Source organism: Talpa occidentalis, unplaced genomic scaffold (genome assembly GCF_014898055.3).
Source record: "Talpa occidentalis isolate TD23 unplaced genomic scaffold, MPIMG_talOcc4v2.1 talOcc4.7, whole genome shotgun sequence".
NCBI lineage: Eukaryota > Metazoa > Chordata > Mammalia > Eulipotyphla > Talpidae > Talpa > Talpa occidentalis.
The window spans coordinates 79179285-79249793 of NW_023605083.1; the positions used below are offsets into that span (position 1 = coordinate 79179285).

The 70509-nt window shown below is 44.4% G+C and overlaps 4 protein-coding genes across 4 annotated transcripts in view; all 4 read right to left on the reverse strand.

Annotated features, from left to right (window-relative positions):
- Positions 1–2510, reverse strand: part of LOC119231311 (eotaxin-like) — a 3308-nt gene extending 798 nt beyond the window's left edge. Inside the window, exons 1-3 of the mRNA XM_037493069.2 lie at positions 2362–2510; positions 780–891; positions 1–400 (exon numbers count right to left, since the gene is read on the reverse strand). The exon at positions 1–400 is cut by the window's left edge and continues 798 nt beyond it. Of these exons, the coding sequence (XP_037348966.1) occupies positions 295–400; positions 780–891; positions 2362–2437 (294 nt within the window). The 5' untranslated portion in view covers positions 2438–2510 and the 3' untranslated portion in view covers positions 1–294. The remainder of the gene's footprint in view (positions 401–779; positions 892–2361) is intronic.
- A 17839-nt stretch (positions 2511–20349) lies between these two features.
- LOC119232112 (C-C motif chemokine 13-like) lies at positions 20350–22239 on the reverse strand. The gene is made up of 3 exons (XM_037494022.2): positions 22063–22239; positions 21188–21299; positions 20350–20706 (listed from the first exon to the last, which is right to left on the reverse strand). Exons 1-3 carry the CDS (start codon positions 22136–22138, stop codon positions 20601–20603), a joined length of 294 nt encoding a protein of 97 aa, XP_037349919.1. The 5' UTR covers positions 22139–22239; the 3' UTR covers positions 20350–20600.
- Positions 22240–42719: 20480 nt separating this feature from the next.
- On the reverse strand, positions 42720–44322 carry LOC119230853 (C-C motif chemokine 2-like). The gene is made up of 3 exons (XM_037492382.1): positions 44193–44322; positions 43291–43405; positions 42720–42878 (listed from the first exon to the last, which is right to left on the reverse strand). The coding sequence occupies exons 1-3, from the start codon at positions 44266–44268 to the stop codon at positions 42773–42775; spliced, it is 297 nt and encodes a 98-aa protein (XP_037348279.1). The 5' UTR covers positions 44269–44322; the 3' UTR covers positions 42720–42772.
- A 5831-nt stretch (positions 44323–50153) lies between these two features.
- LOC119230852 (C-C motif chemokine 2-like) lies at positions 50154–52033 on the reverse strand. The gene is made up of 3 exons (XM_037492381.2): positions 51879–52033; positions 50985–51102; positions 50154–50620 (listed from the first exon to the last, which is right to left on the reverse strand). Exons 1-3 carry the CDS (start codon positions 51952–51954, stop codon positions 50473–50475), a joined length of 342 nt encoding a protein of 113 aa, XP_037348278.1. The 5' UTR covers positions 51955–52033; the 3' UTR covers positions 50154–50472.
- Between the last annotated feature and the right edge of the window lie 18476 nt (positions 52034–70509).

Below are 70509 nucleotides of genomic sequence, written 5' to 3' on the forward strand. Positions count from 1 at the left end.
TTGTTCTTTAAGAAAACAAACTAGCAAAGAGTAGTAATTAGTGATATTTACACAGTGATCTAATGCACAGTCTAATGAACAAGGTTTTATATTTTAAAAACAACTGATATTCATGGCAGATAAGTTTAAAATGCCAATCGCTTACATGCCTGCTGGGTCTCAAATAAATTTTAAATTATTTTTTAATTATTAGATAAAAGCCACTCATTTTGAAATGATAGTGAGATTATTTTGGAACCCATCTTAGGAAGACCAAGAAAAGTGAGTCAAGCATTTCTCAGACTCTAAGAATATCTATGGATTTGGAGTTTGGGATCTCTTGTCTAGTTGCTTCATGGCGTCCTGGACCCACTTCTCCTTGGGGTCTGCACAGATATCCTTGGCCAATTTGGTCCTGAAGCTGTGGGAGAGAGGGGAAGCAGTCAGTATGTCTTCTTGAAAGTTGTTTCTATGTAACCCCAAACCTTCCAGGACCATCTGCTATGAGGCAAAAAAGGTTGCCATGGGCAAGAAAGGAGGGCAAGAGGAAGCTTGGAGCTCAAGGGGTGCTCTTGATGGCCCAGTAAAAATGCTCTTCACTGGAAGCAACTGGGATGATATAAACCAGACTCTAGGCAATTATCCAGGAATGAAAATTTCCTGTTATGAAAAATTGATAGATTAGATGGTAAAAACCAAACCCTCTGAATTTATGATTCCAAATAATTGTGACATATTCATGATCTCTGGCCCCTGAGATGAATTTTTGGACCAGGAGTAAGTGAGCTTCATCTACTTACATCACTGCTTCCCGGGGACATTTACTGCCAGTGATTCTTCTGTAGCTTTGCAGTCGATGGAAGTTGATCTTCTTGCCAGTCAAAGAAAAGCAGCAGACAGTTGTGACAGAAACTGAATTTGGGGAAGAAATGAATAGAAAGGATCAGTCACTAATGATGTAGATATTTAAAGCGTGACTTTGTAAGGAAGGAAGGATATTTAGGAGAAAAAGAAATGTCAGAGGTGGAGGTAGACTCTCTCTCCTCTGAGATCTTGTGCCTCTGGCTTTGATCAGAGGTCCCCAGCTTTGCAGTGGGGACCCATCACTGGTGGCAAGAATAAGGGAAGGCTTGGTCAATGGTCAATGCAGTAAGCTTTTTTTTTTAATTATTTTTTTAAAGATTTATTTATTTATTTATACAAGCACTGGGTACAGTCAGAAGCGCAGGAGAGTGAGAAAATTCACCAGAGCCAGAGTGGGGAACAGAACAGGCAGACTGACAAAGTACACTGCTGAGGGGAACGGCAGGCGAGACAGAAGAGGTCTGCCGCACCATGTGGGACCCTCGCCGGCAGGTGGCCTGGGATCAAACCGGCGCTGCAGAGGCTGCAGGCAGCCTCACAGCCCAGCACTCAACCGCTGCACCACCAGGGGAGGCCCAATGCAGTAAGCTTTAACTCTGTCATTGTGGGGCGTTTCATGGCTATGTGCGCGCCAGAGTACGTTCACCAGATGTTCTCCCTTCTCTGCTCTTTGGACATAAGGCAGACTTGTATATCTTGGCTATTTTTGGATGGAGCCATTAACTAGCTTTGACCAAAAAGTGAGAAGACAATTGATAAGTGACATTTCTGAGCCAGAATTTATAATTATCAGTGCAAGACCCCTTCTTTCCCTTTGTCACGATGAGCAGCAATGTTCCCCAAGATTGCTGTCCCATCAATCTAGAACCTGTGTATAGCAAGCAGAAGCTCTAGGCAACACATTTTATGACATTTAATATGAGTGAGAAATTAACCTTCGTTGTTTTAAGCCACCGATAATTTAAGATTATGTCTTACCAAAGCATGCACTATCTTATTTGGACTGAAACATGCAATAAATCCAAGTCTTCAGAGGATGGAAAAATGAGTTATGAAACAAACACCCAGATATTTTTTCCCAAGAAAACTCAAAACAGTCACTTTGAGAGATTTCCCTAGGACAACATTCCTTTTCCCTACCCACTGTTTCTGAAAGCTGTCTTGGAATGCAATAAATATTCCAGGTCTCCAATCAAGTATTGATTTTTTTCCCTCCATGACCACAGTAAGAAAGGGTCTTTCTCTTGTGTGGCTCATTCCCTGACATTGCAAGGGCAGCGAGGTCACCGATGCACACAGCATCTCACTCAATACTCATGTCAGGCAAGGACCCGGTGATAAGTCCTGGGTTTCTAGTCCTGGCTTTCTCACTGATGGTGACGTTGGGTACCATTGTCTGCTCTTGAAACCTGTTTTCCCCTCTTTAAAATGCAGGGTTTGTAGTGAGTCTCTGCAGATTCTTGCTGGTCTGATAGTTCTGAGGTGGTCTGCTTTCCCATAGAGAGAGTGGGGGCTTACCTGGCTGGGCGAGCACCTGGGTGCTGAGGGTGGCAGCCGTAAGCAGCAGGCACAGAAGCACAGCGGAGACCTTCATGTTGGAGGATGAGGATGGCTGCTGCAGCCTCAGAGCTGTTGGTTTCTGCACTTGTCTCAGATTCTCTGCAAATCTGGAGGTTCTGCCTGCCTTTTAAAAAGACAGAAGGCGGAGTAGGAGCTTCCAGGGAACACTTTGACTACACAAGGTCACCGTCAAATCAGGATGAAGGGATTTTCTGACTAAGTTTCAGATCCTGGCATGTTCATAGGCCATGAGAGAACAAAATTGGTGGGAGGGGACTTGGCACACTTTTCACACCCTACGTCTGGAAGTGGGGAAGAAGGGATGTGTGGTTGTGAAATGGCCACACATGGATGATAATTTAGGAGGGTCCTTCTCAAAAACAATGTTTTCTCTGACATAGAACATCTGTAGTAGGGAAAAGAAGTGAGAAAACGAAGGGCCCGAACAGTTGAGGAGATCTCGGGGCTGTGCCTGACCCCTGTGTTTACATGGTGGCCTTCAGGAGCCCAGGAAGGGGCCCTAATAGTTCCACTAGGCTCTCACCCCACCCAGACATGAAGACATCTCAGCAGCTCTGGACATTTCCAGGTGCTGGGACCCCAGGAATGACAGCACACAAGAACGCCACCTCACGTTTCAATCCAGTGGGGGCAGAATCCTGGGAGCCATAGGAACTCAGAACTGGATAGTACTGTTGATCTTGATTTCCTGTGCACTTTCCCCAGCTTACTGGGAATGATTGACAAATAAAGATTGTATGTGTATGTGTGTGTCTATATACATACATACAGTATATATATACAGTATATATATATATGAAATATTCACCATAATCAAGTTAATGTACATGTCCATCACCACCTCATATAGTAACCTTTGATTTTTGGTGTAATGAGAATACTTAAGGTTTATTATCTTAGCAAATTACAAGTATATAATGTAGTATCATTAACTACCATCACCATGCCGTACATTAGACCCACTGAACTTATTCACCCTATCACTGAAAGTTTGTGCTCTTTGACCAACATCTCCCCAGAAATACAAATGCAAACCACAGCATGATATCACCCTACACTTTCTGGAATGGCTATTATAAAAAAGGGGAGTGATAACAAGTATTGGTGAGGATGTGGAGAAAAGAGAAACTCTGTATGCTGCTGGTGGGGTTTTAAATTGGTGCAGTCACTCGGGAAAACAGTATGGAGATCGCTAGGCATTTTTAAATTGTTTTGTTACCTGATGAAGACTTTTTTCCAAATGGAATCAAATAACAAATGCCCCCCCCCCATCAAATATGCTATAGCAGAGTAGGCCTGTTTGAAGATATCAGGTAACCCTTTTTATGCCCTCCCACCCTGAGAATTCAAGGAACACATTCAAGGAAAACTGGTGATGGCATTGATCCTGCCCCCTTGAATGCATGTCACAGACAAGGTGTCTGATAAGTAAAGGTGTCAAAGAGAAAGACCTCACAGGTATCTTCTCTGTATATAACACTAGGATCCCTAGTAGGAGAGTGTGCAGGGGAGACCTCTTGCTGAGGTCTTTAATAAAGTCTTTGCTAAAAGTCTTTATGGGGGGCCTCCCTGGTGGCACGAGGGGTTAAGATGCAACCTGTGAAGCTGTCCGCAGCCACTGCAGCATGAGTTCGATCCCCAGCCAGGGATATCCACATGGAGCTGCAGACCTCTCCTGTCTCACTGCTTGCCTCAGCAGTGTATTTCAGTCAATCCGCCTGTTCCCCCATCTGTTTCTGGTGAATCCTCTCACCCCCTACACCTCTGACCTATACCCCAGTTCTTGTATGCATAAATAAATAAATATTTTAAAAAAAGGCTTTATGGGATCATTGTGGTGAATGAAGAATCAGATACTGGCATCGATCCTCTGCGAGGGCTTTTCATTCACACATCAAATTGATTGATTGGTACAAATTGCAGAGAGAAAAAATAAGAAGGACTCTGAAGTCTTATCTTGGGTTAGTAGGAGATGACTGGTGGTTGACTGGTGATGTCTGTCATGGGCACAGGATCAGAAGTCACGCTTGCTGGCCTATGTGGTCTCTAAACTCCCATCTAGAGTAACTGGTACACAGTTATCTAAAAGGGGACTAAGTAGAGGCCAGAGAACCTGGACCTTCCTTGTTTTTCCTACTCAGCTCCAGGTGAATTGGTTTAGTGTGGCCTCTGGAATCAGAACGCTGAATTTGGATGATGGCTTTGCCACTGACTAGCTTTGGTACCATGGATAACATCCTAAGCACTCTGCTAGGTTAAGATGGGGATAGCAATCATGTTGTGTGATTAAATGACTTAATAGACATATAAGATGCTTAGAAAAGTTAGTAGATCACTGTAAATGCTCACAAAGTAGTTTATATTTGTTGTAATTAAGAAATGGGCAGAATTTGCAGACCAGGGCATGCTGAGAAATGATGATATATTCCTTATCTCTTACCAAATTTTCTCACTGCTTCCAAGTAAAGACATGTTACTCTAGTGATGGTTTCCAGGAAAACTTGAGCTAAATATGTGACAGAAATGAGGTCTCAAAAGTTGTGTTGATAGCACAATCTTTTCAAATTCCTGACCTTAGAGGTGTTTGGCTGACATGACTCAATGATTGTGTTCCTTAGTAAGAAAAATTTCATAACTCCGCTGGTTGTTTCTAGAGCCCAACAAACACTTTTTCAATTTTTCAAAAATTCTCACAGGGTTTTAGATTAATCATGACCAATAAAACCTCAGTAAAATAAATAAACTAAATCTTTAGATATCTCGTTTAGCAGCTGTTCCCTCCAGCCAACTGGCTGGCCCTAAAGGGAGGGGACAACCTCTCAGGAAGCTCTGCTCTCCTCTGTGATGGCCTCTCACTCCAGTGACAGAATTGGATTCACTATTACCTCTGACTTGGTCAGGAATGACTTGCAGAGTCCAAGTTACTAGCAGGAATTTGTTCCCTACTGCAAAAACAAAATCTTAGCTCCCTAAGCTGAGCGATAAGTAGAAACAGATCCTGAAAATCAGGATCCTGTTTTTGTTTTGCAGCTCTGCTCTAGATTCATTCTAATATCACAAAGTCATATACAGAATTAAAAGAGACATTGATATTCCTTCTAATTCTCTCTTTAAAAAAAAAACAGGGGGGCCTCCCCGGTGGCGCAGCGGTTGAGCGCTGGGTTGCGAAGCTGCCCGCAGCCTCTGCAGTGCCAGTTTGATCCCCGGCTGCTCCCCAGCCCCCCAGCCACCAGAGGAGGGCCCCACATGGCACGCAGACCTCTCCTGCCGCCCGCTGCTCCCCTCAGCAGTGTACTTCGGTCCTTCTGCCTGCTCTGCTCCCCGCTCTGGCTCTGGTGAATTCTCTCACCCTCCCGCGCTTCTGACTGTACCCAGTGCTTATATAAACAAAAACAAACAAACAAACAAACAAATAAATAAATAAAACATGCCTCTATTTAAAAAATAAATAAATAAAAAAATAAAAAAAAATAAAAAAAAAAAAACAGGGGCCCGGGCCTCCCCGGTGGCACAGCAGTTGTGTGCTCGGTTGTGAAGCTGCCCACAACCTCTGCAGCGCCGGTTCGATCCCTGGTCCCAGGCAAGGGTCCCACATGGCGTGCAGACCTCTCCTGCCGCCTGCTGCTCCCCTCAGCAGTGTGCTTCGGTCCTTCTGCCTGTTCTGCTCCCCGCTCTGGCTCTGGTGAATTCTCTCACCCTCCCATGCTTCTGACTGTACCTAGTGCTTGTATAAATAAATAAATAAATCTTAAAAAAAAAGAGGGAGGGCCTCCCTGGTGGCACAGGGTTTAAAGACAGTGCTGTCAAGCTATCGCCAGCCACTGCATCATGAGTTCGATCCCTAGCCAGGGAGCTAACACACATGGCACAGCAAACCTTCCCTGCCTCATCCACTGTTCCCCTCAGCAGTGTATTTCAGTCAGTCTCCCTGTTCCTCTCCCCACTCTGTCTCTGGTGAATCTTCTCCCCCCACCCCCACACGTAGGGCCTGCACCCCAGTTCTTGTATGAATAAATAAATAAATCTTAAAAAGAAGAATAGAGAAACAAGAATCGGGGACCAGAAATGAAATCCCTAAGGCAATGCCAGGTATTTTACACTGAGCTGACTAAATCCCCAGCCTCTTAACTCAGATGGTTGGAAACCTTTATCGCTTTGTAGTCTTTGGGCTCTGTTTCCCTTAGGGAAAAACAGGACAAATAGGGTCAGTTACCTCTTTCTCAAGTATGGCTGAGACTATGACTGCAGTTTCTAGCTGCTTTTGGAGGAAACATTTACCCCCAAATATATGTTAGCATGAACGTTTTAACAATGTGCTAGCAAAGGCAGGTTCTCAATGGCCATGCTAACCCCTGCAGGGCACGCTGCCACTCTGTTTTTATTGCACGAGTGTTAACGTATTTAATCCTCAACAAACTTATGAAGTAAGTGCTCTAAATAAGTCTGTTTTAAAAGGCAGTAAAACAGGCTTAAGGAAGTTAAAGGACTTCCTTTCCTGTGAAATCACTTTTAAAAATGAAGCCTGCTTCTCAGAGTTGTCCTGAGAAAAATTCTTATTTCAAATATACTACTGTTACATTATCTCATACACTCCCTAGGGGGGGGGCAATCAGTTTTACTCTTTTGCACAAAGACGGAGGCACAGAATGCTGAAAGTGTCTCCCTAACCCAATCGGTCATGGTACTGCTAACCAGTGATTTGACAACAATAGCAAACAAATAATCTCAGTGGTTCACTGCAACGGATAATTACTTTTTGTTTATGTAGCGCAGCTTGATGTTGCTCAGGCAGCTTGTAGAAGATATTCTTTTGATCAGTGACTCAGAGAGCCAGGCTGCTTTTAGTTGACAGCCAGCATCTGGAATATGTGGCCTCCAAGTTCAGTGAGGCAAGGAGAGAGAGGCCTGGTAGATTGTATAGAAAGTTTTAAAGAACTTGGCATGGGAGCCACTTGTGTCCTATTTGTCTACATCCTGTTGGCCTTAACGTCTTATGACGCCAATCTAATAACAAAGAAGGATAAGAAATGATGAGGAACAGATGACTCTTTGGTGAGGGCTAATAGTTTATCACCATCTGTCTTTTGCTTGTTTCATCCCCGAAAAAATAAGTAAAAATCCCTTGTAGTCACTGTGTTACCTTGAATGTCCAGGGCCTCTGAATGGCAGGTGGTCTTCTCTGTCAGGTGAGGGCACACATCTACTTGGCCTAGGGACTTGTGCACTAAAAAGATAAGTTATTTGCCCCATATCCAATATGATGCCATGAAACAGGACCATTCCTATCTGTTGCACTTAACAAGTTTGTCTTCTTGCATTCTAAGGAAAAGGCAGACTCTCCCTAAGAGCATAGATAGTAAAGAAGTTAAACATCTAAGGAAGTTAAACATCAGGTAGTAACAAAGCAAGCTGGTGCCCACCTGAAAGCTCCACATGCCTGCATCGAAAGGACATGCTGACCCCGAACGACCCTAACCCATCTCCCTTTTGTTTGACTCTTTTGTATATATACCCCTGCCCTCTGCCAAAGAACAGGACTGTGGTCTTCCAGACACGAGTCTGCTGCCCTCCTCAATTTGCCAATAAATTAAATTACTTTCCTTCTCAAACTCTGTTTCCTTTTATCAACTGAGGGAAACTGAGGCCTGCATTCAGTATCAATTTACCGAGTTTGGAAAGGACCTGGATCTTGCAATCAATGTGGTGGAGGTGGTGGTGACAGCTGTGGCCGTGGCGGATGCTCTCACATTCCTGCAGTCCTTCAGACAGATGCCATGCAGGTCCCCCTCCCCTGTTAGGCTCAATGGTGTTCTCTGGGATTTCTGACTCTGGCTCCCCATTTTGCCTGTGAGGTCCTCCCTTTATGTTATTCCTGGGGGGCCCCTCAGAGGTTAATGTGGACGAGATTTGGTCTCCCAGGGCTCTGCAGCCTTTGAAGACAGTTTGCTGCATGAAGGACTTGGAGTTTGTTTTCATTATGAACTGTCAGTGCCTTTTGGTTAGTTAGTTTGTTTTTTCCCCAAGGAATGAGCACATTGTTTCATTGACAATACAGCATAATTCTCTTGATAACTAAGCAGGCTCCTGATGTCTTTCCACTCAATCAATCCCAGATGCCAGCATCTACAGCCCAAGTATCTTTCTGGATATACTTCTCAAATTATTTTTCTCTATCTCTACCTCTCCCTCCCTTGCTCCGTCCCTCTCCATCCCTCCTGCTCCTTAATAAGGTTTAAAACTGCAAGGCTACAACTTCAATCTGATTTTTCCCTAAATCACTTCATCCAGGAGTTGTTTTTTTTTTTTTTCCCCAGATTTTTATTATTTAAATCATATTACTTTTTCCCCCTCAAATACCTGCTCTTAATGTTTGGGACCTAGAAACAGATGGCTTCCCCAGCAATATAGATCTTGATTTTATGAAAGTTATTTCTTTCAGTTTCTACTTTAAGCCCAGTCTATTCTCTCCTGAGCTATTTCTTGTAATTCCTTAACAAAAGCATAGTAAAGCAACCAACACATTGATGGGGCCTTGGGGTGCTGAGGGACCCCAGAGGTTCTTGACTTCTATGCAGGAAAGAATTCCTGCAGGAGTCAGAATTGGTGAGTTCTGAAACTTTACTGTAGGTGATAGTGAGGGGGTTCAGATGTTGGGGTTGATTGAGTAGGGTTCTTGGGACCCTCTGATAAATGATTTCAACAGAGTCCCTCCCTCAGCAGCACACAAGCAAGTGTATTAAGAAAAAGGGAAAAGGGGGAAAATATGCCTACATAGATAGACACAGGCACTAGAAGCTGTATTTTATTTTTTTTTAAAGATTTATTTATTTATGCATACAAGAGCTGGGGTACAGGCCAGAGATGCGGGGGCGGTGAGGGCGGCTGAGAGGATTCACCAGACAGAGTGGGAAACAGAACAGGCAGACTGACAAACTACACTGCTGAGGGGAGCAGCAGGGAGACAGGAGAGGTCTGCTATGCCATGTGGGTTGCTCCCTGGCCACGGCTGGGGATAGAACTCATGCTACAGAGGCCGCGGATTGCTTTATAGTGCAGTGTGGTACTTAACCCCTTGTGCCACCAGGGAGGCCAGAAGCTGTATTTTATTTTATTTTTTAATTTTATTTTTATATCCCCCATACTATTGCAACCCCCTTATTTTGACTCCATTCCCTCCTTTCCCCGCCCCCCATTCCCCATAGAGTGTCTCTGGTTCATAGTTGTTTGTTGATTTTGATTTTTTCTTTCTTAGAGTTATTCTTTTTCCTGGTCCCTTATTTAGGTTTAATAGTGTTAGGGGGAAAAGGATGTCCTAAAGCTAATTCCATACAGGCTTTGTGGACTCCACTCCCACCCCAGGCCAAAGCCAAAGACACTGGGAACTCCAAATCCCATCACCACTAAAGGGAAGGTGGCTGGGACCTGAGTGTGGGGTTAAGCAGCCAGGTTGATAGAAAGGCAGACACGTGGGCTTTGGGGGGTCCCCACTTTGGCTCCCTGCCAGCTCGCAGCGTCAGGCCAGCTCTGAGAGTGACTTTGGGTTTCCAGGTCAGCGGATCGGGTAGGACGCATTAAAGACTTTATTTCCCTATTTTCTCCCTGAGTTGTACATTTTCCTTATTTCCTTTTCCCTTGTAAATAAACCTTTTATTAACCCTTTGTGTGTGTCTGTAGTGGAGTATTAATAGGTCCCTTGTAAGCACGGGTGAGGACCCACAGCCAGGAACCCGTTCAATATCTTCAATATCGGGGCTGCCCTATAACAGCAGGGCAGGTTTGCTAAGGAGAGAGAAAAGGGGAAAAATGGGTTATTTGCATAAACATAAAAAGGATATTTACACTGGCACAAAGGAGCAGTTCTTAGAGGACAAGATGCTGCCTTTTGAAGGGAGCAGATTACTAAAAAAAGATATGCCAGCATAGAGCAGGAAGGCAGCCTTTTGGGCAAGATTTGCTTCTTTCCAGAGCAAGGGTTATACTTCTATAGTGTCTTAAGTGGAATTTCTCATTGTTCTTGGTGAATTTCTCACTTTGCAGTTAAGTTGTTTTACTGAAAAGATTGTTAAATTTTTCTACTCCTACCTCAGTTCCGGTTTTGCCTGCAGATCTTCCATAGTTGGTTTGTTACAGGGCAAAGAGAGGGACACCCCAGAACCCCTAAACCTGCCTGCTCTAAATAGGTTCTGCCATTCACTGCATCAAGACAAAATATATAGACCTTTAATGGAAAGGAACTTTCATACAATTAGTGTGCAATACAGAAAAGGGGAAGAATATAGTTTCCAAATCAAGCACCCAAAGTTATGAGTCCCAGGGCAAATTAGGGATAATTAGGCAGTCAGAGAGAGTGCAGGCAGGGGCTTGGGGAGAGTTAAAGAGGCTTCTGAGATAAGGGAAACATCCAGAGATAAGGACAACAACTTCCAAGGGGGGTTATCAAACACCCCAGGACCAGGGACAGTGGATGTCCCTGGACAAGGGCAATAAAGAAAAGTCTGCTGAGATAAGGGCTGGGGCACAGAGACTTAGTTCTGGGCACAGAGACATTCAGGCAGTGAGCGAGACCACCTAGAACTGAGCATTCACAAAGAGACTGTGGGGCTTTAGAAAAATCAGGGAAAGTAGGTCTATATTCCCTGCGATCCGACTCCCCTTGGCTTCCCTGCCCCTCCCTGGCCTGGTTCCAAGGCCTGGGAGTCCCACTTTATTTCTGTTCCTTTTCTCCTCAATAAACTTTTTCTTTCTCTGAGCAAATCTGCTTCTTCTCACTTGCTTGCCTGAGTGTCTTTGAAGTTCCTGCTGTGGCTTCATGAGACACCAATTCGTGGTGGTCTAGTGGCTGGGACTCAGCGCTGCCCCTGCAGCCTGGGATCCCTTCCTGACTGGGAGACTAGGCCTGAAAACCTGAAATTTCAGTATTAGTTACCCATTCCCTTGTGGGCAAAAGTCCAGCCAAACAGGATTGGCCCAAAGCAAGGCCCAATATTCTAGGGGACCCATAGAAAAGGGTCAGAAGCAGTCAAACATGTCTGGAGGAAAAGAGCAAAATCAAAACGAAGATAAAAGCTGCTGTTGTTAACCTCCCCAAGGTCTCTCTCCCACGTCTGTTTCAACTGGTCCAGGACCAAGAAGCAAGCACAGTTTCTTCACTTGTCTCTCTGCTCCATGTGCCTCCTCCAGGTCACATTCTGGCTCTCCATCCTGTGTCCTTCCTACTTTAGTCTCCTCTCTAGCTTCTTCTTCTCCTTGCTCAGCTCTACCCTCCCTTGGGTGGGGCAGAGAACCTGGAGCCTCCCCTTTTTCTTTGGGCCATCCTGTTACAGATTTAATGGTTATAGAAATCATCGCTACCTCCACTCAACTAGTACAGGCGGCAAACAGTGAAAGGACAGAGTCAAGGTCTTTGTCTTTCCCAGCAGGGCATTCTATGAGAAATATAGCACAATCAATGTTTCAAGTTTCCAGGAATGTAGCTCAAGCCAGTTCAAGGCTGAGATTGAGGAGGGGGTATAGAGAATGCAATTCAGTGAATTTTAATGGTTAATTTTAGAGAGCAAGTATAATTCAGTGGCCAGAGTCTAATTCTGCATCTTCCTGTATTTTCTGCTGTAAGTATCCATCAACATTACTAGTAAGTATTTTTCAAACTGTCTCCTTGGAGCTACAGCTTCACAGATAGGACCTGACAGCTTTGACACTTTGTAGCAAGAATCTCCCTCTTTTCAAACTGAGCTGTTAGCTTCCTCACTGCCTGCTGCCTAATGTCTAGTCAAGGCCATGTATTTTAATGTCAACATATGGTTGGTACCAATAGCTCTGTTAATCAGGGTGAGGTGCCAAACTTCAGTGGCTTAGCATCAGGAAGTACTAGAAGCTGAACTTATAGGGCATATTACCTCCAAGACCAGAACAACAGAGGGAGGGAAGTTTGGAAGTACAGGGTGGTCAGAGGGACTGTGCTTGGAAGTGGCTTATATATTTCAACTGTCATCCAGCTGGTTAGAATTCAATCCCAGGGGCTTCCCTGATAGCCTAGGGGTTACATCTCAGTACTATTATACCTATGGGCTGAGTTCAATCCCCAGCCGGGGAGCTAACCCACATGGCACAGCAGACCTCACCCGTCTCGCCTGCTGCTACACTTAGCAGTATATATCAGTAAATCCACCTGTTCTGCTTCCCACTCTATCTGTGGTGAATTCTCTTATCCCCTGCCCCTCTGGCCTACACCCCAGTTCTACACACACACACATACACACACACACACACACACACACTATATCTATATCTATATCTATATCTATATTTTTTTTTAAAGAAATCAGTCCCATGGCTCAAAGACAATGAAATTTAGGCTAGACATACAGAAGAGCACATGGAGGTGTGATGGGCACTTAGAGGCTTTACAGTGCCCAGACTGGTAGCAGCCCAACAGCCAAGTCTAGGAGTTGGGAAGGCTCAAAGAGAAGGCACTTTTCACATCCAAGCCAGAGTTATAGTGATACTGAATCCTGGTCTCAGTTTCCTCAGCCAATAAAAGGAAACAGAGTTTGAGAAGGTATGGAATTTTAGTGAGTCCTGGACCTGGGACGCAGCGGTGAGGGAAATCAGATAGGGGGGACTGTCATGTCCAATATGCAGTAAATCTTTATTGTCTTAGTGCTTGTTATATACTATTTTAATTGCAGCAGGTGTAACATCAAAGCATACCACATAATGACAATACGTATGAATGATTTGTCTACTTTCTTACTATTATCTATTTACTTCAGACAGTAGGGTACCAGGTGGTTAGTTCTCACACACATAATCTTATCGCCCCCTAGCTAGAGCTTGGGAAGTTCGCTCATTATTTTTGTTACTCTAAGACTGTGGAGATGTAGAGGCCTGACTCCACGCAGGTCACTTTCCCGGCACTCAACAAGGAGAGTAGTTTATCTTACCAGCAAATTGAGCAGGGGAGCAGACTTGTGTCTGAAAGACCACCATGCTGCTTTTTGGCAAAGTGCAGGGTATTTCTCTAGAGTTACAAGGGAGTGGGGAGAGGAATAAGCAAGGGTCAGCATCTTATCCTTGTAACACAAGAATCTGGAATTTTTAGGTTGATTGAGGTTGGCACCTCCTTGCTTTTGCTGTCACCTGGTGGTCAGCAATTCCATGAATTCTTTTCCTTGAAATATAAACAAGGGCCTCCCTGGTGGCGCAAGGGGTTAAGCACCACACTATGAAGAAATCCACAAACTCTGCAGCACGAGTTCGATCCCTGGCCTTCCAGGGAGCAACCCACATGGCACTGCAGACCTCTCCTGAGTCACCTGCTGCTCCTCTCAGCAGTGTATTTCGGTCAATCTGCCTGTTCGGTTCCCCACTCTGTCTCTGGTGGATTCTCTCACCTCCCACACATCTGGTCTGTACCCCAGTTCTTGTATGAATAAATAAATCTTTAAAAAAAAAGAAATATAAATAAGGTTGTTAAGTCTAGGGGACAAACAAAGGAAATGGGAGAGTTTATCTGATGGGCACTAAGAGAGAGACAAAAGCCTCATTACTGTGCTACAGGGCAAGCCCTGAATGCACTGACCTGAGAGCCTCAGTTGCTCCACACCAGCCCCTCCCTGCACCCTGTAACTGTGATCTCCATTAAAAGGGGTGGTTCCAGATTCCCTGCCCCACCTAATGATGAGTGGAGCTGAGCTGCTAGGGAAACTGGAAAGGGCCTGGTGAAGGAACTTAGAAGAAGCACTTGATGAAGAGAAACGTGAAGAAGTTCTTGGCCTTGGACTTGCACTAGGGAGCCAGAGGACACGAAAGAAGACATGTGGAGCTGAGACAGTAGAGACACTCAGAAGGCATGTAGGTGAGAGACCCACTGGGAGGTTGACAATGGCTGCTGTTACCTTGATTTGTACTACGATTTTGCTCTTTTCCTTATAGACCTGCCTGGCTCCTTCTGCCCCTTTCCTATGGGTCCCCGCCAGAAGGTGCCTTAGACTGGCAGCAAGCTTTTGGGCCCCCGTGGTTCTGTTTTGGGTCAACCCTATTTGGCTGGACATTTACCCACAAACGGATGGGTAACTTTGGGTATTTTATTGGGAAACTATTCCTTTTTCTTCTCTTCTCTGTATGCACACTGTTCTATTAATGTTCTTTCACACTAAGAGTATACTTTGTCATTATGAGGCAGAGGGCAGAAGCCATTTAGAGAGTACAGGTTTGGGGGTTCCAGGGTGCCCCTTAGTTTGCACTCTAACAACCTCACAATGGAATTTTTGATGACAGCATCTGAAATTTGTGTTTTTAGTTAATGTGAAAGTGATGCTAATGCCAACATGAGAGCCATTGATCTGTGAATCTGTGAAGGTGCAGGCAGGTAAAGTAACCTGACCAAAGTTACTAAGCATGCTAGTGGTATAACTGAATAATCTTTGAATCCCATTAGAGTCTTCCTGGTGGCCCATGCTATCATATTTCCTGGTGCCCAGGAAATATGCCCTGCCCCACCCAAAGGAGGGAGGAGAAGAAGGGAGGAGAAGAAGCTAGAGAGAAGACAAGAGAAGGAAAAAGAAGGACAGAGAGCCAGAGAGAGACCTAGAAGAGGCACATGGAGCAGAGAGACATGTGAAGAAATTACGCTTACTTCTTGGCCCAGGACCAGTTGAAACAGATGTGGGTGAGAGACCCATGGGGAGGTGACAATGGCAGATTTTGTCTTGATTTTGATTTTGCTCTTCTTCCTCCCAGGCTTGTCTGGTTGTTTCTGACCCTTTTCTATGGGTCCCCACTGGAAAATGCTTTGGACTTGTGGCAGGTTTTCAGGCCTTTCTCTGGGCCAATCCTGCTTGGGTGGACTTTTACCCATGAGGGGACAGGTACCTTTGGGTGCTTCATTTAGAAACTGTATTCTTTGTCTTTCCTGTATTGTTTACTAATTGTATTAAAGTTCCTTTTCATTAAAGTCTCATATGTTTTTGTGTTGATGCAGCAGATGGCAGAACCAATTTAGAGGAGGCAGGTTTGAGGGGTCTGGGGTACCCCTCTCCCTGCCCTGTAACAATTCCAGGCCTTCTTGAGTACAAGTGAATTTATAATTCCCTGAGAATGGAAATGATGGAGGGTAAGTATAGAAAAACTAGAAGGGAAGCTTCACAAGATCAAAAACCTTGCTCACCCTATGCCAAGAGCTGGAGGTGGGGGCAGAAGGTATTAACATGGCCATTACCCAGCTATAGGAACTAAGATCCCTAGGCACTAATGCCTAGATTGCAAAGCACAGACCCCAGCAGGTACCAGACTGACACAGGAAGTTTCAGGAGCGCAGACCTGAAGGTGAAGATATAGAGATTAAGAGCCATTGTAGAAATCTGGCCCTTTCAAAATCTACATAGTTATTCAAATCAATAGCAAATAAACCACTCCATGAAGGAGTGGGCCCCTCACAAAGAGAATACTGTATCAGGGCAATCTCTGCACTAAAACAGGGCAGCAGTCCTTCTGCCTACCTGTGCCTATGCAGATGCTTCTTTTCACCAACTCTCTGTCCCTCCACAGGGCAGCAGCCTTCCTGCCTGCCTGTGACCTGTCATGCCAGGACTTCTCTTTACTGACCTCCCTCAGCGGAGGCAGCTCTCCTCAAGGCCACCCACCTGTGGCCTTGCAGACCTCCCTTAGCAAACCTGTCCCTTTCGGGGCAGCCCTTTCTGCCCATTTGTGTCTATACAAGTGTCCTTTTCTTCTCTCCCTTTATAATAAACCTGTCCTTTTGGATATAACTAACATCTCTGTGTCCTGGAGAAACTCGCCTGGGAACTCGCTTGTGCTGGTGAAAGGGGAGCTCTGGTGACACCTTTCCCAGAGTGAACCCAAGTGATGTCATTTTTGGAGTCTACAGGTTTGGAGTGCAGGGTCCTTGGGTTCACTCTGGGAAAGGTTTCACCAGAGCTCCCGTTTCAGCGGCACGTGGTGAGTTTACCAGGCAAGTTTCTCCATGAGACAGAGACCTTAATTGTATCCAAAGGGCAGATTTATTAAGGAAAGGGACAGAAGAGTAAAAGAAACTTGTGTAGACACAAGCGGGCAGGAAGAGCTGCCCCAAAAGGGACAGATTTGCTAAGAGAGGCCTGCATGGTTTCAGGTGGCCTTGAGGAGAGCTGCCTTCACTAAGGGAGGTCAGTGAAGAGAAGTCCCAGCATGGGACAGGTCACAAGCAGGCAGGAAGGCTGCTGCCCTACAGCAGAGAGAGTTGGTGAAAGGTAGCAGCTGCATAGGCACAGGTGGAGAGATGGACTGCTGCCCAGTGCCAATGCAGAGACTGCGCTGATAATGTCTTCTTCTCTTTGGGAGGGGCTCACTCCTTGTGAGCCTTCAGTTACTTGCTGATTTTGGGCATCTGAAAGGGACCAGAGATTCTACAATCAGCTCAATCTCCATATCTTTACCCTTGGGTCTACGCTCTAAACACTCCCTATAGCAGTCTAATACCTGCTTGGATGTTATGCTTTGTAATCTAGGCATTGGAGCCTAAGGATCTTGGTTTCTATAGCTGGATCAATGGCTATGCTAATCTCTTCTACCCCCACCTCCAGCGCTTGCATTGTGTGAGCCAGGTTTCTGGTCTTGTGGCACATCCTTTCCAGTGTTTCTATTCTTGTCCTCCATTACAAGGACACGATTCTCTGAACATAACAAGTCCAAAAACGACATCAGTCTCCTCTCTGATTCCTCAATGCAAGTGATATTCCTATTATTTTGGATTTAGAGTTGACTAGAAGAGAGAAAACTAAACCAGTTTAGTGTTGCAACAGATAGGGGGCGGGGGAATTTTGGGTGGGACATGGGATGGTGAGAAGAGACTTGTCTTAGAAAAAAAGAAGGTATTTGAGCAAGTGGTTGGAACTGATGTCAGGCCTACAGCAGTAGAGCAGGCTAAATCCTCCCCAACCTACCTGACTCTCCTTGACCTGTGGGTGAGCCCAGCCTGGAATAAGCCCAGGGGCCATCATACATTCATTCTTCTATTATAGAACATGAGCCCTATCTTTTGAAAGCCATCTTCCCCCCATTATCCCAACAAATTTATCTTACCCTTTTAAGAAGACACCAAAACCAGGTTTTATAAAAACAATATTTTATGTGAAAATTGGAAAGTCATGCATATAAAGCATTCAATCCCAAAATAACAAAAATAACATTATGGTTTCATAGGGACCTCACATCCTCAAAATTAAAAATACGTGTTTGCCTTGGATTTTGCAAGGATCTTCTCAGTATCACAGTGATACTGTAATTTCAGGTTTTCAGGCCTAGTCTTCAGCCAGGAACAGATCTCAGGTTGCAGTGGCAGTGCTGAGCCCCAGCCACTAGACCACCGCGGGTTGGTGTCTCACGAAACCACAGCAGGAACTCCACAGACTCTCAGGCAAGCAAGCAAGAAGAGGCAGATTTGCTCAGAGAAAGAAAAAGTTTATTGAAGAGAAAAGGAACAGAAATAAAGTAGAACTCCCAGGCCTGTGGAACCAGAGCAGGGAAGGGCAAGGAAGCCAAAGTGGAGTCATGCCTCCGGGAATATAGACTTTTTTTCCCTAATTATTCTAAAGCTCCACCAGTCTCTGTGATTGCTCAGTTCTCGGTGGTCTCACTCACTGTCCTATTGTCTCTGTGCCCAGAACTAAGTCTCTGTGTCCCAGCCCTTAAGACTTTTCTTTATTGCCCTTGTTCAGGAACATCCACTGTCCCTGGTTGTGGGGTGTTTGATTAATGCCCCTTAAATGGCACATATTAAAAAAAAACTAGCAACAACAAATGTTGGCGAGGGTGTGGAGAAAAAGGAACTCTCCTGCACTGTTGGTGGGAGTGCAAACTGGTCCAACCACTATGGAGAGCTGTGTGGAGATTTCTGGACCTACTAAACATAGAGCTTCCATATGATCCAGCAATTCCACTCCTAGGTATTTACCCAAAGGACACAGAAACATCAATTCCAAAGAATACCTGCACCCCTATGTTTATAGCAGCACATTTACAATAGCTAAGCTTTGGAAACAGCCCAAATGCCCAAAAATAGATGACTGGATCAAGAAGATGTGGTACATATACACCATGGAATATTACTCAGCATTCAAAAAAGATAAACACATGCAATTTGCAGCAAGATGGATGGCACTGGAAGGGATCATGCTCAGCGAAATAAGCCAGAACGAAAAAGAAAAATACCGGATGGTCTCACTCATAGCAGGAATCTAGAAAACTTAAATAAGGGACCAGGAAAATGAATAACTATAAGAAAGTGAAAATCAAAATCAACAAAAAACTATGAACCAGAGACACTTTTTGGGTGGTGGGGGGGCAAGAGGGGAGGGATTGGGGTCAGAATGGGGGGGGGTTGAAATTGTGTGGGGAATATAAAAATAAAATTTATTATTAAAAAATAAATAAATAAATAAATAAATAAATAAATAAATAAAATGAAAGTTGTCCTTGGGCCTCCCCTGGTGGTGCAGCAGTTGAGCACTGGGCTGCAAAGCTGCCTGCAGCCTCTGCAGCGCTGGTTCAATCCCGGGCCACCGGGAGGGTCCCACATAGCATGCAGACCTCTCCTGCCGCCCGCTGCTCCCCTCAGCAGTGTACTTCATCAGTCTGTCTGTTCTGCTCCTCGCTCTGGCTCTGGTGGGTTCTCTCACCCTTCCGCGCTTCTGACCGTACACAGTGCTTGTATAAATAAATAAATCTTAAAAAAAAAAAAAAGGTTGTTGTCCTTATCTCTGGAGCTTCCCTTATTCCTTTTGCTTCCCTTTTCTCAGAGGCCTCTTTTTTTTTTTTTTTTTTTTGTGGGACCCTAGCCAGTGGCCAGGGAACGAACCAGTGCTTCAGAAGTTGTGGGCAGCCTCACAACCCAGCGCTCAACCGCTGCTCCACCAGGGGAGGCCCCAGAGGCCTCTTTAATTCTCCCCAAGCCCCCGCCTGCACTGCCCCCGAAGTTGCCTAATTATCCTTAACTTGCCCTGGGACTCAACAGTGAGGTAGTGAGGAGAGGAGCCTTCTGAAGTTTTTAGTTTAAGTAATTTGATATGTCCAAGAGTTGGGGGATTTGTATGTAACACTAGTGAGTCCCCAGTCCCAGAGCAAGTTAGAGATAATTAGGCTTCTTCATGGGTAGTGCAAGAGGGACTTCAGGAGAGTTAAGTAGGGCTTCAGAGAAGGGGGCAACAAATTCCAAAGGGGACTAATCAAACACCCCTGGGACTAAGGCAACAGAACATTCCAGAACAAGGATGATAAAGAAAAGTATGCTGAGATATGGCTGGGACAAGAGACTTAGTTCTAGGCAAAGAGACATTAGGGCAGTGAGACAGAACATTGAGAACTGAGCATTCACAAAGAGACTGTGGGGCTTTAGAATAATCAGGGAAAGAAGGTCTATATTCCCTGAGGCCCAACTCCCCTTGGCTTCCCTGCTGCTCCCTGACCTGGTTCCAAGGCCTGGGAGTCCCACTTTATTTCTGTTCCTTTTCTCCTCAATAAACTTTTTCTTTCTCTGAGCAGACCTGCCTCTTCTCCCTTGTTTGCCTGAGTGTCTGCAGAGTTCTTGCTGTGGCTTCATGAGACACCAGCCCATGGTGGTCTGTGGCTGGGACTCAGCGCTGCCCCTGCAGCCTGGGGTCCCTTCCTGGCTGGGAGACCAGGCCTGAAAACCTACAATTCCAGTATCACTAAAATAGGAGTTAAAAACCCACCCCGTTCCATGGAATATTAAATGAACCTATTTCACAACTTCCAAGAAATATAACACTACTTAAGAAAAGTGATGATTCACATTATTACGCAAAACTCATATTCCTTAAATTATAATAAAATATATTCTGAACTAAACGTGAAAAGGATAGGGAATATAAATTAGTTGTTTCCTTTTTTAAAAAATATTTACTTTATTAGTCTATGCATATAAGAACCGGGGTGTAGGCCAGAAGTGGGGAGGGAGGTGAGAGGATTCACCAGAGACAGAGTGGGGAGCAAAAGAGGTGGATATACTGAAATACACTGCGGAGGGGAGAAGCAGGCAAGGCAAGAAAGATCTGCTGCCTTAGCTTGATAGCACTGAGACTTCACCTCTGAGCCACCAGGGAGACCCTAAATTAGTTGTTTCTCAGTTCTGGGCTTGAGTTCAGTGCAGGAGTGAGAGGTCAAGGCTTCAGAGTTTGGGTTTTCTTGTTCAGGTGCTTTATGGAATCCATGACCCAATAATGCCTGGGGTTAGCACAGATCTCCTTGCCCCGTTTGGTCTTGAATCTGCACGGAGGAGGCACACAGTTAGAGAGAGCACCTGGAAAATTAAACCTGGGAATATCACCTACTTAAGGAATAATGCCACTATATTAACATGGTATAATGTTAATGCTGCCCACAGTGTGGAGGTACAATGCTGCCCACAGGGTGGAGGTATAATGCTGCCCACAGGGTAGAGGTATAATGCTGCCCTCAGGGTGGAGGAGGAAGGCACCTCAGGGGAAACAGCTACTTGACTGACAAGGGTGAAGCCTCTTGGCTCTAAGTTGGGGCAGAAACTGAAATAAGAAGCTGGCTGGAATGCTGGACTGAGAGGTCTCTGTTTTCTTGAATAGGGGTTTTCCACTAGGAAATTTGAGATTGTGTTAGAGGTGGTCTAAAAATGTGAGTCTCTGACTACAACTCGACCTGACAAAAAATGGTATCCCCTGCTGAAGGAAGGACATATGAGCATGGGCAGTGAGAATGATCATTGTCCACTCACACCACAGCTCCCATGGGACACTGGCCGCTGGTGATTCTGTAGTTATCCAGCATCTTCTTGGGTATCTTCCTTGTGTTGAATGAATAGCAGCAGGTGTTTCTACTCATTTGATCTGCAATGATACAGCAAAAGAGGTTCTTTCAGGTTGTGCTGGGTGTCTCTATTTATAAAATAAGGAACAGTAATCAGGAGGAATCAAAGGGAAGGGAGATTGGACCCCAAGTCCAGTCTCTCTTCTTTGTGACTTTCCATGAACTCTCAGTCTCATCCATGGTAAACAAACAAACAAACAAAAAGCAATAATGACAGGGAGAGAGGAACTGCTGATGGTTAGTCCTAGGGTGTTGTTAGGAGGAACTAATAGAATAATCTAATATTCTAGGACAAAGGGGACAAAGGGGCCCAGCTGTGGGGTTCTGAGCTATCTAGCTTGGACAAAAATTTCCATGACACCTGCTGCCTCTGTAGAGCCAGGTCTCTGGAAGCTGGACTGAATGAAGCGCTGTCCAGATTCCAGGTCTCATCCTTGTCCTTCCACCATTGAAGGAAATGGCCCCCAAACCCACCACCACAGGCTCACTGTCTTTGATCACCCAGTGCCCAAACACTGCTGAAAGGGGCCAGCCCAGAATATGCACTGAGGTGCACTCACAGAGTTGGAGTCCTGGAAGGAACAGGATTTGGGGTGCACAGCCTGCTCTTGCCCAGACTGCCCAGCAGCAGCTGTGTGATCAGCTCACATGCTTCTCTGACCTTCTCTGAGCTTGACTAGGAAGTGGTCAGAGTGAGACTGTGGGTACCCCTTCTGCTCTGGTGGCCCCTGCTAACCCAGAGATGAGGGGAGGTGTTTCAAAGGGGCAAAGAAAAGGGCTTACCTGTCTGGGCAGGCACCTGGGTGGTGAGGGTGGCAGCTGTGAGCAGCAGGCACAGGAGGGCTGCAGAGGCCTTCATGCTGGAGGGTGAGTGAGGATGGCAGCTGTAGCCTGAGAGTGGTCTGTGTCCCAGTTTGTCTCAGCCCCTCTGCCTGGTGGCTTCGTCTCTGGCTTTTATAGAAACGGGTTGTTTTGTGAATGATTCACAGGATACAGTAATACAGCTCATGAGTCATCATCCTACCTGTAAAATGAGAGAGAAAGTGGAAATCGAAACTGGCCTGTTTCCCATTTAAGATCCCAAATGTAGCGGAAGTAAGGGCTACTACTTGAAGGCTACAGTGGGTGATCCATGGCTTCTCTGAAACTTTTTACTTTTTTTAAAGTAAAACACTTAATGTAGAAAAAGGAAGGAAGTCAAGATACCAAGAATGAAGAGATATAAGGATTTCCCATTTTTCCTTTCAGCCAGCATCCCCAGGACTCGTCTCCAGAAAGTGGTCCAATGTTCTTGGACCATTATTTTAGACCATTAAGATGACCTAAAAACCCCTTCACTACTTTAAATCCTCTTGGCTTTTCTAAAACCCAGAATGGGAGAGAATAATAGAAGATTAGCAGAAAAATAGAATTCTAAATATTCCTAGAATAATAATACTGAATACCTAATAGATAACCTAGTAATCTGTTATAACCTCCCATCTGGAAACAGTGACTTAATAACAATTGCCTTTGAATATGGGGATTGCCTGGTCTCAGACAGGCAGTTCTTGCTTAGAGTTCTTTACATTTTCACAGGTGGATGTGTTAGGGGGAAATGATGTCCTGAGCTAATCCCATACAGGCTTTGTGGACTCCACCCCCACTCCAGACTAAAGCCATCAAGACATTGGGAAAGACAAATCCTGTCACCACCAAAGGGAAGGTGGCTGGGACCTGAGGGTGGAGTTAAGCAGCCAGGTTGGGTATAAAAACCAAACACGTGGGCCTTGGGGGGCTCGCTCTTGCTCCCCTCCTGGCTTCATGGCTCCTGGCTGGCAGCCAGCTCTCAGAGTGCCATTTGGGATTCCAGATCGGCGGATCAGGTAGGACGCATTTAAAACTTTGTCTTCCACTTTTCTCCCTGAGTTGTACATTTCCTCTTTTCCCCTTCCCTTGTCAATAAACCTTTTATTAACCTTTCGCGTGTGCCTGCAGTAGAGCATTGATAAGTCCTTTTAAGCCCGTCCCACAATCAGGCACCCCGTTTTGTATTGGGGTTGCTCTATAACAGATGATGCCTGGGTTGGGGTCACCTCAAGGCCAGCCCTCAGTGGCTGATGTCTAGGCTGGGAGAACTCAAACAGCAGGAGGTTTGACTAGATGGAAACCTCCCCACCCCCAGTCCCCACTGTGGATATTTTACGTGATGGCTTAAATGCTCCCAGATTCAAGGCTAGGGAACATAGACTGTCAGAACTGCAAGGTACATAAAGATGGAACTGTGCTTTTCAAAATATATGAGTAAGGAGCCTCCTAATCCCCCTTCCACCTACACACTGTTCAGAGTTCTATGGAATAGATTTTGAGAACCACTAATCTAGTTCCCCATGTCAAACTGATACCAAATGCGGGCCTCAGTTTCCCTAAGCCAATAAAAGGAAACTATTTGAGGAAAAGGAAAATGTTTAATTTGTTTACAAATGAGGAGGGCAGGAGACTCATGTCTGAAAGACCACTGTCCTGGTCTTTGGCAGAGTGCAGGGGTGTTTATACAAAGGGGAAAAAAAGGGGGAGATGGGCATGGGCCTGCAAAGGGGTGGGGGAAAGTTGTCAGCATAGAGATGGGCCAGTGCCATTTTGTTTTTTCAACAACCTTTTAACTCCCTTTTCCTTGGAATGGAAGAAGACAAACCTGTCAGACAAGGGGGCAATTGCAAGAGATGGGGGAAGACAAACTTACTTATCTGAGAAATCAAATCTGTCAAACAAGATTGGAAAGGTGTGGAGACAAACTTGTTAATGCTTTTCTGAGAGAGGAGTCATTTATAACTGCATCACAATCTCCACTCTCAGTTATGAACTTCCATTCCTATGGGAGAAAGGGGCATAGATAGCATCTTCTGGCTGCTTCCTGCTGAATGGGGGCTTTGTGGAGGGAATGTATTACAGAAGGCCTGTGCTTGTTGGTGCCACAGTTCCTTGCATAATGTTAAGGCCTTGGTGGCAGTGTGGCAGCAATAGGTATACAACATATCATAGTCCTAAATGTAATAAGGATAACTTTTTCCCTTCCTCAAGATGATGACATTTAGGACACAGCCCTAACTGAAGAAGACAGGAAACTAATATAAATAGTTACTGAGACATAATTTTTCTCTACCTTAATCCCAGTTTTATAAAATAGTAAACTAAATCTAATTTAAATAATTTTGCCCATATTTGCATAAACTCATTGGGTAGAATAAACAAGCAGAATGTTGTTGGCTTTGTCAAAAACTCCACAGGGCCTAGAGTGAGATTTTTAACACCCAGTCCATGCAGGCTTCATCAGTCAGTCTTAACAGACTTCACCTGAGATTTCCTCTTCTCAAGGTTCCAACAGCTTTTTCCAGGGTTTTTCCAGTCCTGCCAATGGAGGCAAACTTCTTCACCTTTCATGGAGATCTTTGGAGCCCGATAAGCAAGGTGACAGGCTCTTTTTGGCTCAGCTCTTCTCAGCTCAGCTCAAATTCTAGTTCCAGATGAATGTCAAAGCCTTGTAATAGAACATGTTTTCAACTTTCTAGTTTAAGGAGAAATAAAGAAAATTCCCTATTGAGATTAGGCAAAGATAGACATATTGTCCTGAGAACTACAAATATTGCCTACAAGTTTTTTTGGGGGGATGAAGAAAGAGAAAAGCAAATCTTCCAGTTTGCTCATAAAAAGATACAAATTGCCACTGCTCAGATCATAGCCCAGTTTAAAGACAAGCTCTGTAGAGATAAAAAAAAAAGCATTAAAAACAATTTTTTTTTTAAGATTTATTTTACTATACAAGAACCAGGGTACAGGCCAGATTCGCAGGAGGGTGAGAGGATTCACCAGAGACAGAACACGGTACAGAAAAGGTAGACTGATGAAATACACTGCTGAGGGGAGCAGCGGGCGAGACAGGAGAGGCCTGCCACGCCATGTGGGACGCTTGCTGGCTGGCCGTGATCGAACCGGTACTACAGAGGCTGGGGACAGCTTCACAGCGCTGCACTCAACCACCTACGTCACCAGGGGAGGCCCAAAAATCAATATTTTTTAAAAGTTATTAAATATTATACAAATCCTTCTCAGTGTACTTTTCCCATGTATTAAGTCTCGATCATCTATTGGTAATTTTCATAAATCCAATTTTTCTATAGTCTTGGTAGGTCTTCTCAGATCCAAAACATATCTATATATGTTGCATATATATTGTCAGATTGTCAGTCCCTTTTTTTTTTCAATAAACATTATTTGTATTATTTCTTTCACTACATAAACAGCTGAATCATGTCTTTCTTTTTTTTTTTTTAAATAGAGGCATGCTTTATTTATTTGTTTGCTGGTTTGTTTGTTTTGTTTATACATGCACTGGGTACAGTCAGAAGCGCAGGAGGGTGAGAGAATTCACCAGAGCCAGAGCGGGGAGCAGAACAGGCAGAAGGACCGAAGTACACTGCTGAGGGGAGCAGCGGGCGGCAGGAGAGGTCTGCGCGCCATGTGGGACCCTCCTCCGGTGGCCGGGGAGCAGCCGGGGATCGAACCGGCGCCGCAGAGGCCACGGGCAGCTTCACAACCCAGCGCTCAACCACTGCGCCACCGGGGAGGCCCTGAATCATGTCTTTCAACATAGAATAAAAGGAGTGCTAGCAATTCCCATTACTGTATATTTGGTATAAACCAGAAAAATAATTCAATTTGCAACCTAGATGTAAATTTTCTTATTTTGGGGGTAAAATAATCCAATTTCTCATAGTAATAATATAGCAGTTTGTCCGGAGCATGCGCAGTGTTGCACAACACGTGCCATCAATTAAGTTTCACTTTACCGTTTCGCCTTCTGAGAAACCACAGGTTTTTCCTGTTAATCAAATGAGACTGGGAGGTATGATGGGAGAAGCTACCAGGATATAAGAAGAGAACCACGAAAGAGTAAGGGGAGTTACTGCGAGAGGAGCAGAGAGAAGGTCAGGAAAGGTAGAAAGACAGGGAAAAGAAAGACATGGAAAAGTAAGAGAAGGAAAAAGAAAAATAAAGAAGCAACCGCTAGCGTCAAGTTGTCTCAAGCCCCTCATTTCAATCCTCAGCCCTTCTCTTTTCGTGCCTACAAATCCCATGCGTGGGGACAGCAGTTGCAACCTGGTCAATTTGCATATATGAATCAGTTAAACTCATTCCTTAATAACAAAGCTAACACAGAGAAATTACATTAGAAACCCTTGATTGAAGGTTTGGCTTAATATTCATTTTTGTATTTTATTTTATTTTATTTTTTAATTTTATATATTTTTTACATCATGTTTCATTTTTGCACAATGTATGTATTTTCATCTTGGTTAAGTAGTCCTCATATAATTCCCACCATACTTGTTTTGATCCTACTCCCTTCTTCCCTTCTCCCAAGCCCTGTAGTGTGTCTCTGGTTTATAGTTGCTTGTTAATTTTGATTTTTACTTTATTATAATTAGTTGTTTTCCTGGTCCCATATTTAGGTTTTCTAAATTCCTGCTATGAGTGAGACCATCCGGTATTTTTCTTTTTCTTTTTCTTTCTGGCTTATTTCACTGAGCATGATCCCTTCCAGCTCCATCCATGTTGCTGTAAATTGCATGTGTTTATCTTTTTGATTGCTGAGTAATATTCCATGGTGTATATGTACCACATCTTCTTGATCCAGTCATCGATTTTTGGGCATTTGAGTTGTTTCCAAAGCTTAGCTACTATAAATAGTGCTGCTGTAAACATAGGGGTACAGGTGCCCTTTGGAATTAATGTTTCTCTGTCATTTGGGTAAATAACTAGGAGTGGAATTGCTGGGTCATATGGAAGCTTCATCTTTAGCAGATTGAGGAATCTCCACACAGCTCTCCATAGAGGTTGGACTAGTTTACACTCCCACCAGCAGCGCAGGAGAGTTCCTTTTTCCCCAGAGCCTTGCCAACATTTTGTTGTTGCTAGTTTTTTTTAATATGTGCCATTCTCACTGGTGGGAGATGGTATCTCATTGTGGTTTTGATTTGCATTTCCCTGATCACAAGTGATGCTGAACATTTTTTCACGTGCCTGTTGGCAATTTGCATTTCCTCTTTGGAGAAATATCTTTTTAGCTCTTCTGCCCATTTTTTGACTGGGTTGTTTACTTTGTTTTTGTTGAGTCTTGTCAGCTCTTTGTAGATTTTTTGTGATCAGTCCTTTAACATTAGTGCTGTGTGCAAAAATTTTCTCCCAATCCATGGGGTGTCTCTTTGTTTTGGTTACTGTCTCTTTTGCTGTACAGAAGCTCTTTAATTTGTTGTAGTCCCAGCTGTTTATCTTTGCCTTCATTATCACTGCTTTGGGTGATGTGTCTGTAAAGATGTCTTTGAGGTGCATGTTATGTATTGTTTCGACTCTATTTCCTTCTATATATTTTATGGTTTCAGGTCTTATGTCTAGTTCTTTAATCCATTTTGAGTTGGTTTTTGTGTATGGAGTGAGATAGTAGTCAAGCTTCATTCTTTTGCATGTAGCTACCCAGTTTTCCTAGCACCATTTATTGAATAAACTTTCTTTGCTCCAGTGCATATTCTTTGCTCCTTTGTCAAAGATTAGTTGACCTTAAATCTGTGAGTTTATTTCTGGATTTTCTATTTGGTTCCATTGGCCCATGTGTTTGTTCTTGTTCCAATACCATGCAGTTTTGATTATTATGGCTTTGTAGTATAGCTTGAAGTCTGGGAGTGTGATACCTCCATTCTCTTCTTTTTTTTTTTGTTTTCAGGAGAGCTTTGGCTATTTGGGGTTTTTGGTGGCTTCATATGAATTTCACCAATATTTGTTCTATTTCGTTGAAGAATATCATTGAAATTTTGGTTAGAATAGCATTGAATCTGTAAATTACTTTAGGTAGGATGACCATTTTGATAATGTTAATTCTTCCAATCCATGAGCAGGGGATGTCTATATTGTCAGTCTCTTTTTGTGTTTTTTCTGAAGACAAAGCTCGTCATGTAACCTTTAGAAATAACAGGGCCTCCGAAATAACAGGGCCTCCGTGGTGGCATAGGTGGTTGAGCACAGTGCTGTGAAGCTGTCTGCAGCCTCTGCAGTGCCAGTTCAATCCCCACCGGCCATGGAGCAACCCACATGCCACAGCAGACCTCTCTTGTCTCGCCTGCTGTTCCCCTCAGCAGTGTATTTTGGTCATTCTGCCTGTTCTGTTCCCTGCTCTGTCTCTGGTGAATTCTTTCACCCTCCTGCATATCTGACCTGTACCCCAGTTCTTGTATAAATAAAATAAATCTTAAAAAAAAGAAATAACAAAAACTTGAAAATGACCATACCTAAAATTATAGTATAAAAGGAAAGACAAGGGGCCTCCCCGGTGGCGCAGCAGTTGAGCGCTGGGTTGCAAAGCTGCCCGCGGCCTCTGCAGTGCCGGTTCGATCCCCGGCTGCTCTCCGGTCACCGGAGGAGGGTCCCACATGGCACGCAGACCTCTCCTGGCGCCCGCTGCTCCCCTCAGCAGTGTACTTCAGTCCTTCTGCCTGCTCTGCTCCCTGCTCTGGCTCTGGTGAATTCTCTCACCCTCCCGCACTTCTGACTGTACCCAGTGCATGTATAAAACAAACAAACAAACAAATAAATAAATAAAAAAAAATGCCTCTATAAAAAAAAAAAAAAAAAAAAAAAGGAAAGACAAGGATGGTTGCTCAATTTTGTGCCACACACACACACACACACATATCTAGAAAAATAGGAGTTATCCAATAATATTATACCAGAATATACTAGGTTTTAAAAATCTCCTATATTTTAAAACACTTTAATCACTCATATATGCTGAAAAGGTATGATTTTTTTCCCTCAATGACAATGTTTTCTCTATGAAGTTTTAACATCTCTGGATTGGCCCGATGTGTTTTAGCATTTTCCTACAAGGAAAATAATTTAAGAGTCCTAAGACATCTTAGATCATATTACTGATCAAAAACTACTGTTTCTGAAATCTGACTTCAAGAAAAATTTTGTCACAGGCTTAATAAATATATGCAGATTTTTATAAAGCAACACTAAATTACCCAGAGTGATAGAGGTTTTTAAAAGTATATCTATTTTTATTTTAACAATTTATTTATATATGTATATAAGAACTGGTGCACAGGCCAGAGGTGCAGGGTTGAGAGGATTCACCAGAGACTGAGTGCGTAACAGAACAGGCAGATCTATTGAAATACACTGCTGAGGGGAGCAGCGGGCAAGACAGGAGAGGTCTGCTGTACCATGTGTGTCACCTCCCTGGCCAGGGATGAACTCCTGCCGTAGTGGCTGCAGATGGCTTCATAGTGCTGCTTCTTCACTCCTTGTGCCACCAGGGAGGCTTCAGATCTATTTTTACAGTGCTCAACAATGTTGACAGTACTATATTTTTTCAGTTAACCAAATCTGAGGGTAAAAGAGAACCAAGATTTTAGATTACCTAAACAGTCTTTAATTTATCATCAAGAACTAGTGAAGGTAATTTAAGAATACTTGAGTTTTGGGGCCTCACCTGGTGGTGCAGCAGTTGAGCGCTGGGCTGTGAAGCTGCCTGTAGCCTCTGCAGCGCTGGTTCGATCCCCTGGCGCCGGCGAGTATCCCACATGGCATGACAGACCTCTGCTTCTGGGCCTGCTGTTCCCCTCAGCAGTGTATTTTTTCATTCTGCCTGTTCTGTTCCCCGCTCTGGCTCTGGTGAATTCTCTCACCCTCCCGCGCTTCTGACTGTACCCAGTGCTTGTATGAATAAATAAGTAAATCTTAAAAAAAAAAAAATACTTGAGTGTTTACTGCAGATGAAAAAGAAATTGAAGTTTGGTTTTACGTAAGTACACTACTGATGATGCAGTTACAAATGACTGGTCTCTCAGATAAGCATTAACAAGTTTGTCTTCCTCCATCTCTTGCAATGTCCTCCTTGTTTGACAGGTTTGTCCTCTTGCATTTCAAGGAAAAGGAAGTCAAATAGCAGTTGTTGAAAAAAGCAAGTTGGCACCCACCCACCCCATGCCAATCCCTTCCCCCTCCCCTTTGCAGACCCTTGCCCATCTCCCCCCTTTATCTCCTTTGTATAAATAACCCTGTACTCTGCCAAAGAGCAGGATGGTGGTCTTTCAGACATGAGTCTGCTGCCCTCCTCATTGGTCAACAAATTAAACCACTTTCCTTTTCCTCAAACTCTGTTTCCTTTTATTGTCTGAGGGAAACTGGGGCTAGCATTAGGTATCACTGATAGTAAACTTAAATATTTCTAACACAAGTCATTCTAGCACATAACATTTTTTCTAAGATACCACTCTCAGACCTTCAATACTTTTTTTGTCTTCCTGTTTTACACCATTTTTTTTCAAAGATAGCCATTTTATTTTGACATAAATTTTTCCAAGACCTTTAACATATCTGTTTTAAGTATATGTCTTCACACATCTCACTTTATTTGCATTTAGAGTTATGACATTCTAGTTTTTAATCTTCAGATTGGAGACTGTTAAGGCAGAATTTCATCTTTATTTATGTCTGCAGGCCCAGAGGAGATCTTTTTCCAAAGTCTCAGCCCCAAGCAATTAGGCAGCAGAGCAGCCATGGCCCCAGCAGGGGCACATGCACACTTGAAAGCAAGCAGGGAGTATAGAAGCAGGAGACTCCCAAGTAGTCATCCAGGGAGCACAAGTCAGGCTTGTGGCCCCGAGGGTGTCCATCAGTCATTCCCTGAAACTTTAGTCCACACCGAGATCTTGTCCCAATATAACTTCAGTTAATTAACAGGTCAGCCTGACATTTTCCACTTCAAGACACCATAAGAGCTGTTATACTATCTGGGCCTCCCCGGAGGTGCAGTGGTTAAGCACTGGACTGCAAAGCTGCCCACAACCTCTGCAGCGCCGGTTCGATCCCTGGCCCCAGAGAGGGTCCCACATGGCGCGCAGACCTCTCCTGCTGCCTGCTGCTCCCCTCTGCAGTGTATTTCGTCAGTCTGCCTGTTCTGCTCCCCGCTCTGGCTCTAGTAAATTCTCTCACTCTCCTGCTCTTCTGACTGTACCCAGTGCTTGTATATATAAATAAATAAATCTTTTTTAAAAAAAAAAGTTACTTTAAAAAAAAAAAAGAGCTGTTATGCTATCATTCCTTTGTACTGGATAACTCATGTATAAACATGTTCTATTTTTTATTTTAGGTGAAATGACAATAAAGTTTAGTTTTCCTTCAATAAGAAGCAAAAAGTAGGGACCTCCCTGGTGGTGCAGGGGTTAAAGACAGCATTATCAAGCCATCACCAGCCACTGCATACAAGTTTGATTCCTGGCTGGCCAGGGAGGTGACCCACATGGCACAACAGACCTCTCCTGTCTCGCCTGCTACTCCCCTCAGCAGTGTATTTCAGTGGAGCTGCCTGCTCTGCTCCCCACTGTCTCCGGTTAATCCTCTCACCCCTCACACATCTGGCCTACACCCCAGATCTTATAGGCATAAATAAATAAATCTTAAAAAAAAAAGAAGCAAAAAGTAAACTCAAAAATTCTTTAAGCAGTCAACAAATTTTCATTATTAAACTTAATAGATCCTTAGTTTTATAGAAGAAATACACCACCATTTAAATAATAAAAAGAACAGATTAAAGGTAGAAATACCAATTATAGCTTTATTTTTACTTAGGATAGAAAGTTCAAATTACAGTTACAAATGAAACAATTTCATATACCAGACTATTTTTTATTTTAGGCAAACACAAGGTAGACTGATAAAAGCAAGGAAAATCGGAGAAACTTAACACCATATACATTTCCTGTATATATGTGAGAGTCTCAGTGACCTCTCCACATGGCTTTAGATACCATCTTGAATTTTTTTTGTTTGTTTGTTTTGTTTTTGGCTAGGAAAAGGGAAGGAAAAATCAATTAAGGTGCTTACCTGGGGAACAAAGTTACTTCTTTAAGGGGAAGAAATAATGGGTTAGTCTTTTTAGAAAAGAACTTTACCAAAAGAAGTTTTGGTATAACAAAACGACATTTATTTCTGTTAACATAACCCAGGTCAATTACTCTTTTTGACAACTCCAAGCTTTCTTTTTTTTTTTTTTTTTCCAAATTAAACACATTTAAACATACAATAAAAGTATTAACTCCCAACATTGTAAATTTAAAGCATGCATGCTTTAATTAAACCATTACATTTTGAACTAGTTTATGTTTACCAAAAATTTTAGATCATGATCTCAAAATTTGTGTTTTTTTTTTTCTCTATCAGAATTTATATAGATGCCATTTATAATAATTTTAGCACAGCAACCCTATGGAGACAAAAGACACAAAGGCAAAAACAGACATAGAGATCTCTTTCATTTAGAATTTTGGCCATTTGCACTAATTTTTGGAGATAGTCATTTTACCAATACTTGTGACAACACTGACAACAATTATTAATTCACTTTTTTAATATTCCTTTTTAACTAACTCCTTCAAGTAAGAAAGCATTTCTCAAGTTATATTTCTAAGAATGCCCCTTAGGTTCTAAATAAAGTGGGGCAGAAAATTCCCTTTTATCCTTTTTCTAAGGCCATATTTTTCCTTAAATTCTGAAAAGAGATTTTAGATATGTGGACAGTTTCACCATAACTATATCCCTTATCAAGACAAGGATAGACTAATTCCCAAAACAACTTAAGTTTTCCAAGTTAATCTTGATAAATCCATTTATCTAAGTTTTCTTTTAATATACTTTTATATCAAGGAGGTTTCCAATATGAAATGGAAACTAAAATCCTTTTAATACAGTAATTTCAGGTTTTCAGGCCTAGTCTCCAGCTAGGAAGGGACCCCAGGCTGCAGGGGCAGCGCTGAGTCCAGCCACAGACCACCATGGGTTGGTGTCTCACAAAGCCACAGCAGGAACTCTGCAGAAGCTCAGGCAAGCAAGCGAGAAGAGGCAGGTTTGCTCAAAGAAAGAAAAAGTTTATTGAGGAGAAAAGGAATAGAAATAAAGTGGGACTCCCAGGCCTAGGAACCAGGCCAGGGAGGAGCAGGGAAGCCAAGGGGAGTTGGGTCTCAGGGAATATATACTTTCTTTCCCTGATTATTCGAAAGCCCCACCAGTCTCTTTGTGATTGCTCGGTTCTCGGTGGTCTCACTCACTGCCTCCATACCTCTGTGCCCAGAACCAAGTCTCTGTGCCCCAGCCCTTGTTTTATTTTTTTAATAATTTATTTTATATAATTCTTACATAATTTTTCACTTTTGCACAATGTATGCATTTTCATTTTGGTTATATTCCCTATACAATTGCACCCCCTCCTTATTCTGATGCTAATCCTTCCCCTTCCTACCCCCCACCCCAGTGTGTCTCTGGTTTATAGTTGCTTGTTGATTCTGATTTTTACTTTGTATTAATTAGTCTTTTTCTTGGTCCCTTATTTAGGTTTTCTAAATTCCTGCTATGAGTGAGACCGTCCAGTATTTTTCTTTTTCTTTCTGGCTTATTTCGCTGAGCATGATCCCTTCCAGCGCCATCCATGTTGCTGCGAACTGCATGTATTTATCTTTTTTGATTGCTGAGTAATATTCCATGGTGTATATGTACCACATCTTCTTGATCCAGTCATCTATTTTTGGGCATTTGGGTTGTTTCCATGGCTTAGCTATTGTAAATAGTGCTGCTATAAACATAGGGGTGCAGGTGTTCTTTGGAATTGATGTTTCTGTGTCCTTTGGGTAAATACCTAGGAGTGGAATTGCTGGATCATATGGAAGCTCTACCTTTAGTAGGTCAGGAAATCTCCACACAGCTCTCCATAGTGGTTATGTTACAGGGCAGGGAGAGGGGCAGCCCAAATCCTGCAAACCTGCCTATTCTAAATGGGTTCTGCCATCTGCCGCATCAACACAAAACATATGAGACTTTAATGGGAAGGAACTTTAATAAAACTAGGAAACAATGCAGGAAAGGCAAAGAGCCTACTTTCTAAATGAAGCACCCAAAGTTACCCGTCCCCTCGTGGGTAAAAGTCCATCCATATGGGATCGGCCCAGAGCAAGGCCCCAAAGCCTGCCACAAGTCTAAAGCATCTTCCAGTGGGGACCCACAGAAAATGGTCAGAAACAACCAGACAAGCCCAGAAGGAAAAGAGCAAAATCAAAATCAAGATAAAAACTGCCATTGTCTCCTCCCCACAGGTCTCACCCACATCTGTGACACTCAGTCCACGACCAAAAGACAAGCACAGTTTCTTCACGTGTCTCTGGGCTCCATGCGCCTCCTCCAGGTCTCCTTCTGGCTCCATCCTGCTTCCTTCCTTCTCAGTCTCCTCTGCAGCCTCTTCTCTTCCTGCTCAGCTCCACCCTCCATTTGGGTGGGGCAGGGAACCTGGAACCTCCCCCTTTCCTGGGGACCACCCTGTTACAATTAGACCAGTTTGCACTACCACCTGCAGTGCAGGAGAGTTCCTTTTTCTCCACAACCTCGCCAACATTTATTGTTCCAGCCCTTATTTTAGCATGCTTTTCTTTATCATCCTTATTCCAGAATGTCCTGCTGCCCCTAGTTCTGGGGTGTTTGATTAGTCCCCTTTGGATTTTGTTGCCCTTTTCTCAGGAGCCCTACTTAAGACTCCCGAAATCCCTGCTTGCACTGCCCGTGAAGCTGCCTAATTATCCCTAACTTGCCCCAGGACTCACTTACATGTTAGAATAAGTGTCTCATTTTAATCATTTTAAAACATTTAGAACCCACAATTGGAACAATTTTAAAGACAAGCATAGAAAATTCAAATTGCTTCACAAAGTCCTGGTTGCTGTTTGACCTCACAGATTAGACCTGGTCCTACGAAAGATAAAAGATGCCTTATACATGGGCCATGAGAAAGACAGGAAGAAAGATAGATTAAGATCTTACTTTGCAGTTTGTCTGTTCTTAGACAATCTTGATAAAGAATATTATTTACAGAAATCTACTATATTGTTTTTTGATTACTTAATTGATTGTTTTAAATAAGAAACTTGGATTTTTAAAGAAAGCCATAATATTTAGTGGCCAGTAAGAAGTTCAGACATTTTCCAGCTAACCAGCAAGCTTCCTTTATAACCGACTGGAAGGTCCAAAGTAATCTGACAAAACCAACTGAGCCTTATCCCAGAAGTCTCAATTAAAGAGTGATCAGAAAAGGTCAGTGAATTTAGAGGAGGAAGAAAGCCCTCCTTAAAGTGGAGAACACTCTCTTCAGCTTACTTTACATTCCAATTTTTATAGTGACTGGTAAATACTGAATTAGTTGTCTGACCAGACATAAAAAAAAAAAATACCAATTATTTTGATTATCCAAGGCCTGATTCCAGATACTTGCTTGAATTCCTTATACAGGCACAAAGATCAGATTCACAAAGCTATTTGGACAAAGTGAGAGAAAAGTAAAGTAAGTAGAAGTCCTGGCTCATGCCCACTGCTCTCATTTGGACAACCTAGCACTTCCAGCCATGTAGCCAATGTCCTAGAAAAGTCAGGGTTATCCTAGGGTCCCTATAGCTAAAGCACCAGAACTTACATGGGATTTCAGAATAAGATTTTTTTTTTCTCAAAGATTTATTTATTTATTTATACAAGCACTGAGTACAGTCAGAAGCACAGGAGGGTGAGAGAATCCACCAGAGCCAGAGCGGGGAACAGAACAGGCAGACTGATGAAGTACACTGCTGAGGGGAGCAGCGGGCACGGCAGGAGAGGTCTGCGCGCCATGTGGGACCCTCGACGGTGGCTGGGGATCAAACCAGCACTACAGAGGCTGCAGGCAGCTTTGCAGCCCAGCGCTCAACTGCTGAGCCACCAGGGAGGCCCTCAGGATAAGATTTTATAAGAGGATAGACAAAAGGAACTCATGCGTGAGGGGGCCAATGTGGAAAAGGAGCGTATTGCCTGGCTTTTGTGTTAGAAAAGCATCAGTCTGTTCCTCACTGTCAGTTGTTCCTAGGGCTCCTACAGGGAAACAGTGGTAGTGTTGCAGAAAACTGGCTTGTCCAGGCAGGGAAAAAAAACAAACGGTACTCAAGAGAGCAGGCGGGTTACAGGTTTTATTATACGTTAGCGGGTCCAGAAAGGAGAGCTCTCCAGCATGCACAAAGATTCTCTTTTATACTCAAGCATTTCAATATTTGTTACAGAGTTAGATTTGACAGATTTACACTTTTTTGTAGTGGGTACAAGGTCATTCAGATGGAAGATGAGCAAAAGGGGTGTTAGGCAAGGATCTGTGAAATGAGAAGGGGAAGGAGCCAGCAGATTAGAGGAGCCTGCTTGCCCTGCCATTTGACTCCTTTCTTTTGTGGTGTGGCCTTGTTAAGATAGAGACCAGTAAGGTAAACTTGCTAATTGTGCCAGGTGGGAATGCTTATCTGATGGGATTTTCACTGCATCAGTTTGTTTTTATGTTTTTCCCCTTCAATAGGAGCTGCTTCTGAAACATAAGTTTGTAGCTACAGGTCAACCACTCGGTTAATATTCTCCCCAAGGGGAGAACATTTTTGCACACAACACTAATGATAAAGGACTGATCACAAAAATCTGCAAAGAGCTGATGAGACTCAGCAACAACAAAGAAAATAATCCAGTCAAAAAATGGGCAGAAGAGCTAAAAAGAAACTTTTCTGAAGAGGAAATGCAAATGGCCAACAGACATATGAAAAAATGTTCAACATCACTTGTCATCAGGGAAATGCAAATCAAAACTACCATGAGATACCATCTTACACCAGTGAGAATGGCACATATTAAAAAAACTAGCAACAGCAAATGTTGGCGAGGTTGTGGAGAAAAAGGAACTCTTCTGCACTGTTGGTGGGAGTGCAAACTGGTCCAACCACTATGGAGAGCTGTGTGGAGATTTCTGGACCTACTAAACATAGAGCTTCCATATGATCCAGCAATTCCACTCCTAGGTATTTACCCAAAGGACACAGAAACATCAATTCTAAAGAACACCTGCACCCCTATGTTTATAGCAGCACTATTTACAATAGCTAAGCTTTGGAAACAGCCCAAATGCCCAAAAATAGATGACTGGATCAAGAAGATGTGGTACATATACACCATGGAATATTACTCAGCATTCAAAAAAGATAAACACATGCAATTTGCAGCAACATGGATGGCGCTGGAAGGGATCATGCTCAGCGAAATAAGCCAGAAAGAAAAAGAAAAATACCGGATGGTCTCACTCATAGCAGGAATCTAGGAAACTTAAATAAGGGACCAGGAAAATGAATAACTATAAGAAAGTGAAAATCAAAATCAACAAAAAACTGTGAACCAGAGACACTTTTTGGGGGGTGGGGGCAGGAGGGGAGGGATTGGGGTCAGAATGGGGGGTTTGCAATTGTATGGGGGAATATAAAAATAAAATTTATTAAAAAAATAATAAAAAATTAAAAAAAAATAAAATATGTAAAATGCACAAATGCATAAAATATAGGGATATAATTAAAAAAAAAATTCTCCCCAAGGGGCTTTCAGATGAAACAAATACAGTACCTCTCATAATTTTTAACCAAATCCCTGGCTTCCAAAAACTCCAGATACCAGATTTAAAAAAAAATACCAAATGTTTCCCAATTCCCACTCAACAAAGCCTAACACACCAAGGCGCCCTGAAGTGAGGGAGACTCATAGACTCCCTCCCAAATTGAGGGGAAGTGGACTCCCTCCCTGAGGGAAACTCAGATCCCTCCGAAATGTGTGAAGTTGAGGGTCTCTGTGTGCATGCTGGGGAAACTTACACAAACGCCAGGTTACCACGTTTCCATCCAGCTTCCATTTCCTCAAAGGTGAATCCATGGGGCAGAGAAGAGCTCTGCCTCTCCGGAGGAGGACTTGGGAAGTTCCCCAGATGAAAACTCCAGCAGCTGCAGGGACTCTCCCTCATCCTCCCAGAGGGAGAGAGGGCGTTCCCTCTCAGCAGGGTGGTCAGGATCCCACCCGGCATGCCCAGGCCCCTCTCTGACAGCGTGGACAGTAAGCCCTAGAGCGAGCGCTGCCTCGGTCAACTGCTCAATCCCTTGAAAGTCAGAGTTGGGGCTGGGAGAGCTGCAGTGGCATCCAGCTCCTGGCACTGGCCTGCCAAATTGATAACAAATGCTGGCCTCAGCCGATGAAAGGAAACAGTTTGAGGAAAAGGAAAGTGGTTAAATTTGTCAACAAATGAGAAGGGCAGCAGACTCATTTCTGAAATACCACTCTCCTGCTCTTTGGCAGAATGCAGGGGTATTTATACAAAGGAGGAAAAAAGGGGGTGATGGGCAAGGGTCTGCAAAGGGGAGGGGGAGGGGTCTGCATGGGGACTGGTGGGTACCAGCTTGCTTTTTTTTTTTAATTATTTATTTATACAAGAACCGGGGTAAAGGTCAGAGGAGCGGGAGGGTGAGAGGATTCACCAGAGACAGAGCTGGGAACAGAACAGGCAGAAGGGGCTTCCTCTGGTGGCGCAGGTGAATGGGCGCTGCTCTGTGAAGATGCCCGCAGCCTCTGCAGTGCTGGCTCTATCCCCGGCCACCGGTGAGGGTCCCACATGGTGCAGCAGACCTCTCCTGTCTCGCCCGCTGCTCCCCTCAGCAATGTATTTCGTCAGTCTGCCTGTTCTGCTCCCTGTTCTGCCTCTGGTAAACCCTCTCACCCTCCCATACATCTGGCCTGTACCGCGGTTCTTGTATAAATAAATAAATACATCTTAAAAAAAAAACAACAAAAAACAGGCAGACTGACTGAAATACACTGCTGAATGGAGCAGTGGGCGAGACAAGAGAGGTCTGCTGCACCATGTGGGTTGCTCCCTGGCTGGCCGGGAATGGAACCCGCACTGCAGAGTGTTGTGCCTAAAGATCGAACAACGAGTTCCCCAAGAGATCAAGGACAACTGCTGCAAGAACAAAAAGGGAGTTTATTGCAGACTCGAGTCTGGGCCCCCGACAAGCACCGACGCAGCGTTGGATATCAAGAGCCCCGAACTCAGGGAATGGGGATTTTTTATAGGGTTACAGACAGTTTCAAAAAATTAAATCATGCTGGCAGTCACTCATTGGCTACAAGGATGCATTTTCCAACTTTGGCGCACATGGATATAGTCTTAAGCTAATTGGTTGGGTAGAGATGCAGCCCCATATATGGCTAGGTCGCCCTCATTGGCAGCCAGGGATGGTCTGATTCTGCCACTACTGGCCACCGGAGATAGGGTGGGGTGAGGGTTGAAACTGTCGAAACTATCTCTGGAATGCAGTTTGTCATTAATGCGAAACCTAAAATACTAAAATGGCAGAAACACACAAAATGGCGAAGCAATGGCTAAGAGTACTTTTATTTTAGAATGGCCGTTACACACAGGCTCCACACAGAGGCTGCAGATAGCTTTACAGTGCAGCACTCAACCAGCTGCGCCACCGGGGATGCCCACCATCTTGCTTTTTTTTTTTTTTTTTAATAACTGCTGTTTAACTCCCTTTTCCTTGGAATGCAAGAAGACAAACCTGTCAAACAAGGTGGGAAATTGCAAGAAATAGGGGAAAGACAAACTTGTTAATGTTTATCTGAGAGACCAGTCATTTGTAACTGCATCACTTGCCAGTGCAGAAATTGCCCTGATAAGGTATCCTTTGGGAGGCCTCATTCCTTTGTGGAATTATTAACTTTTGTTAATTTTGAATAACTACAGGATTTGAAAAGGACCAGGGATTCTCCAATGGTCCTCAATCTCTGCATCTTCTTTCCTTTGTGGTGGGTTCAGCCCTTTTAGAGGATGACTAGGTTGATTTGTAAGCGCCAGTGATTCTCTAGAATGACTCTCTATCTCCATATCCCCACCTCTGGTCTGTGCCTCCTGATACTCTCTATAACATTTCTATAGCTGGTTAAATGACTATGTTAATCACCTATACCCCCACCCCCAGCTCTTGGCATTGCATGAGCCAGGTTTCTGATCTTGTGATGCCTCCTTCCAACTTTTCTGCATGTAACCTTCATCAGTGGCAGTGAGCAAATTTCTACTTGCCACTGATGGAGGACAAGAATAGAAAAACTGGAAAGAACGTGCCACAAGACCAGAAACCAGACTCACACAATGCAAGAGCTGGAGGTGGGGGTAGAAGTGATTAGCATAGCCATTGACCCAGCTATAGAAACCAAGATCCTTGGGCTCCAATACCTAGATTACAAAGCATAAGATCCAAGCAGGAATCAGACCGCTGTAGGGAGTGTGTAGAGCACAGACCCCAAGGTAAAGATACGGAGATTGAGCCAATTGCAGAATCCCCAGTCCCTTTCAGATTCTGCATAGTTATCCAAAATCAGCAACTAACTGAAGACCCCCAAGGAGAAAGCCCCTCCCAAACAGAAGAATTCTATTATCAGTGCAGTCACAGCACTGGCACTGGGCAGCAGTCCCTCTGCTCACCTGTGCGTATGCAGGTGCCTCTTTTCACTAACTCTGTCCCTCTGCAGGGCAGCAACCTCCTACCTGCCCGTGACTTGTACCTGCCAGGGCTTCTCCTCACTGACCTCCCTCAGTGGAGGCCGCTCTCCTCAAGGCCACCATCCTGCGACCATGCAGGCCTCTCTCAACAAACCTGTCTCTTTCAGGGCAGCTCTTCCTGCCCACTTGTGTCTATGCAACTGTCCTTTATTCTTCTGTCCCTTCCCCTAATAAACCTGTTCTTTAAAAATAACTAGCATCTCTGTCTCGTGGAGAAACTCGCCTGGTGCTGCTGAAAGGGGAGCTATAATGAAAGCTTTCCCATAACGAACCCAAGGACCCCGCGCTCCAAACCCACAGACTCCAAAAACGACATCACCACTACAGTGCCTCATTTCTCCTGGCACCTTGATATAAATCCTCTGCAAGAAGGTCAGCTTGCAGTTACCAAGGGTTTGTCAGTACCTTGCCTTGGATACGGATTCTCAGGCTCGGTATTATTCCTCAAACTGTAGAGAGAGAATTTTTTCAAGACACGTGGTTCCCAATGTGAAAGGGGACTTGCAAGGATTCAGATGTTGGCCTCTTCTCTGATTTCTCAATGCAAGTGATGTTTGTATTATTTTGGATTTAGAGTTGACTAAAAGAGGGAAAAATAAACCAGTTTCATTTTCAATAGATGGGGGGAGGACTAATTTGGTGGGACATGGGGTGGTGAGAAGGAGAAGGTATTTAAGCAAGTGACTGGAGCTGATGTTGATGAAGAATAAGAATAGAAAAACTGGCAAGGAGGCGCCGTAAGACCAGAAATCAGGCTCACACAATGCCAAGAGCTGGAAATGATGGTGAAAGCAATCAACATAGCCATTGACCCAGCTATAGAAACCAAGATCCTTAGGTGCCAATGCCTAGATTATAAAGCATAAGATCCAACAGGTATCAGACTGCTGTAGGGAGCATCTAGAGAGCAGACCCAGAGGTAAAGATAGGAGATTGAGTGCATTGTGGAATCTCTGGTCCCTGTCAGATTCAAAAGTTACCCAAAATCAGCAACCAACTGACAGCTCACAAAGATGAGCCCCTCCCTACCAAAAGAAGATAAAACCTAAACTGTCCCCACAAAGGGGCAGCTCTTCTTGCTCGCTTGTGTCCATGCAAGTGTCTTCCTTTTCAAAATAACCTGTTCTTTAAATGTAACTAACATCTCTGTCTCATGGAGAAACTCGATAAAGTTCAGCTGTGCCTGCTGCTGAAAGGGGACCTCTGGTGAAACCTTTCCCAGCATGAACCCACGAGCCCCGCACTCCAAATTTTACTCCAAAAAATGACAATAATGTCAGGCCTGCAGCAGTGGGGCTGGCTAAGTCCTCCCCAACCTACCTGACTCTGCTTGACCTGTGGGTGAGCCCAGCCTGGAGCAAGCCCAGGGGCCATCATACAGTCTTTTTTCTGTTATAGAACATGAGCCCCACCTTTTATAAGCCATCTCCCTCTATTATCCCAACAGATTTATCTTACCCTTTTAAGAAGCCACCAAAATCAGGTTTTATAAAAACAATATTTTATGTGAAAACTGGAAAGTCATACATATAAAAGCATTCAATCCCAAAATAACCAAAATAACATTATGGTTTCATAGGGACATCATCTCCTCAGAATTAAAAATACGTGTTTGCTTTGGTTTTTACCAGGACCTCTCAATATCACAGTGAGGTAGTACAGAGAGGAGACTTCTGCAGTTTTTAGGGGACTGAGTGATATATGTCCAAGTGTTGAAGGATTGCTCTGTGACTCCAGGATTAGCATTCAAAGCCAATGGTTCCATGGGACATTAAATGAAACTATTGAACAATTTCTAAGAAAGATAAAATGCCACCTAAGAAATATGATTAGTCACATTATTACACAAAACTCAAAATTATAATAAAATATATATTCCTTAAAATTATAATAAATAAATTCTGAATATATCTTGAAAAGAATAGGGAATATAAATTAGTTGTTTCTCAGGTCCGGGCTTGACTTCAGTGCAGGAGTGAGAGGTCAAGGCTTCAGAGTTTGGGTTTTCTTGTCCAGGTGATTTATGGAATCCAGGACCCAATCATGCTCGGGGTTAGCACAGATCTCCTTGCCCCGTCTGGTCTTGAATCTGCGCAGAGGAGGCACACAGTTAGAGAGAGCACCTGGAAAATTAAACCTGGGAATATCACCTACTTATGGACTAATGCCCCCACATTAACGTGGTGTAATGGGGCTGCCCACAGGGTGGAAGAGGAAGGCACCTCAGGGGAAACAGCTGCTTGACTGGCAAGGGTGAAGCCTTCTTGGCTCCTGGACGGAACTGAAACTGAACCAAGAGCTGGCTGGAATGCTGGGAGTGAGAGGTCTCTGTTTTCTTGAATTCACTTTTTCTGGGAGAAAAAGAAATTTCTGGGATTGGGCTAGAGGTGGTCTAAACACATGGGTCTCTGACTCCAACTCATCCTGATAAAAAATGGTATCCCCTGCTGGAGGGAAAGACTCCAGAGCATGGACAGTGTGAATGATCATTGTCTACTTACATCACAGCTTCCTTGGGACACTGGCTGCTGGTGATTCTGACATAGCTCACCAGCTTCAGCTTCGGGATCTTCTTGCTAGTGAAATCATAGCAGCAGGTGTTTCTACTTATTCCAACTGCAATGAAACAACCAAAAATGCCCTTTCAGGTTTCTGCTGGGTGTTTCTATTTATAAAGTAGACAACAATGAACAGGAGGAATCAAAGGGAAGGGAGACAGCCCACCCCAAGTCCAGTGTCCCTCCTTGGTGGCTTTTCATGAACTCTCTGTCTCATTCATGGTAAAAAAAAAAAAAAAAAAAAAAAAAAAACAACAATGACAGGTAATGACAGGGAGAGAGGAACTGCTTTAGTTGGTCCTAGGGTGTTGTTAGGAAGGGCTAATAGAATAACCTAATATTCTATTAGGACAAAGGGGCCCAGCTGTGGACGCCCTTTTGGGCTCTGAGCAATCTAACTTGGACAAAAAGTTCCCTGATACCCACTGCCTCTGCAGAGCCAGGTCTCTGGAAGCTGGACTGAATGAAGTGCTGTCCAGATTCTGGTCTCTTCCTTGTCCTTCCACCATTGCAGGAAATGCCCCCCACACCCACTACCACAGGGTCCCTGTCTTTGATCACTCCAGTGCCCAAAGACTGCTGAAAGGGGCCAGCCCAGAATATGCACTGAGGTGCACTCGCAGAGTTGGAGTCCTGGAAGAAACAGGATTTGGGATGCACAGCCTGCATTCTTGTCCAGACTGCCCAGCAGCAGCTGTGTTATCAGCTCACATGCTTCTCTGACCTTCTCTGAGCTTGACTAAGCAGTGGTCAGAGTGAGACTGTGGGTACCCCTTCTGCTCTGGTGGCCCCTGCTAACCCAGAGATGAGGGGAGGCGTTTAAAGGGGCAGAGAAAAGGGCTTACCTGGCTGGGCGAGCAGCTGGGTGCTGAGGGCAGCAGCTGTGAGCAGCAGGCACAGGAGGGTTGCGGAGGCCTTCATGCTGGAGGGTGAGAGAGGATGGCAGCAGCAGCCTGAGAATGACCAGTGTCCCAGTTTGTCTCAGCCCCTCTGCCTGATGGCTCAGTCACTGACTTTTATAGAAACTGGGGTTGTTTTGTGAATGAATCACAGGATACCGCATTTCAGCTCATGAGTCATTGTCCTGCTTTGTAAAATGAAAAAAGAAATTAGAATTGAAACTGGCCTGTTTCCAGGCCATTTAGCATCAGAAGTGTAGGTGAAGTAAAATCTGCTCCTTGAAGGCCACAGAATGTCACCCATTGCTGCTATGAAGCTTTGGTTTTTTCAAAGTAAAACTCTTTATGTAGAAAAAGGAAGGAAGTAGAGATATCAAGAATAGAGATTCAGGGATTTCCACATTTTTTGCTTTCAGTCAGCATCCCCAGGACTCGCATCCAGAAGTGGTCTAAACTTGAACTGATCATTTAAATGGTCTAAAAACCCCTTCTCTACTTTAAATCGTCTTGGCTTTTCTAAAACCCAGAATGGAAGAGAATAATAGAAGATTAGCAGAAAAATAGAATTCTAAATATTCCTAGAATAATAATACTGAATACCTAATAGATAACCTAGTAATCTGTTATAACCTCCCATCTGGAAATAGTGACTTAATAACAATTGCCTTTGAATATGGGGGTTGGCTGGTCTCAGACAGGCAGTTCTTGCTTAGAGTTCTTTACATTTTCACAGGTGGATGAAGCGTTGGGGTCACTTCAAGGCCATCCCTCAGTGGCTGGTGTCTGGGCTGGGAGAACTCAAACAGCAGGAGTTTAGATCAGATGGAAACCTCCCCACCCCCAACCCCCACTGTGAATAGTTTAGGTGATGGCTTAAATGCTCCCAGACTCAAGGCTAGGGAACATAGACCCCACCTCTTAGTGGGAAGAGTATAAAAGAATTAGTTTCAAAAACACTATCTGTTTCATAGACTGTCAGAGCTGCAAAGTATATAAAGATGGAACTGTGATTTTCAAAACATCTGAGTAAAGAGTGTCCTTATCTCCTTTCCAACTACACACTGTTCAGCATTTTAAGGAATAGATTTTGAAAACTACTAATCTAGTTCCCCATGTCAAACCACCTCCCTTAACACACAGACACAGACACACACACAGATCATCAACTGATTGCTGATGATATTAATGAAGAGGGGTTGATGAGAGGTCATTCTGCGGCCTTTTCATGGTCATCACTGAGTCGCCCATGGTGAGGGTAGGGCGAAGGGAGATCTTCAGTGGGAGATGGGGGCATCCTAAATTCTTGAATACTGGCATGGAAGCTTTTTATTCTAGCTTGCACTTTCTATCAAGTTTATTTTTACCTCTGTGACATTGTTTATGATACTGTTACCATTAGCTCTTTTCCAAGTAATATATTACATATTTCATATATATATATATATATTTCAAAAAACATGTATGTGAAAAGGAGCTAGCAGAGATGAACATATATCCACATATACATATGTAGATACATACACATACATACATACATAGCTGTGTATGTGTATAGTTGTTTGACAGCTAGAATAAAGTCTTTTTCAGTTTTGGCTTCTGATTTCCTTGGCAGCAAAATCTCTTCCCTCAAAAAGCTACTAGGACTTTTCTGAACTACCAGTAATAATATGCAAAGTCCCTTCCTGTATTTAGTTCTTGGGTCATTTCTCTGCTTCTTTCACACTTCACTCATGCCCATCTTTTAGGCTGGGGCTACCAGGCTAGAGCCCTGCTCTCTTCCATAAGCCTCCTTATCCCACTGAAAGGTCTTATAGGTGTTTTGTTGTTCAAAGCCTTTTTTTACTTTTTTAATTTTATATATTTTTTTACATGATTTTTCATTTTTGCACAATGTATGCATTTTCATCTTGGTTATAGCCCCCATACAATTCCCACCTCCCTTTATTTTGACCATAATTTCTCCTACCCTCCACCCCCCACCCCATAGTGTGTCTCTGGTTTATAGTTGTCTGTTCATTTTGATTTCTACTTTATTATAATTAGTCTTTATCCTGGTCCCTTATTTAGGTTTTCTAGATTCTTGCTATGAGTGAGACCATCCGGTACTTTTTCTTTTTGGCTTATTTCGCTGAGCATGATCCCTTCCAGCTCCATCCATGTTGCTGCAAATTGTATGTGTTTATCTTTTTTGATTGCTGAGTAATATTCCATGGTGTATACGTACCACATCTTCTTGATCCAGTCATCTATTTTTGGGCATTTGGGTTGTTTCCAAAGCTTAGCTATTGTAAATAGTGCTGCTACAAAAATAGGGGTGCAGGTGCCCTTTGAATTAATGATTCTGTGTCCTTTGGGTAAAAACCTAGGAATATTCGAAGCCTTTTAAAAAATCCCCTCCTACTGAAGGCCAAACAGTCTATATTTTGAACTCTCCAAGGTTCTGAAGGCTTCAACTCCATAGACCCTCTCACTCCTAATTTTAAATTAAGTCCAGGCCAGAACAAAGGACACTATGAAAGCCCAAGTCAGAGGGTGCAGGACTGGCTGGCTGCTCCATCATCCTGAATGTGGGAAAACTGAGGTCACAAGACCCCAAATTCATCTCTGAATCCCAATCTTCTGGGAAACTCATCCGGTGGACCATGGGAAGAGAAGCCTTCTCCCAGTCCACTGCCCTAGCTCATAATCTTTGAGGACATATTGATGCACTGGGGATCACTTTGATGCACAAGAAACTTAGGAAATATTTGATGCAAGAAAATAAGTCCCCAACTAACTAATGGGTCTACAGATGAAAAATGATTTGCACAAGGTTACCTGGAGTTTTGCACACCCCATCAGATCCATATCTCAAAGGCCAGATCATGGTGCCTGTTTAAGCTTTGCTTGGTTCCTAGCTCTGGTAATCTGAATGATGACCCCTCTCAAAGAGGCTCACATCCTAACCTAATATTAGCCTGCAATTTTTGATATATTACCTTTCAGAAGCAAAGGTTGATTCATTTAAGGATTTTTTGATGGTTAGATTATTATCCTAGATTATCTGGATAGACCCAATATAATCAAAGGCCCTTGTAAGAAGGGGGTGAAGGGTCAGAATAAGGGACAAGATGTGAAGACAGAAGTGGGGAGAGCAAAGAGTAGAGTAAGAGGAAATCATTGAGAAAGAAAGAGAAAGAGGAAGAGAGTCTTTGAAGACGGAGCAAGGAGGCCAGGAGCTAAGGAGTATGGATAGCTTCTAGAAGTTGAAAAAGGCAAGAAAACAGGCTTTGTCCTAGAATCTCGAGAAGAAATTCAGCCCCTCTGACTGTTTTAGACTTCATCCACAGTACTGTATGCTGATGATATATTTATCTTATTTTTAACCACTAAGTCTATGAGAATGTATTATAAAAGCAACAAGAATGCAGATTTTTGGTAATTGGAAGTAGGTGTTGTCGTAAAAACTATTAAAAAACATAAACAAGGCTTTGGAGTTTTGAGCATGAGAGAAAAAGTCTGAATTTCCCGGAACAGACTTGGCAGCAACAGGACAGGAATACACAAGGATTCCTTTCTTCAAATTGGCCAGTGTCCAGTGCTTTGTGTTCACAGTTTTATGTGCAAAGAGTAAGGACTCCCTCCACTTAGCTGGGGGCAAAATGGATTCAAGATTTCCTGAAAAGAAAATGAAACTTAAAAAGGGAGGGTGAGCATTAGAGGGGGTGGTACTCAGAAGACTACTTTGGTGATGTCCCCTTTCCTTACACTCCTCTACCCTTTTGCCAACTGGGATCAACTACAGTTTGAAATTTACTCCAGATGGATTATCAAGGCTACTGGGAGGAAGTGAATCTTCCTCTCCCCATCTAGGTACATATGACTAGAAAAGAAGTGACTTGAACACAAGTGATATTAGCAACAGTCAAAGTTGGATGATGTGTGCACAGGGGCCCATAGAATATGAACCCCATCATCTGGTTATTCTAAAGAGGTTACATAATTGTTTTAAAGGGGTAATACAACATGAGAAGAAAAGACACCAAAAATTTTTGAGGTTTAAAGAAAGGAATTGTACATGGTTATCTACATATCTTAAAAAAAAACAGACCTTGCAAGTTCTTATCTGGGATGGAGCTATTTCTCACCTCCAGGATCACTATCAAGATTTCTTTCCTGCTGTTTTAGGGACAACATTCTTGGATCTGTTCTTTTTTAACTGGCTTCAGTTCAATGTAATCCACATGCTTCTCTGGCACATCCTGGGGCATCCTGTCCTTGATCCCACAAAGCTAAGGAGGAGCAAAGGAGGGGTGGGGAGCTCAGCATGAGGGTCAATGGGCCCTAAATAGCTGCCAACAATTGGTCTGCTTACAGCTATATCATGGCACTTGGGGAGTGTTACTTGGAGCTTTGATGGAACCCCTCAGCCTAAATCAGGGACCCTGGACACCAGGAGCATGGGAGCAGATTCCCCTTTCTGGTAGCTCACCTCCTGCTGGTAGGAATGGTAGTTTTCCCAAAGGCACACCCCCATGTCTCCAAGCCTAGGGTCCACTGTGTTCCTATTCATAACATAATATCATTCCATTTCATTATGGAGACTCCGAATACTCAACCTGCCTTAAGTGACAGAGTGAGCCAAGGGTTCTTCTAGAATTGGATTCCAAGTGTCTTTCTTGTAAGCCAACTAGGGTTCTCCCCAGCTGCCAGTCTAGCCTGATACAGCTGCTGTCTCCCCACCAGAATGGGCAGAGGAGTATCTTGCAGAATTTATTCAAGAGAGCAATGGATCCTTCAGTGAGGGGCTGCCTGTGCCTCGTGAGTCAAGGTGGGTCAGTGTCCTGCCAGGGAATATCTTAATTGGACCTTCAGGAAAGAGACCTCAACCCCATCCAAATGGATGGTCTCCAGCTCTTGGGATTGGGATGGGGGGATAGTGAAGGAGAGAAGTTCATTCTGGATTCAGGGAAACTGTTCCTATAAAATGTAGGCTGAAGAAGGGGCTTTTGTACCAGATCCCAAGTCTTTCTCCATGTACAACACTCAGTATCTCCCACTGCCTACTTCATTTTCTCCAAAGCCACCTCTTGGGAGGCCTCTCCCTTCTCCAGGTCTACACACAGCCAATACTTTTATATTCCATGAAAATCTAAATATGTTGTATTCTTCCTCATTGGCCCACACATTTTAACCTGGGGCATTGAGTACTAACTTACCATCCTGACACTCCCAGCCCTTTACTCAACCTTCTTTTCCAAACTTGCCCATCACTTGACACAGATGTGAACCCCAACTCTCAGATTGCTTTTTCCCTCTTCACTGTATAAGAGACCATCTCTAAGTGTTTGTTCCCATTCTTTCTTCTACTTTTTCTCAATGATCCTGCCATTTTAAAGGAAGATCTCATACATTTACCAAGGATAAGCTCAAGTCTTATCCTCCATGTAATATCTTAATCTAACCAACTTGTCAATAGACATTAAGTGTTTCCCGATTTCCCAATGTCTGCAGGGTTTTTATTATTCCATGTAAGAGGATTAATTGTAGGTGGAGAGTTTGGGGGCAGGTAGTTGAGCTAGATCATGGGAGGCCTTTCAGGCAGGGATCAGTGGCTATGAGAAAAGAAAGGGGGGCTGGGCTGTTGCTAGCTAGGTGATAAGGGTTGCTAGGATCTGGGCAGATTGTACTGGGGGCTGGGGTGACTGTGGCTCAGTTCCAGATTTGGTCCTGCCTTCAAGAGCTTTCTATAGGCTCTCAGAGGAACCCATCTTCTAGGACCCACCAGGGCTAATCCACATTCTTATATCTCCAAAACACAAGTCCCACCCCCTAAAGCCATGTTCCCCCCTTGTCACCAAGCTTAATCTAGCTTTTCAATTTCCTTCAGGAAAAGACCAGAAGTCAGGTTTTGTACAAAAATATATATATAATTTATTAGTTACATAATACAAACATCTCCACAATATCACTTTTAGAAATGCCTCAAAATTTAAAACAAAAATGTATTAATGACCCTTATCAGGACCCCGTATCATATCGGGGAAGAATTGAGGTTCACAAAGGAGAGCAAGTCTCTTAATGTAACAGACACTAGTGTTCGTGGAAGATAAACTTAAAACATCAATAACTTAAATACGATTAACACTATTTAAGATGCCATGTTACATCAATAAACAAAGTTGATACTATTTGAAATTATAATAAAATATCAGAGGGCATCTAGGGAAAGTTAAAAGACAATAAATTAGCTTCTTGAGTTCTGGGCAGTGAGTGTTACAGGCTTCAGAGTTGTTAAAGGCTTCAGAGTTTTCTTGTCAAGTTGCTTCATGGAATCCTGGACCCACTTCTGCTTGGGGTCAGCACAGATCTCCTTATCCAGTTTGGTCTTGAAGCTGAGGTGGGAAAGGACATAATTAGATGGAATTCCACTGAGATTTCAGCCTAGGTGTGCAGCCCAATGTGCCCCAAGAAGCAGGAACTAGAGGAGGAACTAGAGGAGGACATCAGGTGGAAAGAGGACACCCAGGGCAAGCTGCTCCTATGGAAGTCCCAGTGGGAGCCATCCTGACTTCTGGCTAAAGAAACTGGCATGACCTGAATAGCACCCAGATAGAGAGTGAGGTCAGGAGCCCCATTTTCTCTGGTGGTCTCAGGTTTCCCACTGGGCACCTTAGGGTATTGGTAGATCTCTTAAGTTTGTGAGGCTTAGAAAATGGACCAGGGTGGGCTGGTTGGTGGCTGATAGGTTCAACTCACATCACAGCTTCTTTGGGACACTTGCTGCTGGTGATTTTTCCGTAGCTCACCAGCCTCTGCATAGGGACCTTCTTGCTAGTGAAATGATAGCAGCAGGTGACCGGGGAATGAATTGCATCTGGAAATGAAATCACAAAGAAAAAGCACTTTAGGATTTGGTAGACTTTTTAAGTATCTTATTCAGAGCAAAAAGAATAGTCATGATAGTCATGGGAAGGCAAAGGGAGGAAGTCGCGGTAAAAGCCATTCTACCCCATATTTCTGCCCCAGAGCTAGAATGTTGTATTGACTCAGTTTCCTGTCCTGTAAAATGGGTACATGACATTGAGACTAAACAGAGGGCAGGGGAGCTGTTAAAATTAATAGCATCTGAGAATGTCATTAGGGGGAGCTAATTATCAGGGTTAGGGAGATCAGAACAGGGAACCCAGCTGTGGACCCCCTTATGGGCTCTGAGCAATCTAACTTGGACAAAAAGTTCCATGCCACCCGCTGCCTCTGGACTGAATGAAGCGCTGTCCAGATTCTGGGTCTATTCCTTGTCCTTCTGCCATTGCAAATTTTGCCCCCTTACCCAACACCACAGGTTCCCTGTCTTTGATCACTCCCAGCAGTGCCCAAACACTGCTGAAAGGGGCCAGCCCAGAATGTGCACTGAGGGTGCATTTGCAGAGTTGGAGTCCTGGAAGGAACAGGATTTGGGATGCACAGCCTGCATTCTTGTCCAGACTGCCCAGCAGCAGCTGTATGATCAGCTCACATGCTTCTCTGACCTTCTCTGAGCTTGACTAAGCAGTGGTCAGGGTGAGACTGTGGGTACCCCTTCTGCTCTGGTGGCCCCTGCTAACCCAGAGATGAGGGGAGGTGTTTAAAGGGGCAGAGAAAAGGGCTTACCTGGCTGGGCGAGCACCTGGGTGGTGAGGGTGGCAGCTGTGAGCAGCAGACACAGGAGGGTTGCGGAGGCCTTCATGCTGGAGGGTGAGGATGGCAGCTGTAGCCTGAGAGTAGCCGGTGTCCCAGTTTGTCTCAGCCTCTCTGTCTGACAGCTCTGTCTCTGCCTTTTATTAGAAGTCAAGGGGTGGAGCAATCACTGAAATTTTGGCCCAGGGCAGCAGTATCTTCAAAGAATGACGAAGTGGAATCTTGAATGTGCTGAGCAAGAATAGTACACTGGAACCAATTCAGGAAGTAGGAGAGGGAAGTGGTAGTGTGCCACTAGGACTGGGCACTTTTTCTATTCACTGTTGAAAAGAAGTGGAAGGAATGGGGTGGAATTATGTCTAATATGACCACAAATATGAAAAAGCCAGGAATTCTTAAGGATTGTTTTCTTGGAAGTGAAATGCCACAGAAAAGAAAGTGAGGATACAGAGGTTACAAAGGATATGAAAGCATTCAAGGGCTCACCCCTGCTCTATCTTCAAGGAACAGCCCAAGGGTCCTTCAAGCCAAGAAGGGACCTTGAAGTTTTGGCGGGCTCCCCAGCAGCATATTAAAGCCAACTGCTCTTTACAACACAGAGTGGTGGCACAATTGAAGTTTAACAGCAGCACTGTAGAACCAAATTCTACAAATTATGAAGAAGCCATATAGACCATGGAGTGCTACAAAAGAAATTCCATGTAATATTCATACAGGACTTGGCTGTGCCAGGAAGATTCAAAGCCCTTTAAAAATGCTCAGTCTTTGAACTCCGAACCCTGTTTGGTGGGTATTATTAATCCCTGTTTTATAGATAAGACAAGCTAGGCATAGAAGGATGGAGTAACCTACGCGAGGTCCCTGAGCAGAACCCAGAGCCTGTTCCGTCACCACTACCACATGTTTCCATATGAAACATGCACTTGTCCTCTACCTGGCTGCTTGGTCACATAAGCGGGTATCCTTTGTCCTCAGTCATCTTCCAAATCAGCAGGCACCTAATGGGGAATTGAGAAATTCCTTGTGTAAGTCACTATGGAATTGGAGACTGAAGTTAGTGCAGCAGACAGCAGTGGGCGAGAAGTGTGTCTCCAGCTGTTCTTCCAGGCAGCCAGAGAGAACAGAGCCAGTGTTACAGGAATTAGAATGTTTGCTTTCGACTGCCTTAGGTTGCTTCTAAAACCACAACATACAGTTATAAATCATAGTAATAATAATTGAGCATTCATTTCAGTACATTCTTTCCTTTCATACATATAATGAGATGCCTTGAGGCTTATTAGTGACTGAGCTAAGCCTAGAATTGAGGTGTTTTGACTCCCCACAACCACTGCCTCGCATTTCTGCTGTACTTCTGCCTGAGGGGCATGGGAAGATCCAGTAACTTTTCTTTCTTAAAGAGTCATTGAGACACTATCTATCAAATGCACGTAGTGTCTTGGGAGGAACACTTGGCAGTCACTACATCTGTAGTAAGAAATGGGCTATGTGCTCAAATTACTGTGTCTGATTCATAGTGAGAGGGAAGGACCAACAAAGAAAAGGCATAAGTATTATTGAGTGCTTATCCAGGACCAGACAAATGCCAAGCTACTTGCCAGCACTGTCTGATTAGTCCTGCACACAACCCAACTTTCCATAGGTGGCAACCAAAGGTAAGTAAATTGTCCAGAATCTCACAGGTAATAACAGCTGGGGCTGAGAGCTCCATGACACTCTGATTCCAGAATCCTCACTCTCAGGCTCTAGGCTTAATGTTTTCTGATTGATAGTATTTTCCTAGAGAGTATGAGGGCAGAGCCTCCATGGAGAGACCATTCCAGAACACTTGGGTGTCCTTTTGAAAATATGTGAGAGGACAAATCAACTTGTGCACTGCTTTGCTTGTGTCTGTTGGAACCTCACCTTCATCTAGTCCATCTGACTCTTGCTGTTTATCATACCCCACCCCCAACCCCACCACCCCCATGTGCTTGACTAGCTGCTCTGCAGTGGCTGACTCCATTCTTACTGTATGGGTGCGATGCTTCAGGAGTAGATTCTGAGCCACTTCACTCATTTCTTCCCAGCCCATCTTGGTTTAACTTCCAGGAGGTTTTTGCTCATATTAATGAGGCCCCTCTGAAACCCATTAGGGCAGCCTTTTCTGTGGACCTGAAGGGTCACATCTCATTCCCCCATGGAATCCAGTCATTCCTTGGCCTTCATCTAGGTGAACAACATCAAAGATAAAGAGATCTTTAAACTGCTCACCTCCCTTTCAGCATTCAGCCACATCTCAGGAGAGATTTGATCTCTCCTAATATTCTAGAACCAAGGACTGGAGGGGTGGGGTAACCCAACATCCTCTTTTTATGGGAGAAAAACATATCCCAGAGAGGGAAACCAACTCTCTCATGGGCATGCAGAAAATCTTCCCAGCTTTTTGAGCATTTAGACAGATTTTGGGTATTTGAGGCTCTGACTCTGCTCCATTTGGGGGGAAAGTGCCAGACTTCAGATGACAACTGACAGTGAAAGTCCATGAATCAGAAGAGAAATTCTGCTGGAAGAGAGGAGCTACCCCCTCTCCTGCTGTCACGAGGAGGTGATCCCTTTAGCTGGGAGGTAAGTGTGACAGTGTAAGAGAAATTAATGGAAATTCCCACTCTGAAGCAGTTTTGGAAGTTCCCGGATTCCATGAAAAACAATGCACTTGGCTGGAGCTTGCGTTCTAAATGCTGGGCCCGGAGCCAGGGATGGCTCATGTGGAGCAGTGCTGGGAACTCAGCAGCAGCAGGCCTGCCAGGGGACCTTGTTTGGGACATAAAAGGGAAAGGCCCGGGGAGCTGGTGGGGGAAGCAGAGTTAAGGTTTTGCTGCTCCTCAGAATCTCCTACTCCCTGGGGAGTCTCTCCCCCTCAAGTCAAGGGGAAGGGAAAAGTTCCTCTTGGTGAATAATCCTTTCTTCCTTCCTCCCAATAGGATGACCCCTCCAACTGGCATCCCCCTGGGAACTTTGTCATCACCCTAGACTCCCATTCAGTGTCAGGGGTGGAAGAGAGAGGAACTAAGAGTGGGCTTTCTAGAAACACAAGAAGCCAGCGCTGAGCCCCTGCTATAGCACTTTCTGCTACCCTGCTTGCAGATGCTCCCCCAGCTCAGCACAGAGGGAGACACCTGATGGCTTTGCACCCATCAGGCCCCTCCTCCATACACCCCAGGCCTCTCCTCTAGCTTGTTCCTTCCTCTCAACTCCGGTCAGTCCTTAGCTCTGGGTCGACCACAATCTGTTCTCCTGGGACCCCAACCCTGCCATCCCCTTCCTTCCAAGGACTAGAAATCATTTGTTATTCTTGCCCAGAATGTCAGATATGAACAACCTTAGAGATCAGCTTTCCACTTCACTGATGGGGAAATTGAAATCAAGAGAGAAACAGTGACAAATTGAGACCAAGAGAGAGACATGGATGCAGCCACTGCAGAGCTCCTAGTCAAGCACACAGGGGTGGTGGGGCTGGGAGGTGGGGTATGGTAAACAGCAAGAGTCAGATGGAATAGATGAAGATGAGGCTCCAACAGACACAAGCAAAGCAGTGCACAAGTTGATTTGTCCTCTCCTGTATTTTCGAAAGGACACCAAGTATTCTGGAATGGCCTCTCCATGGAGGTGACGTGGGGGACAAATGACAGAGTCCGGGGGTCTGTCTGGATGAGGGGAGTGCTCCCTCACATACGAAGCTATCACCTTGTTATACTATTTGGACAGTCAGCACTTCCGTGCAGCGCTCCAGGTAGGGCACCGGGGGTGAGAGAGTGGGGAGAGAAATGGATGTGCAGTTGGCTTTGCTTTCCGGAAGGGCTGTGAAGGAGGCATCGCGGGAAGCAGTGCTTAGCTGATGAGTCATCCTGAGCAGTGCTCACCTCAGGCTTCAGCATCAGGTATTTCTTCTGCTGTGACGTAGATATGCCTGTAGGATAAATGAAATTACCAGGCTTTTTTTCTGCCCTTCCACCACGCTTCTGGCAGGTTACCATCTGTGGTCTGGCACTCCTAGGTGGCATGGATGCCTGGGCCAAGGGGCGTGGCATGGGGCACGCGTGTCTATGACACCTGGGCCCAGAGAGCATGGTGTGGGCATGTATAAATGCTCACGCCTATGCCTAAGGAGAGGCGTAAAGGCAGCGGGGGCAGTGCTATGAGGAGGAACACAATGAGGCAAGACCACAAAACCATGCAAGACTGACAATGCCAGAGAGGCCAGAGAGTGAAAGCGCAGATTCATGAGGGGCTGGGAGGCCCTGTTGCCTCCTGGGCCTCCTGGCCCCCTGCCAACCCCCCTGCCTGGCCTGTGCCTTCCTCCTTGGATGCCAGCCTCTGCCTGGTGTGCCTGTGAACCTGGTTCCCTGAGAGCATTAAAGCCTCTAAAATCCACCAAGGGCTCCGGACTCTCCATCTGCCCGAATTAACAGTGAGTCTGCCCACCCTGTGCATGCTTGCAAAACTGCCCAGGTCTATTGCATGGGGGAGTTGAAGATATTGGTGGGAGGAGGCAGTGGTGGGGATAGCTATGGGCAGAGAAAAATATGCTCACTGCAGTGACCTGGTGAAGTTCCAGCAAGGCACAGGGTAGATTCTCTCTAATTCGGGCAGATGGGTAAAAGAGAGCCTGGAGCTGGAGCCCTCAGTGGCTTTTTCAGTTTTTTAGTGATTTTTCTACACCATTTGTAGTGAGGCAACTGAGTGCAGGGCAGGCATGGGGTTCAGGGGCCAGGAGGCTGGCAGGCCTCCTATCTCCAGGTGAATCTTTATTCTTTCTGGGCACTCTGGCATTCTATTGTGGTCTCTTTGCTGCTCTCCACTGCACGGTCCTTTCCACCTCCCATCCATTACTGCTGTGCCCCATCCTCTGTGATGCCGCTCTTATATGCTCAGTCTCCTGGCTCAAGAGCACCCACTCATGCATGCACATACCACACTTGGGATCTTGCTAAAGTACAGACTGTGATTCTGTATGTCTTGAATGGAGCTGAGATGCAGCATTTCTAACTGACTCTCAGGTGATGTTAATGCTACTGGTTCATGGCCCCATTGGAACAGCCTCATAGCGGCTCAGTCTGGGTAACGCAGGTCAGGTGTGGGAACAGCGAGCTCTCCAGGGCTTCCATGATGGCCTAGGGGTTAAGTCTCAGTGCTATCACCAGTATGACCTGAGTTCTATTCCCAGCCAGGGAGCCTACCCACATGACATAGAAGACCTCTTCTGTCTTGCTCACTTCTTCCCTTAGTGTATTTCAGTCAATCCACCTGTTCTGTTCCCCACTCTGTCTCTGGCGAATCCTCTCAAACCCCACACTCTGGCCTACACCATAGCTCGTCGATGCAAAAATTAAAAAATAAAACAACAGTGTGCCCTTCAGTTTCTTTAGATCAGGGTTCTTATCTGTAGCTCCTGGCTAGGCTTCAAGGACATCTGGAATTGTCTTCCACTTTTATGAAACTGGGTGTTTTTCTGGAGAGAGTCAACAGCTTTTGAAAGATTAGCAAATGCACCCATGACCTCCAAATAGTTCAATACTCTGGATTCTATGTGTAGGGTAAATGGAATTAATCAGGCTTTTTACGCTGCTACCCTCTGTGGCTGTCACCTGCAGCCTTGATCGTGTTAATGCAGAAAGTGCATGGGAGTGTGGGCACGCGTGCCTGTTTGTGGACACCTGGAGTAGGGGTGTTGGCATACATAAGTGTGCACACCTGGGCTTAGAGGCCAGGGATATGAGGATGACTACGAGAGGATGAGTGGCATGACTACAGAAATGTGAGACCATGAGAGAAAACCAGAGAGAGCCCAAAGAAAGTGTAAAGATCCATGTGTGCTGGGTTGCTCTGTTGCTGCCTGGCCTGTGCCTTCCTCCTTGCATGCCAGCCTCCCTGCCTGGTTTGCCTGTGTACTGGTTCCCTAAGAGAGCATTAAAGCCCTGAACAATCTACCAAGGGCTCCAGAACTCTCTTCATCTGCCTGCCTGAATCCATAGTGAACCTGCCCTATGCTTGCTGGCTCTAGATGATGCAATATAGAGTGTTCTAGTCCTTACCCCAGGCACACTGCATCACACTGTGTGCTTTTTCTATGGAGATTGGTCTTTTGTCTGTATTCCCCCATACCTTCAAATGATTGCCGGTTTGTGTTTGGGCCTCTTGGGTTAAAGTGTAGAGGCTGTGAACTAATAGAAAAAGGATACAGGGAGAAAAGAGGAGAGAAGGGAAGAGAGAGAAGAGACACCTATTTGCGGGAGAGACATCATGGTGGCATGGAAAGAGTCCCAGACTGTGTTAGAATACTAGGGTTTAGCTCTTTTCTGTCTAGCTATGTGACAGCTAGACACTAGTTACTTTCACAAGTTGTTTGACCTCACTGGGTCTTCCCTATAAAGTGTGATTGGTGGGACAGCAGCTTCTAACATTTTCATGAGACTTGTATAAAATAATAAACCAAGATACTTTGTAAGCAGTGTGTAAAGGGCTGTCATTGTAAGGGCCAGAGAGCTGTGGTCCCCAGGCTGTCACAGAAACACATGCTGATCCCAGGCATCAGGTTTGTATGCCCCTGATCCACAGTTCAAGCCCACGCTTGTTTCCTCCTACAAAAGTGTATTATATAAGCCAGTGAGATTTAGATTTCCTAAGCTCTTATTCATCCCTCTTGTTACCGATTATTCACTGAGTATGTTTGCACAATAGACCAAACACTGAATACTGAGTATTTGAAACAGGGAAAAGTTTGATTTTTAAAAACGTGACAAAAGGGCCTCGTAGTGGCCTAGGGGTTAAGTCTCATCGCTATCACTGCTATGGCCTGAGTTCGATCCCCAGCCAGGGAACTAACCCACATATGGTGCAGCAGACCTCTCCTGTCTTGCCTGCTGCTCCCCTCAGCAATATATTTCAGTAAGTCCACCTGTTCTTCTCCCCACTCTATCTCTGGTGAATCCTCTCACCCCCTGAACCTCTGGCCTACACCCCAGTTCTACATAAAAATAAATTATAAGATAAAGAAGGTGAGGTGATGGGAGCCCAACCTCAAATCTACAACCCTGAAAAAGGCAGGCTTACGGTTTCTATAGGGAAGGGTACATGCTAGGGTCTGGGAAAGGAATGTTATTTAGGAAAAGTGCTCAGACCAGCAAGAGGTTTCAGGAACTTGACATCTTCGCTTTGATGAGGGCCTTTTATCTCAATATCTGCAGGGTCGTTCCAGCCAGTTGGTTTCTATAAAACAAGATCCTTCCCTGTTGCCCTGGGATCTAGAACAAAAGTCAAAGATCTTAACATATGGCTTGCAGGAGTCTATATATATATATATATATATATATATATATATATATATATATAGTGCTTTAACTATTTTGCTGCTTTATCACTGTCTGCCAGTGGACAGAGAAGGAACCTGTGGGGCTGATGAAACACGGTGAGAGAGGCAGCCCAGGATCAAGATAGGGCTTCAGCTCCTCACCGAGCAACCCACACTCCTGCACAGTTTGCATGCTGTGTGGGCCTGATCTGCCCCTAAATCTAGTGTTCCCTCAGCCTTACCCTCCCCTTCTAGAACTCTCTGTGCTCCATCCCACCTTAAGAACCTTGCTCATACTGGACCCCAGAGCCTGGTGCAGTGTCTTGCCTATCATAAGTTCTCAGTAAATATTGTCTGAACATTGTTTTTTATATGAAGCATTAGCACTATTTTTTAGAAAGTGTTTTTTTTTTTTTTAATTTTTGCATAGAAGAACTGGGATCTAGGCCAGAGGTGCAGGGGCTGAGAGGATTCACCAGAGACAGAGTGAGGAGCAGAGCAGGTAGATCTACTGAAATACACTGCTGAGGGGAGCAGCAGGCGAGATAGAAGAGCATGTGGGTCAGCTCCCTGGCTGGGGATTAAACTCAGGCCATAGCAGTTATAGCGCTGAGACATAACCCCTAGGCCACCAGGGAGGCCCTGTCTGAACTTTTGAACAGTCTAAGAGTCCTAAATAATTTTCTCTGTATTTGTGAATCAAAGTATTATCTGACAGGGAAATGAAAGGAGAAGCAAGATTTCTGGTTTCTTGAGTTCCCCACATCTTCCATGTGGGCACAAGCTAGTGGCAGGGCTTGTAGTGCACAGGGCACCAGCAGAGAGTGTTTTTCAGGGGCCAGATGGATTCCTCTTTGTGAATGATCTCTTTTTTCCTCTGGGTTGCAAAATGTTGCATACTGAAAAAGGGGAATTTTAGTCACCCAAAACAGCTGGCTTGCTGGTGGAACCCCAGGTTGCAAAGCACTGATCCGTTCAACAGTCCCTCTATATTTACTATAAATGAGAGTCTGAGAATGCAGATTTTTGTCTAGGGGAGGGAGAAATGGTTTTGCAAAGTACACAGAACTCGTCTCAGTGAGATGCAAGGAATTCACAAAGCATTATCAGATAATTCAACTCTACAAATTATTGATTGCTTAAAAATATAACCAGGGTAATGAGAGAAACTTGACACTGTTCTCCCTGGAACTGTTTACAAAGGGCTGTAATGGCAGGCATGCAGGAGCGTTGGTCTGTGGGGCTCGCTCCTGTATCCCCAACATTAGCCAGCATCTAATATCAGGTGCTCAGCAAATATGTGATGAATGAATGAATTAGTGGGAAAAGTCAGAGTTGAAAGATTTCACAGGATCTCCATATTTGAAAATCCCTGCCCTTCTAATTTAGAACAGGGGAAAGGAAGGAGCCCAGGAATTTCTCACTTTCCTAAATCAGGGCAGACAAGCTGTGTTGTGGGAAGTGCCAATTGACACAGATCTTAATATTTTCCAGCAAGACTAACACTACTTTTTTTTTTCTCTGAGGGAAATCTCTTGTCTAGAGAAATCTCTCTGAGGCAGTAGACATTGGCATGCATAGTTCTGGAAGAAGGGAGGAAAGGAAAAGGAGGAAGAATCTCTTTCCTAACACCCCTTGCTATGCAGAGTTGGACACGGGGAGGAAATGGGCACATTCGCTTAAGAGACCATCTAAGAGGAGTGTGAGAGGTATGCAGCCCCTTCTATGGAACCCCAAAGTATTAGACACTGTCTGAGAGATTGAGGAGCTCAACTGCGTATGTGGTTAAAGATCTCTGCCCCCCTGAGAAATCAGGGTAGGGGGCTTCTGGACTGTCCCTGTGATGCTGTCATCATGCTTAGTGGGGTGTCAACTGAAACTGTCGCCACTTTGGTGGCACCATGGCCAAGAACTGGAGTGGGAATCTATCGAACAAGGAACAGGGCAGGCCTTTGCATGGCATGGGGCCAGTGGTCCACAGTTACTCCCAGGGCCAGTGACAAAAACATTAGCAGCCAGGAACCCTGAGCACTGGCCAGTGGGTCAGATAACCCAACTGAAACTGCTTGAAATTGAGCAGATGGACTGAAAATTTCCTTAGACTCTATGTGTAAGTTGCTTAAGCATTCACTATTAGATTTCTTCTTAATCTGAACAACTCCAGGCTCTAGTGCATCACTGAACAGAGTAAAAGAGATATGAATCACATGTGCCCTGAGGCAGTCAGTGCAAATGACTTGGAGTCACACACGCTTTTCTTTAGTGTGGACAGTTCACTACCCCAGCACATCATGTGTCCACTTCCTTTCCCCCATTCCTCTAACAGGTCAATTCGGATGTGCTTACATTCCAAAATCATGGCAAGCATTGCCATTATACAGTTTTGATTTTCATGACAAAGTTCTAGAAAGCACTCAGTAAATACTTAAAACTAATCGTTTTTCAGTATTTAAGTACTAATAGTTTTAAGTATTTACTGAGTGCTTTCTAGAACTTCTGTGGGAATCTTCTGAGGGAAGATTTCACAACTGTGGGTGTGAAGCACCCACAATTATAATTGCTTATGTGTGCTTTCTGATTCATTAAATCATGTGTATCTAACAAGATCATTGTAATGCAGGCAAGACAGTATCATCATCTCTTTCACAGATGGGGAAATCGAGGCTCAGCAGGCGACTTGCTCAAGGACATGGAGCCGGGAAGGAGAAAAGTTCTGGAGCTGCCGTCCAGGTGCTCTTACCCCAAGGTCAGTCTTTATGCGCAACCAGCACTTTCCTTCTCGTGGTTTATCTTTCTTTCCCTTCATCCTAAAAGATCACCTTTCAAAATCACTTCTCTCCACCATGTAAATGGAAGGCTGGGTAAAGAGGCAGATTTGAGGGAAGGAAGTGATGAGAACATATAAAGAAACTAATGGGGAAGTTCTTTAACCTTCCCTGGATCCCTTTTCAAATGAATTCATCACCACATCATCTCAGCCTCACCCCATGGGTATTCTCTGACTTGACTTTGTCATTGCCCTAAACTTCTCCATTTCGTGGCTTTCCCTTTAGTAATCCATTTCTCTGACCACACACGTCCACCTCAGCAACTTGGTAAGACTGCCCCTGCCTGGATTCCTTTCCCTCTCAGTCCAGGCTTGTGCTGGCCAACTGGCCATCACCCTAAGTCTGTGACTCCATCTCTGTCTCCCCACTCACCAGTGCCCAAATGCAGCTCATCTGGTTATTCCCACCCACCCCCCCCTCTTTTCCTGGCCACTTCCAGGCTGTCTGACTTGCTGGAAGTCTTGCTCTCCTCGATGACTGCACTGGCCATCATTTCACTGATTCCTAGTTATTTCATCCTGCCAGACTCCATGGTGGACTCAAACCTCATTTCCTCACATCACTCACTCCCACTGCCTGCTTCCACACTCTCAGGAGACAACTCAGCCCCAGTGAAAGTTGAGACCATGAGCTGACAGTCCCTCTACACTCAGCCCCACACCCACAGCTAAACTTAATTTTATCCTGGTGATGTTACCTCTCTGTTCTCCCTTCTCAGAAGACCAGTTCATTGAAGGTCACTGACTAATCTATGTCCTTGATCTGTAGCATTCCCAGAACCCAGAACCTGGCACTCCACTAGCTCGATGTTTTTTTTTTTTTTTTTCCTCATCTTTTTTCCACTTTTTCTCTTCTTCCAACCAACATGCTAAAGACTTCTCAAGCATTAATATATATTTTTAAAATAGTATGTCCCGTAAGACCATCTTTTTTTAAAAAAAAAGATTTATTTATTTTATTTATACAAGAACCGGGGTACAGGCCAGATGCGCAGGAGGGTAAGAGGATTCACCAGAGACAGAGCAGGGAACAGAACAGGCAGACTGACAAAATGCACTGCTGAGGGGAGCAGCGGGCATGACAGGAGAGGTCCTCTGCGCCATGTGGGACCCACACTGGCCAGCGGGGATTGAACCGATGCTGCAGAAGCTGCGGACAGCTTCACAGCGCAGCGCTCAACTGCCTGTGCCACCAGGGGAGGCCCACCTTAATACCATCTTTTCATGAGCTATTCCCTTCTCTCTTTCTTTTCTTGGGAAAAAAGTCTTGAAAGATAATCCTCTCATCCAATTAATTCCTTAATCTACCGCCATTTACTTTCCACATCTGTCCCAAAACTGGGATCCTTCTGGCCTCATCAGTGACCTCCTCATCACTTAATGGAAAGAATTCTTCATAACTCGGACCCATCATGACAAGACTGCCAAGCGTACACTACCAGTCACCCCCTCTCCTAGGCATCCTGTTTTTCTTCCTTTCTCTTCTTATATTACTGTCTGCTTCCTTTTTTTAAATAACTAAATATTATTTATTTATTTTATTGATTAAACTTTTTTATTTTCTTACATGGTTGTTCATTTTTGTACAATATTTGATTTCTCCCCTCAGGTTTGATCCCCATAAAACCCTCACCACCACAGCACCCATGAACTGACACCCTAGCCCCTTGTGCTCCATCTCATGTTTTGACCCTCTCCCTCTTCCTCCCCTGCAAGTTTTATCTTTTTTTATCCTTTGTTCAGTTCCCCTATATTCCTCCCATAAGTGAAACCATCTGATAGTCTTCTTTTTCCATCTGACTTATTTCACTGAGCATAATCCCTTCCAGCTCCATCCACATTGCTACAAATGGTATGAATTTATCTTTTTTTTTAAATTTCTCTGATTCCTTTGTACATTTTTTCCACTGGTGACTGTTCTCTGTGCATCCCCAAATACTTATCTTCTCTAACAAGTCATACTTTTATTCTCATTCTTCATGAGCGTTTTTAGACTGATGTTTCAGAACCTGCAGACTTCTTCTGTTTTGGTCAGTAATTTAAAAGAGTAAAAACTAATAGCTAACATTTAAAATTAGGAGATTTCTTTTTTAAAATTATGACTATCTTGTTTGTCTGGGTCTAATCCAAGTTGGCATTCACACCTGCCAGCAGTCCAGGGGGTCAGGCGCTGTGCTTTTCAAGAAGCATAAGCTCAGTAGGGACTCCCCTTTCACCTCCCCTACAATGTCTCTCTTCCCTATTGCTTGTCTCTCTTCTTCGCGCACTTATCTTACCTGCCTGGCCCTGTCATAGTTGAGTTTATTGCCCTGGGTATAGACTCCTTTCTGCTGAACTCCCACATGTAAACTGTCATGATCCAGAAAATTGTTCTTTGCATAGTCCTAGATTTGTGTTTCTGTCTGCCCTTTGGATGTCACTTCAAGATTGTCCTTCCTTCTTTGCATGGCTCCTTTCCTTCCTTTTCTCTCAACTTCTTTCTTTCTTTCAACCAAGATGTAATAAGCCCTGTGTGGCAGATGTAAGATTTCTTCCTACGAGGGCCCTAGGAGTACAGTTTGGTTGGAAGATGTGGTACAGAATTGGTGTTGAGGTTGTATCTCTGTAGGGCACATTACTGTCCCTTTGTTTATTCATTTGGGGTGACTTTAGGCAGGGGATCTATAGGGGATTTTTTTAAAGATTTATTTATGCATGCAAGAGCTGGGTTGTAGGCTAGAGGTGCAGATGCTGAGAGGATTCACCCTAAACAGAGTGGGGAAGCAGAGCACGCAGACTGACTGAAATACACTGCTGAGGGAAGCAGGGGGAGACAGGAAAGGTCTGCTGTGCCATGTCAGTTACCTCCCTGGCCAGGGATCAAACTTATGCTCACTAACTGTGGATTGCTGCATAGTGTTGATGCTTAACTCCTTGCATCACCATGGCGTCCCCTATAGGGGACTTTTGAGCAGGGACTTTATGGCTCCCCAAACCATTCCTTGATGCCATCAATGTGCATGTATTTGTCAGGTCCCATGCTGTGTGCAAGGGATGCAGGCAAGTCCTGACTCAAAGCCTCTGGTGTTATGATATTCCTATACTTGCTTCCCCTATATGGATTCCATAGCTCCTCACCCAGATGGTCAAACTAGAAACCAAAGATCTAGCCTTAAATCTTCCTTCTCACCTCCTTTCTTCTCCAGTTGGTCACTAAAATCTGCCCATTGCATTTATGAAGCGTGTCTTGTAGTCACTTCCTTATCCCAAATGACCCTGCCTCAGTTTGAGTTCTAGTAAATCAATTTAATGTGATTCCTTGCCATTTGTACCAAAGGCAAATGTATCGATCCCAAACCACCAGTCTGATGGGCAAAACATGTTCCAACACTTCTCATATCTACTTGATAGAGCCTGACTCCTTATGATGGCCCTCAAGAGGCCTCACTGGTCTCAGCATACATTTCAGGCCATGGTCCAAGAACTTTGCCTGTCAAACACCCTGACCTTAGTAACAACACTTGGCTTCTTTACAAAAACGTGAACCTTGCATGCACTGTTTCCTTTGCCTGGAAAGGTAACCAGCTGGGTCTTCACCAAGAAGTCTTTCCATGTATTTTTATTTTATTTCTTTTTTTAAATATTTATTTATTTATTTATACAAGAACCGGGGTACAGGCCAGATCGGCGGGAGGATGAGAGGATTCACCAGAGACAGAGTGGGGAACAGAACAGGCAGACTGACTGAAATACACTGCTGAGGGGAGCAGCACGCCCAACAGGAGAGGTCTGCCGCGCCATGGGGGACCCTTCCAGGCTGGCCGGGATCGAACTGGCGCTGCCGAGGCTGCAGACAGCTTCACAGCGCTGCGCTCAACCACCTGCGCCACCAGGGGAGGCCCTCCATGTATTTTTAGATAGGTATCCTTTGTGTCCTGAAAACGTGACATTCTTCTTGTTACAACACCTGATGCTTTGTAGTTTAAAGGGTATTTAGATGTGTATCTTGTGCACTTCATTGTAGGCTAGGACTATCCAGTACCTAGGACAGCATCTGGCATTCACTCATTCATCCATTTTACTCATTCATTCACCATTCATTTAGTCACTCACTTAACAAACAATAGTTTTGTGCCTAATCTGTGCTGGAAATGAGCTCGATAATAGGTATATGTTTGCTGAATCAATGGAGAGCCTGGGGATGGTTAGATCTCAGCCAAATGAAAGGGTCAAAATCTGAAATAATCTGACTCCTGTGTTTTGACTGTATTTTGACTGGGTCTGAGCTCCCCTGGGGTCCACCCAGAAGACTCATCCCTCCCACTGATTGACTGTAATACCTTTTCTGAATGTTTGACTCTCACTGGTCTGATCCTTATCCATGGAAGGGAAATGATAAATCTGAATTTCCTTCTAATTCCAAGGTTCATTTGTCTTGCCACTTTTTCACTTCCAAGACAGCTGCAGAGAAAGGAAATATTTCAATTCTGGAAATTCCCTATTGGGTGGACTATCAGGCTTCATGCCCACAGATCCAGCACTATCATTTCACTTCCTACCTGTATCAACCCTGCAGGATGAGCAGATTGGGGGCCAGCATGACCTTCTACAAACAAGTCAAATGACTTGACCAAGGTCAAGGGCGAGAAGATGGCAGAACAAGGATTAGAAAGGTCTTCCATATTTGTGACATGCCCAGTCCGGACTCTCCTGTACTGCTTTGCCAGGCATCCTGGTAACAAAAAGTGTCTGCAGACCCAGAATTGAAACTCAGTGTGATCTACAATAGGGTCTGATCTACATTTTGGCCAAAACCACATCCTCTTCATTCCTGTTTCTCGGATTTGTTTTGCAATGTAGTTTTTCTTATCTTCATTGCTCTGGGACAAACATCAAGACCCTGGGTTCCCTTTTTGGTCATCAGTTTTTGCTAGTTACTTTTCTTCCTGCTGTTTTTTTCTAGTTCTCCATTTTTCTCTCTCTTACTTCATTTCTCCCTGGACATGTCATCATCTACACGGATAGTTTCGGTTGCAATGGCATCCTATTTTGAAGAATGACAGATTTTTCCAGGAGTGATATTAGTTTCAGGCTTCTAAATAAAAGAACACCAAAAAAACAAAAATGAAACAAAAGCCCCTCTCTTTCTGTTATTTACATCATGAGAAACAAGTACCTTTTCTAACTTGCTGGGGACTGTAGGTTCTTAGCCAGGCCCTTGTTTAAGGAGCAACTCCAACTCTTGATCCTCATCCTTTGCTGTGGCTTTTCCTCCAAGCCAGCCAGAGCTCAGTTACTGATAACCTGTCAGCTTAAAAGAACCCCCCTTCTGTCAGTGGGCACAGCTGCAGGAGAGGATCAACATAAGCCTTGCTTATCTAGGTTGAGAATCAGAAGGTGCCAAGAAGATTGTGACATCCAAACCATATTTTGCAGAGTGAGGATCCTAAAGCGAAGAAAGCAGTTTCTTGCCCAAAGTCATAGAGCAAATTAATGACCAGGGCTTGAATGGAAACTTGGGTCTTTGATTCCTTTCCTGGGAAAGAGTCTTTCTTCTAAACATAGCTCTTGGAACATCAGGGCCTCTGACAAGTGATTTGCAGTATCTCTCAGCTTGGACTCTGTATTCTCTCATCATCCATCTTCACACCTTTAAACTTGAAGAAGTCACTGGGGTTGGGAATCGTAGGTCCGGGTCATGCTGACCACAGTTGCTCCAGACCTGATGTCAGCCAATGAGGCATCTGGAAATTGAGACATGAACATGTCAACCATTAGGTATTCATGTGCCTGTCCCAAAGCTACAGGGTCACCACATGTGCTCACAAAGTGGAGAACTCTGTAAGGCCACCAAAGGTCTATTCCCAAAGAACAGCCATCCTCAGTCTCTCCCATAGCAATTATCCTTCCTCAGAGTGATGCTGAGTTTCCTTGTTCACCAAGCTCGTTTGCATCTCATCTCTCACTTCGGTCCGACACCAGTCTGCCATAACAGGCATCTATTTCCCACTTGACAGATGAGAAGCTAAGATTCAGGGAGGTTAAACACCTTGGCCAGGGCCACATAGATAGCAACCAACTAGGATCAGTGCTCTATACATGTGGCCTTTTGCTATGTTGTTCTCACATGCGAGCTCAGCCTGGCCTCCTTTGATCCTCACAGCAGTCTCGTGAAGTCTCCCCATGAGAGTTCAGAGATTCAGCAGCAGTACAGGACCAGAAGGTCAGGTCTTTTCCACATCCCTGCCTTGTTTCCCAGTTGCAGCCCAACAGCATGGAGAAATCCCCAACTCTGCCCTGGGAGCCCAACAAGCTGACGGCCAAGGCCAGAGCAAAGGTCAGGCTGCTTCCTGCCAGGCTGCTTCCTGCTGGAGCCCTGGCCCCTCTGACCACAGTGGGGAGCTCCGAGGAAGGAGGAGCTATCTGGGGTGCACAGACTGCAGCTTCCTGTCACCCTCCCTCCACTGTCCTCAGAGGGTAGCTTATTAGAAGCAGTCACACTGACAGACGCCTTAGAGCAAGACTTTATTCGTCATTCATCCACTCACTCATTTATTCCTCTCCCAATCCTTTTATAAAACTTTACCAAAGATCTATTTTTTTTCTTTTAATTGAGGTGGCATTGGTTTACAACACTATATAGGTTTCAGGTGTACCTGTCTCTCACCCCAGCAGCTGTATATATCACACCTGTCACCAAATAGCCAGTCATCACCCACCACCAGCAAATTGGCTCCTTCCACCTGTCCTACCCACTCCCTTTCCCTCTGTGACCACCATTCTCTTGCCAGAGTTTTTTTTTTTTTTTTTAGTTTTGTTTGTTCCTTTGTTCTTTTTCCTTATATGCTATAAATGATTAGTCATTTGGGATTTGTCTTTCTCTTTTTGACTAATTTCATTTAGCATAATCCCCTCAAGCACCATCCATATTATTGCAAACAGGAAAATTTCACTCAAAGATGTATTCTTTGCAGGGATTGTGCTTGCTGCTTGGGATACTGGGTTGCTAAAACATGGCGCATGACTTCGAGGAGGAGAATTTTGGTTCAGCAGGGTGAAAAGAACCCTGAAGTTATCCTGCACTTTTCCCTCTAGCTTATACTCCAAGTGCAGCCCCTTCTTGACCATCCTCGCTGGCAGCACTCTCTTTGGGATTTTTTTTTTAAAGATTAATTTATTTATTTATGCATACAAGAGTTGGAATGGAGGCCAGAGGTGTGTGTGGTGGGGGCTGGTGAGAGGATTCATCAGAGACAGATGAGACAGATTCACTCCCCAGCAGAACAGGCAAATCAACTAAAATACACTGCTGAGGGGAGCAGCGGGTGAGACAGGAGAGGTCTGCTGCACGATGTGGGTCAGCTCCCTGGTTGCATTGGCTGCCAATAGCTTCATAGTGCTGAGAATTAACCCCTTGAACCCCCAGGGAGGCCCCTCTTTGGGATTCTTTTTTTTTTTTTCTTTTTTAAATATTCATCCATTTTTATACAAGAACCAGAATACAGGCCAGACGCACAGGAGGATGAGAGGACCCACCGGAGACAGAGCGGCGAACAGAAGAGGCAGACTGACGAAACACACTGCTGAGGGGAGCAGCAGGTGAGACAGGAGAGGTCTGCTTTGCCATGTGGGACTCTCGCTGATCAGCCAGGATCGAACCCGCACTGCAAAGGCTGCAGATAGCTCCACAGCGCAGCGCTCAACCGCCTGCGCCACGAGGGAGGCCCATCTCTTTGGGATTCTTTTTTTTTTTTGCTCTTGAACAGTTCTTTATTTTTTCTTTTTTTTAATTTTATTTTTATATTCCCCATACAATTGCAACCCCCTTATTTTGACCCCATTCCCACCTTTCCCCGCCCGCCCCCCCCCCCACCGCCCGTGTGTCTCTGGTTCATAGTTGTTTGCTGATTTTTATTTTTTCTTTCTTATAGTTATTCTTTTTCCTGGTCCCTTATTTAAGTTTTCTAGATTCCTGCTATGAGTGAGACCATCTGGTATTTTTCTTTTTCTTTCTGGCTTATTTCACTGAGCATGATCCCTTCCAGCGCCATCCATGTCCACCGCAAAAAAAAAAAAAAAAAAAAAAAAAGAATGAGGACTTCAGGTTCTCTGGAGATTACTGTCTCCTTTCTGCTTGCTCATGTTCATGAAATAAGAGTTAATTTAAAAAAAAATTAAACATATGCTGACTAGAACTTCACTTTGATCCATTGTCTTTGGGATTCTTAAAGGTCTTCCTGAATGCCCCTAGCACAGCTCTTTGCCCACAGTCTTATGTTTCTCATCCACCCTCCAACCTAATGCCCAAAGCCTGAAATGTCAATCCAATTGTCTCCTCCCCATAGAGAGTCCTTCCATGTTCCCCTCTGTCTTCAGGGTAAATTCCAAGTTTCTCAGCATACCCACCTGGAGCTTGTCATGCCTTGGCTCCTTGCATTCTCTCCAGCCTAATCTCTCATCTCTCACCT

Bases quoted from the DNA above. Each gene is read 5' to 3' on its own strand.
- LOC119232112 (XM_037494022.2), bottom strand. From the start codon at position 22,138: ATGAAGGCCTCTGCAGCCCTCCTGTGCCTGCTGCTCACAGCTGCCACC. The intron at 21,300-22,062 runs GTAAGCCCTTTT...GTATCATTGCAG, and splicing joins CCAGGTGCCTGCCCAGACAG to ATCAAATGAGTAGAAACACC. The intron at 20,707-21,187 runs GTGAGTGGACAA...TCCTCCGTGCAG, and splicing joins TGTCCCATGGGAGCTGTGGT to ATTCAAGACCAAACGGGGCA.
- LOC119230852 (XM_037492381.2), bottom strand. From the start codon at position 51,954: ATGAAGGCCTCCGCAACCCTCCTGTGTCTGCTGCTCACAGCTGCCACC. The intron at 51,103-51,878 runs GTAAGCCCTTTT...TTTCATTTCCAG, and splicing joins CCAGGTGCTCGCCCAGCCAG to ATGCAATTCATTCCCCGGTC. The intron at 50,621-50,984 runs GTGAGTTGAACC...TTCCCACCTCAG, and splicing joins TGTCCCAAAGAAGCTGTGAT to CTTCAAGACCAAACTGGATA.
- LOC119230853 (XM_037492382.1), bottom strand. From the start codon at position 44,268: ATGAAGGCCTCCGCAACCCTCCTGTGCCTGCTGCTCACAGCTGCTGCC. The intron at 43,406-44,192 runs GTAAGCCCTTTT...GTTTCATTGCAG, and splicing joins CCAGCTGCTCGCCCAGCCAG to TTGGAATAAGTAGAAACACC. The intron at 42,879-43,290 runs GTAAGTAGACAA...TCCTCTGCGCAG, and splicing joins TGTCCCAAGGAAGCTGTGAT to ATTCAAGACCAGACGGGGCA.